We start from the raw sequence: 60,248 nt of genomic DNA, 5'->3' as shown, positions 1-60,248 counted from the left end.
TCCCGGTTATTACCAAAGATTTGTCCATGAAGCCATCCAGATATACAAACATAGACACAACTTCAACCGAGAGGATGGTTTTAAATTGAGCAACCATTGGAAAGATGTCATCAACCAAGTCAAACTTTAGCTGCCTTATAATTGTACAGCCATTTCCGTTTCTTCCAGTGGTTGTACTCACTCTCGTGCAGTGCACCACCGCTTCCCCAGAACCCTCTGCAGCATAACAAAAGGCGGCTTAACTTTAGCCCCCCCCACCCACGTCCCTTCCTGGCTCCTCCCCCCCCCCCTTAACCTGTATATAATCTCGGGTTGCTCAGAGCTCTTCACTTGATACAAGTCATACTGACCAGCGCGGTGCAGCACGACCAATCAACCCCCAGTGACCCACGTGGGCTGTAGGGAGGCCCTTCATCCAGCAGTGGGTTGACAAAAAAAAGTCTATAAATGATAATTGAAACATTATTATTGTGATGATCACAACGTTCCTTGGTCTCACCTGCCCAATTTTCGCATTCCTCAGCCGTGCCGGGCGCGGTGTCTGCACCACGAGGTGTCTCCTCCTTGGGGAGGACACGGCGAGAGCCCACAGTCGTAAACCACCACGCGTGACCCGCATTCCTTGGGGGCCCCAGACAGGCCTTGTACTGCGTTTGCACGTAGCATTTCACGGTAATTACTGTGTTTATTTGGAGCAAATTGTACATTTTGAATGTGTGAGAAAACATTACATAGAAATTACATACTCAATGCGTCCGTTCGTTTGTGTGCACGCTTGTGTGTGTGTGTGTCAGCCCGCTTTGCTTCCTGTGCGATGTGGTAAGACCGATTGTGTTGCTGCTAACTTGCGTCAGGGAAAAATCACCTAAATGTTTTGAAGTCTAATTTTTATTAAGCACTTGGCTAACGACCGGTGTTATTTATTCCATGCTATATTTACGCACAAGTCACGGCCATATAGCTTAGATTGGTTGCGCTCAGTTACCTCCGGTTCTTGAAGCTCACCCAAGCCCATTACTTACGAAACGTTTATCCATAATGTGAATTCATAGGCGGTATACCGCACATAAGTTAGAGATACATTCAATGCATCTGTGGAGGCATTAGCCATGCATTTAAAAAAAGCTCTACGTCAGACCTTATGAGAAGGAACATTTCAACATTCTGCCAAGTTAATGCGTGGTTGAGTGACCACCAAGTTCCTGTGGATAGCAGCAGCTATAACAACACATACTGGACACCCTCCCTTCTCTGCTAGCATTCAACAAGACTCATGGCACTACTCTTAGGCATCATGCCATCTGGGGTTTTTTTATCATATAGGTAGGGCCCAAAAACGTAAATGTTTAAACTGGCTCAAATCACAAAGTCACCCTGAAAGCGCCCGATCTCGGAACACGCGCAGGGCTGAGCTTGGTTACGACTTGTATGGGAGAGTGCCAGGGAAATGCAGACCATGTAGACTTGAGCTGGGAAATGGTCAGGAGATGGTAGTACAATACATCATTGAATCCTTAAATCTATATGCATGATGGGTTTTCTCCAGGTACTTCAGTTTCATATAATGTAACAGTCATGAATGGAAATATCCAAACAACCAAATGGAGGAGCCTTCTGAAAGAATCTTGAAACTCAGTGAGGCTTTCCTGCGTAAATAAACGGCATTGCTATTGTTCATGACTGAATACATTTCACTCACAATTCACCACTCCTGGCATATGCAATCTGCAAACAAAGAATATACATATTTCTACAGACACAGCGTAATTAAAACAAATAATTATGCAGGTGCCTTTTACACACAAACTAAAATGGGCACAAATCACTAATTATAAGAGCATCACAAAATGCAACCATTGACTCGCATTGTTTACAGCACAATCTACGATAATTAATGTTAATCTGACACCATATATTTATGAGATGTGTATGCAATGATTGCTAATTTGCATGTGCACGAGAAGCGTTCTGATAGCGACTTTAATTGTATCACTTTTATCCTGAGAAAAAGACATCGGCAAATGCAGAGGATTTATTTTCATTTTTTTTCTATCTAATCAAACCTGTGAACATGCCTCTAATTTGACACGAGGAGCTCTAACGTACATCGGCTCTCAGCAATCGGCAGTGGTGAGACCTAAGGCCAGTTAAAATAATCTGTACTGCAGGATTGGCGACTCCACAGTATTCAAGCACAGTATAAGCAGTACATATAAAGTTGTATCAGTAGCTTTGAAAATCTGTATGCAGTAAAAGAGTTTACCAAATCACGGTATATAGCCTAAATTTACTGTATTGGCCAGTATTCAACATGGGCACCTACGATTTTTGTCTCGCCAATTTCAAAATAATTTCGTTGCTCATATTTGCAATGGCCCTGATGTTGTCACTCCACATTAATTTGATAGTTTCTTAACGGTGTGTTTTTCTCGCCTAGCTATTATTTGAGTACTTGTTTTGCATTTTTACCTAGAGGGCATGCCTCCGTGACTGCAACCTTATCATCTCTAAACAGTTCTCATTTGAGCCTTTGTTGATTCTCAGAACATTATGTGGATAGTTGTGATGCATCTATCAGTGAAAACCAAGGAAACATTTACTATATATACTGTATTGTATATTAGTTGGTTGATATGAAACTGTGTTTGGCCCACAGTTCACATTTTAGAACTGGAGCCACTTAATATATTTCGTTTTCTTTTTAAGTATTCATTATATTAGGCATGTGACGAATCATTATGCTTGTGATGTATGTGTAGCGACATTGAATGAGTCACTGTAGCGCTTGCCGCTGGGAGATTGGTGGACAATGGAGTTAGGGGTAACAGTGCGTTCTACCACGTGGACCTGTGGGAAAGGCACGGGGCCCTCTGGGGGATCCAGAGGGGTGAGGGGCCGAGGGCGGAGCCTGGCCAGGCTGGGCAGGACAAAAGGCGAGCTCCGACTCACAGTCGGGGCTGCTGCGATCTGGAATGGAACTCTTCGTGCCTTCATCGTCGTGATCTGCGCCCTCTTCAAGCTGTGGGTTTGGCAGCATGTTGGCTGTCCCAACCCGGTATGTAGTTATCCCCTAAGGCTGTGAAGGCCGGAATATAAGAGATAGAGTACTTCCTACTAGTGTCTGTGAATTAGTACACTACACATGCATCGAATTGTGCACATGACAATTCATTTCATTTGTGAAAATTTTATGTCAATTATATATATTTTTTGGGATAATAGAGTGAATACTGTACAAACGAGACATGGTGATGAGATGCTAACTATCTCGCCTGGTATGCATGAGGTCATGGGTTCGATCCCCACCCTGACACCTGTATATTTGGAGTTTGCATGTTCTCCCTGTTGTGATGTGGATTTTTCTCCCGGTCCTCCGGTTTTCCCCTCCACATTTCCCAATGCGTGTTAACAGTATTTGGCTGCTGTAAATGTACACATGACAAGCCACTTCTTTGAGCTATCATTTGTGGCCAGGTCGCTTCTGAAAAAGAGCTATAAAGCTCAGTCGGCCTCTCCTGCTAAAACCAAAATTGTTTAGTTTAAAACTGGAAACAATACAAATGATACGACACATGTAGGCGAAAAATAATTTATTGTTGAATCAAATTCCGCTCCCAAATCACGAGAATCCATCGATCGCCTCACCGGTCAGCCTCAGCCCTGGTGCAATAAATGTCATGGGGGGGCCTCTTCCCTGTCCAAGTTGACCTTCCTCTTCGTATTCTGGCGCCTGGGCCCCTCCGGTCCATGGACTCCGGTTGACGAATGAAGTCGTGCAGTTGCACCTCCAGCAACACCCGATAGCTATACATAAACCTGCACACGCACATGTAAATCCAGACTGAATCCACATGCACAACGAATGCGCAATCAGACAATCCAGCGTTGATGCTGCCCACTCCATACAATTTTGATCACCTCAATGCTGCTGAGAAGAATGAAGCTCTGATTTGAGGATTAGGGGGTGCAATTCAATGGTGGTGGGAAGGGGGGTATTGGAGGGTAGAAGTGGTTGCTATGAGACCGATGTAGAGAGAACCTGTAAAAGCTAAGGTTTCAACTTGTGTATTGCTATCATGTCCACCAGTGCCCTCAACCAGTACACACATCTGTCTGCAGTGCAATATCACCTCAGGTAAAAACAAAGAGGTTGCACATGATTGGTTGAAACCTGGAATAATTTAGTTTCTATTACGGTACCTATAGGTTGAAGAAGCGTTCAAATCGATTTGCAATCCACTGCTGGATGAAGGCTTCCCCATGACGCGTCGTTGGTTGTTTGACCATACTTCGCCACCGCTGATGAATGTGGGGTGAGTGAAGCGTGGATGTCAGGTCAAAAACTGGTTCAAATATCACGTGCCACTGACATTAGCCATGGCCAGGAATCAAATTCAGGTTTACTGGGCTCCTAGTGGAATACATTTGTAGTGTGCGTTAACATAGGCGCACACCTGTACTTGCAGGCAACACGTTTATTTAACACAACGGGTAACTCTGACAGGATAACAGCATAGGGTGGTGACCACCACAGCTAACTTAACTCACACTCGGAGAGATAATTCTATAGTCGGACCAGGGAAGCTAACTGACTGCCTGGTCCACGCGTGAAGACCGGAGACCGAGGACCGAGGATCGAGGATGGCGACTTCATTCGCAGAGTTGAACGCCGCGATCCCTCTCGGGACCCCGCTTATAACTCCCCTGGCGTGGCCAAGGGCGGAGCCGGACACGAGGGTTCTGGAAGGGGGGCGTGGCCAAGGACGGAGCCGGCCACGCCCTCCTTCCAGAACCCTCGTGGGGACTCTATCCCCATCACATGATCCTCTCACCCCCGACTGTGGGCCCCCCCCCTGCCCCACCTCGTCCGGTCACTTGCCCTCCCGGGTTCACCTCGCTGTCACGTCCTCACGCGACCCCCTTCTCAGCGATACCCGGGCTCCGCCCTTTCAGTACCACCCCTCACTCGGCACTGTCTCTACACCACGGTGGCCCCCTCGAGGCCATTACACATTAACCAATGCACCAACTACAGTAAATATTTAGTAATAAGGTGCAGCAGTGGGGCAGGCCGTGGGAGTCATCATCTCAGGCTGATGAAAGTTGCCCTTTTTGAAGGTGGAGGTCTCTGTGCTCACAATAATGCACTGTGACTGAAAATATATACAACAAAACAACGTAACTCCAATTATCGCACCCTACCACCTTTCCGTGTCGATTAAAGTACCCGTCTCCGTTTAAGTACAGGTGCACGTAACGCCATTTGTACCGTGCATTGCCTGATGTTTGTCAAGCACTCGCCATGTGTCATCGAGAGTGTCAACTGGATCATCCCTCTTCTTTGGTTCTTTCGGTAAAGTCACGTAGAATGAGAATAAAATAATAAATTGATAAAATAAAATAACACAATAATATTCTCACGACGTTTCGGCCACAACACAAGCGGCCTTCATCAGGTGAAGGGACGAGACTGTCTGGTAGGACAGCGCTGGAGTGAAAGAGCCACGTTCAGATCACGGCCTTTAAGCTGTGTGAGAGGAACAAAGCGCCTTGACAAAGAAATTAGCATATTATTTAGCATTGAAATAGCTGAATGATTAGCTTGTGACTGGTCACAGAAATAGCTATGTTAAAAGTTAAAGCATACACATCCGCAGAGGCACCCCTTGTTAAAGGAATTAGCATAGAATTTAGCATTGAAATAGCTAAGAAATTGGATCATCCCTCCCCCCCCCCCTATGTATACGTATTTATCCCACGTGATGTAGCGTACTCTTATTTTGAATCAGCCGTCCCTCCCTGGCACGTGGCACAAGTATATTAATCATCAGTCGTGTTCAGCGTGTAGCAACCTCATTAGTATAAGAAGGCACAAGACGGCTAAGGTGGAGAGACGCACGTTGGTGGGCCATGAGGAATTGAGTTTGAAATTCCTAGCCATGGGCAATGAAAGGAGTTCAACATACGTAGGTACATACGCTTGTCGAGTTCCTTAATCTGCTCAAGAAAATTATGAGTCCCATGACCTTTTCAAGATGATTTCCCTGAAGATGTTTGGTCCATTTATGATTCAGTATTTTCGATCAACAATCTACATTCTGTACCGCAAACGTAACTGTTATTTATTGGTGCCAAATCACACGTTAATCAGTATAACTAAAAGGAGTCCCCTGCGATATGACATGTCACTGATGAGCTAGCGAACCAGATCCAAGTTTCACACCTGTCAAAACAAACATAATTATACACCGAAGGCTCTTCAGTTAAAGCCTAAGGTTTTAGATTGCTGATTGGTGTTTTTTTATGTTAACGTAACAGGCTACAGTACGGTATTTCGTTTACAAAAATTATATGTAATTTCCCACTCGTACAGAAACAACATAATAACAAGGTGAGCCGTGAAATACCGCAGGTGTGCTTTTAAACGCGATGTGTAGCAGTGGCGGTCCATTACTCCATGCAAGGTGAGGAGACTGCAAAGTCAACTTCGAGTTGATCAGTTTCAGGTGATAACGCGGGCATGTGGACTCATTGATAATTGAAGCATGTGGCAATGTGCGGTGATTACAATGAACCAGCGCTGGGCTCCCACCAGACCAATTCTCCTGGGAGGCTGCTGACGTGGGCTGTGTACGCGCCTCTGCTGGAGAAAGCGATGATGATGATGAAGCCATTGCCAGTGCATTCCACTTGCTCCTTTGGTCTCCGTGTCAGTCTATGGGCGTGTATGTGAACCTTTTGTTCTCTATGTGAGCTTGTGAGTCTCAATGTGACTCTCGGGGTCTCTTTGTGAGAAAGTGCCGATGATGAAGACATTGCCAGCGCGTCCCAGTTTCTTAATCGTTCCGAATGTGAGTTCATGGGTTCTTTTTGTGAGTCCATGGGTCCCGATGTGAGTCTACGGATCTCTATGTGAGTCCATGGGTCTCTGTGTGAGATTACGATAATGGTGACACCACTGCCAGCACATTCCATTCACTCAATAAGTTCACCTGGACGTGTCAGCTCAGACTGGAAAAGCCAGGGCGGACTTTGTTGTCTACGAGCCGCTACTCATGTGGAGGCACTTAGCATTGTGACACAGATACTATGTAAAGGCCTAGGGTAAATGTGCAATTCGCTGTTTTGTAAGTGTTTAAAAAGAATGAACGGGTATGTTGTGGTTCAGTCTATGTCTCTGTGGACTTAAAGGTCAAGTTCGGTGACACTGGGGGTAGAGCGCTTGACTCGCAATCGTGAAGGCTGCGAATTCAAATCCCGTTCAGGGGTCTACTCAACCCATCACCCCTCCAGGGTTGATAAAATAAGTAACACTTTTATGTAAAGTCAACGGTGATTTTCTGGTATACAGACAGGCTCCTGTCGTGGGAATGTGGAATTCCCACTGATGGACCAAGTACTCTAGCAGATATCGACATTAAAATAAAAAAAGTCAAAGCCCCACTTTGACTTTTTATTTTAATTAACTGGCAGTATTTCATTTGTCAAGTCATGTTATAATGTAAATGTTCATGCGGGGTATTGATGAGACATCACACTTCGGAGTAGCAAGCAATAAATTACTTTTTTTAATGTAGCGGCCACAAGTGGCTGCAAGTGGACACACGAACCCATTGCATGCAATATCCATATACTATACCAGTAAAAAAATTGATTCTGACATGCGTGATTCTATACGTGCATTCTGAGCTCTAAGTGAATCGCTCTCATGGTGGAGTGGTGGCGCAGCAGTGAGCAGAGCACACTAAGCTGTAAACTCGGCTACCTGATTTTGATTCCTGACCACGGCTCACGCCAGCAGCGAGTGATATCTGCACCTGTCCTGTTCCCCCACTTCCGTCACCCTCTTCACCAACCCACACTCACCAGTGTGGAATGTGTGGTCGAAACACCGTCATGACTAAGACAGTGCGGGGCGACTTTCGTCCAGCAGTAGGTTGATAAGGGGCAGTGAATTAGAATGATCATTACGGATGATTTCGTATGGCCATTGAAGAGCAACTATTAGAGATTCAGTTCTAATTGATTTAGCCATGCAATCGCTTTGTCTGAGAATTGGTTGTTTTTCAGACACGTACACGTGTCCCCTCAAACACTGACTCACTCACCCATATACCCATTCGGCCACCACTTACTCATTCACTCACCCAATCACCCACAAACTTCGAGTTTATATTTGGGGCAGTGCGAAAATCTATGGTCTGCAGTGCTGGTGTACATAGTCGCAGTGGCACACAGAGTAGTATTGCATCCTCATTTCTATGTCATCAGTACTATTGTTAACTTAGTCGTCGACATTAATTTAGTCGATCACAATTGATGCACCATTGCACCCATGACAGTTGTATTTCAATATGATTACGTGAGAGCTGAACTCGCAACTGCATACAGCTGTAGAGATCTCCTACGTGTTTAAGGGTTGTACCGCTTGTTGTTAGGCACGAAGCTCCCAGCACGTGGTAACCAAACGTCGGACATCATGCCGAACAACAACGCAAACACACCGGAGAGCTGTACCTGCGCGTACAGGTGAGCTCCTACGTGCCACATCCAAGAGCAAGCCCCTTGCCACTCAACAAGCAACGCGCTGGTCTCTGCCTTGCACAACCGCGCCCCGACACATGGGGCGAATTCATAAATAAGGGCCGGACCCTCCAGACAGCCACAGCCTCGGGCGAAACTACAATTACAGCCCGCGAGAAGACGCGCCGCTTTGCGATGATGATTAAAGAAAGGGATTCGGCCGGTGATTGTGGGAAGAGTGCCACCCGTCGTAAACAACGCGCCCGGCGACAGCAGGAATGACGGGGGGGGGTGGGGGGTGCAGGCATCCGTCAGTCGCGACAATGCCGCTGCGGGCGGGATTGTAAATGGGGCATTCGCCTCCCCTCGCTCGCCCCCACCATAACCTTGGCGCAATTTTGAAGAGACGAGAATCGGCAAAAGCCACGCGGCCCTCCGGATTGCAGGGGCCACAGTTAGAGAGTCGTGGGGAACCCGACAGAGAGCGAGAGTTGTCTTAGAATAATTATTTCCTCGGTGGGACTATTGGTGCCTTATCGACGATCATCATCATTATCGTCAACATGCAACGTTCATTCGTTACATGCGGCGATGGATTGTGCGAGCCTATTGGGGACCCGAACCGTATATTATTTAGTGGACGGGGTGGGGAGCTTTTTCAACGCATAAAATCCCAGTAATATGCTAGAAAGTATACACACAAGAGATGTACTGAGAATGTTCCCTATGTGAGCTTGTGAGTCTCAATGTGACTCTCGGGGTCTCTTTGTGAGAAAGTGCCGATGATGAAGACATTGCCAGCGCGTTCCAGTTTCTTAATCGTTCTGAATTTGAGTTCATAGATCTTTTTGTGAGTCCACAACATGGAGATGTAATAAGAGCAGATATATTCAATTCTATGTCCATGTTAATTAGCGTGTTTTAATCTTGATTTGAAGCTTTCGTGACTGCAGTTCCACTGCTGCATTATTTTTTTTTCTGCCCGAGGACGACCGCTTGTGTTGCGATCGAAACGTCGTGATACATTATTTGTTTTAATTTTTCGAGCGTGTTTTGTTTGTGAGAGTTTGGCTTTGCTGCGCCCCCATTATTTATTTCACCAATCCCGGGCAGCTGGGATCTGCTTGGGGCCTGAAGGTTTTGATTTAGTCAGCGACGCCACCGCACGCTGCGCGTGTCTGATGATTGCTAAATACGCCCTACGCGTGACGTCGAGAGCGCCGATTCAATTGAAGATTAAAATCATCAGTCACCACTGGGTGAGTGGTGTAAGTTTCAGTCGAGCTCCGTTGTGGTACAGCAGAGAGCAGAAAAAAAAGGATTTGTTGGATTGTAGCATGTTTCCGCATATATGGCCCCCGTATTGATCAATCCGCAGTGCTTAACGTGGAGAGATCCTCATCCACCAGTTGATTGCCAAGCGCTATCCATCCACGTAGTGTTACGCCTGTGTCAGAGACGTTTGTGAAATGTTTACATTTTTTGTAAACATTCATCTTGAGGGAGTGGCGTCGCACGTTAATAACAGTTTGCGAACATTTCGAGACCTTGGCAAGGGTACAAGATTCAGGATGATTATTTCCTGAAATACAGTACATGAATGTCAACATATTTATGGTTCTATTGCGTTACATCGAAAAATATGACGAGTAAAAAAAAACAAATCTCTAAAGTACGGAAACAATTTTTAACCTGTGAACGAAGCCCGTAACGATTATTTGTCACGTGTAATTGGGTAAGTACCCATGTCTGTAAACTACGTAAACAATCTTGATTTGAAGCTTTCGTGACTGCAGGAATCCATACCCTTTGGTTCATTCAGTAAAGTCACGGAGATAGAAACAAATTCCAGATCATGACGTCTCGATCGCAACACAAGCAATCGTCATCAGGTGCATTCTTGACAATCCGACGTTTGGAATGGTCCACCATGCAGAAGTGGCAGTTGCTTGAGCGGTCAGTGGGTTCCAGCCAAATTCTTGGGATAGCGAACTTCATGGCTCTCTTTTCCCCTCTGTACCATCCTACACAAATACATTTATTTCTCCCATAACTAATGTGTAAGAGATTCTCGCAACATTTTTTATCTTACCTTCCAGAGGTTTTTTTTTGCATTGTTCGCAGGTGAAATGAGATGCCCAGGGTTTGTCTTGATCCCCGACAGTCATGCCGAAATATGCCTTATAGGCCTCACACATCTTAGCAGATGCTTCCACAGAGTAATTTTTCGCTCTTGTCTTGATAAATTGGCCGCAGACACAGCAAAATGCGTCTGCCGGATGCTTGCAGCCTCTTGATGCCGTCTCAGAAAGATGCAGATATGTATCCACTTAGGCAGCTGGATCTAAACTGAACTGGTGGGCTTAAGGCCCCTGTATTTATACTGCTAATTATATTACTGGAAAGTTCTAGAATGTTCTATAAGTTACTCCAAGTTTACTCGGCACTGAATCTATCTGGAATGTTCTGGAAAATAAGTAAATTTCAAAATATCAATGTCCCGGTCACGAAAGCAAAGTTTGTGGGGAATAATAGCCATTTTCTGTACTTTTGAGGCATAAACAATTAGGAAATAACACTTACTACCCAGGAACAAAACCTTTTTTTTCACTGTTATTTGTCACGTGGAAATGGTTAAGCATCCATGTCTGATCTGCCGCTTATTTAACGCCTGTGAAAAATAGCTTCATAGCTCGTCGGACTTCTCCGGGATAAATAAAGATTCTGATGTAAACATATCAAACGGCACTTGAATGCCGTTTGATATGTTTACATGCGTGCAAGTGTTTGCCACTTTTACAAAAAGCATTTATCGCCACCCACCCACGTGACATTTTTTTTCTGTTCACAGAGCTCCTCCCATCTAATATTGTACACTCGTCTGGCCATGTGCTGATATGTGTTGATACACATGGACAACGTGCTGATGAAGCACTGCACGTCGACAAACGATCCAGAGTTTGCCTGCACAGTACTGAATCACCGCTGCTGAAATGCACTCCCACAAGCCCCTCGTGGCCAAGGGGTCGTGTAAAACAAAAAAAAACGCTTTTATTTTTTTACGTGAATGGAGAGAGATCATGAAGGAGACGTATCGTGTGCTCATCTACTTTCTTATTTTTTTGGTTATTTCGGTAAAGTCAAGTAGATATAAAAAAGTGAATAAAAAATTAAAAACCAACGTAGACTGTAGCCTGATTCTTAATCGGAGTGAGTGTACTGGCAGTCTATAATGTAGACTGTAGCACTGGTTATTTTGTATTCACTTTATTTGTATTTTTCGATCTACGTGACTTTACTGAAAAAACCAAAGAATATGAATTTCTGCAGTCACGAAAGTTTTAAGTCAAAATGTATCTACTGTCTTATTTATATCCTACACAGAGATTATTTTGAACAACGTTGACGTACGCAGCGCCGATTCAAATTAAGATAGCAAGATTGTGGCGTGTGTGTGTGTACGTGCCAACAACATGTGGTTACGTGTGTGTCCCGCGTGATGTTCATGCAAATGCACCACTGCCAACGGCAGCATCACACGAGGAGCCTATTTTTTCTTATTCCAAATCATCTGCAGGAACCTGGAATCCTCAGTTCGATTCCCGACCGCGTATCAGTGGCGAGCGATATCTGAATCGGTCTCCGGTCGGCCCCCACCGCCTCCCTCAATTCGTCAACCTTCACTGACCAGCGTGGTGAAGTATGGTCAATCACTACTGACATGGCGCTTACCTGTCAATCCCTTATCAGTACCCTACCTTATTACAGACCAATTCAGACCTTATTGGTCACCCCGTACCTTTATACATCTGAACGTTCATCCTACAAAGTCCCATCACAAGGGAGAAACACAAACAAATAGATAAAAAAAATTGTTCGCCCGTATTGAAACGGCTGCACGTCGTATGGACCTGAAAACTAAAATACCCTGTACAAGAATACGGGGTAAACCGTGTGTTTTGACAGGTATGACGTCGTAAAGAGGCCTTCATCCAGCGGCGGGTTGACAAAGGATTGTACATTACTATACATGTACTTTACTTAAACATACCGTACTCACGGTAGTAACATGTAGCCTATGACTAAATCACCCAGAATGTGTTCAATCCCTCGTCACATCTCAAAAGCTAAGCAGTTTTTTTGAGCCTGGGAAGCGCTCGGGAAAGTTTCCACCAAACACAAACAAGTTAGCAGACAGCCGCAGGGCTTCGTCGTAGAGCAGTAGCAAAGGGCTGTGCAGCAAACATTCATTGTTGCCACGTACTTCTATGCTTTGTCGTCTATGCTTCCCGCCGTCACCAACTCGCACTGATCAGGGTGGTGAAATATGGTCGGAATAACTCGCACTGCGTGGTGGGGGGGGGGGGCCCTCATCCAGCAGTAGATTGACAAAACGAATGATGTACATTACATACATGTGATGTGTTATGTCTTTTTGCTATGGAAGATTTTATTTTTTAAGGCGTACTAAAACTCATTTTAGGGAGCATTAATCTCAAAGATAAAATTAAAAGAGAGATAGAGACTACGAAAAATATTTTTTGCACGATTCTAATAATTTATTTGACCACCGAGTCCAACGTCAAACCGCCAGGGCGCTCTCCGTCACCACTAGCCAAAGCTCTGTTACCACTTGAAAGAAGGGCTATTGCCTGAAACGTCGCCGATTATATATTTAGGAATTATTAACCCGTGTTCAGTTTTTTGTGACCACTAGGGAGCAGCTCTCTCACCACTAGGGGCGCTCTTAAAATTTTTCCATAATTAAATTATTGAAATCCAGTGCTGTGAAAATGGTAAAATATTAGCTTGCAGCCTCGAAGAGAGTGGTCTTGTTATGAAGTGGCATTTAAACCGCAGAGCAAATGCACGCGGGGGGCAAACGTGGACGAATGGTGGCTGGCTGTGAGCCGGGTTGGAATCACCCAATGAGAAGGCGACATCCACTGCTGAGAGATGCACCCTCGATGCATCATCCTTCCTATCGATTGTCTTTCAATCCATTCTCTCCGAATTAATTATCCAGCATAAGTTACTTAAATTCTCCGCTTTTGTTTTGTGCTTGTACCAAACAAACAAACAAACGTGTGAATATTTTCTTAACGTTTTTATGTAATATTAAGTCCAAAAGATGTATGTCTTAAATCACACGTTAGGTCGGAGTGCCCACCGGGATGGCCCACACAGAAGAGTTTTGAAACAGAGGCAGACCAATGCGCGCGTCGATGTTCGAGCAAATAAACTGCGCAAGACACCAAATTTAAAATAAATTATTTGGTGATAATGCGTTGGCAGTGGTGTACAAGCACAACTAACAAAATAAAACTCAACACATTCGCCCGATTTACGAATGACCGCACAGAAAAAAAGCATTGGCGTTCAAACATTTTCCCTTTCCCCCCCCCACCCTTCCCGTTGTGAAATTTGAACATTTCGTGTTGATTTGCACGTAACAAACATTTTTTGTACTTGGTGTGGCTAAATAGACCGATCTTAAGGTGGGGCGTTCTCTGACCAAGGTAATGCAACTGCGAGTTCTGAATAGATCCTTTTAGACTCATGACATGACGTTGGTAGCATAATTGGAGTATTTTTCCGGGGAGCGGGGGTGGGGATTAAAGCTTAAATGAGACTCATTATAGCAGATAAATAGTCAGACACTCCATAATGGTCTGCAGAGTCTTGTGGTGGCTGGGGGGTACAGGTAACGGAAAGTAAATTAAATGTGGCCGCACCTGCACCTGTAATTAAAGGGAATGACTTGAGGACCGACAGATGGAGTAGCAACGTCTGGGCTGCAGCAAACACAAGGTCGCTCCTTCTTCTATGCTACCCTCATAGTCTGGATTTCCTCCCCGTGACAATCCGTACCTGCCGACTTAAATGATCCTGTTCAAGTCCGGACCTCTTTCGTCTGCATGCCTTCTCAATGAATGGTCTTAATGTGTACCAACGCTTAAAACAAATATATATGTATAACTCCTTTTCGGGAATTTTCCGTGAATTGTTCAGGGTTTACCCGGGACCTCCCCAGGTCTCGTCGTGAACCCTAATCAATTACAACGTCTTGAGATGCACTTGCATATGCGCAATGTTGAATTGTACTCGCATGGGTTCAGCTGTATGATGCATGCATGTATAACTGACAATTATGATGCAGTGATTTTAAAGTGGGGCGTCACGGTGGCGAGATGTTATCTACCTCGCCTAATGTACACGACCCTGACGCCTGCTGTATATTTGAAGTTTGCGTGTCTCTCTCCCCGTGGCCGCGTGTATTTTTCTCCAGGTCCTCCGGGTTTTCCCTCCACATTTAGAATCAACATCATGCGTTTAGAGTTTTTGGCTGCTGTACATCTCCACGTGATAAGCAACTTCTCTGAGCTATCATTTGTGGCCAAGTCACTTTTGAAAAAAGGGCTGTGTAGCTCAGTGGGCATTACCTGGTATTTTTTTTTTATATAGATTCGTTTTAGTTTTTTTTCTTAATTCACAATGGTCCAAGTTTTTCATCTAGACTTGCTACGCATGTTTAACTTCTTTCGCACCGTACGTAGCGAACCGTGCTAATCGGAGGTGCGGAGCTAATCGGAGACGCAACGGTGCTCGTGAAAGCGGCGCAAGGAGCGAGGGAGGTGGTGCATGGGGAGCAGAGGGGGGGGGGGGGGGGAGCAGAGGGGTGGGGAGCAGAGGGGTGGGGAGCAGAGGGGTGGGGAGCAGAGGGGTGGGGAGCAGAGGGGTGGGGAGCAGAGGGGTGGGGATCAGAGGGGTGGGGAGCAGAGGGGTGGGGAGCAGAGGGGTGGGGAGCAGAGGGCTGGGGAGCAGAGGGGTGGGGAGCAGAGGGGTGGGGAGCAGAGGGGTGGGGAGCAGAGGGGTGGGGAGCAGAGGGCTGGGGAGCAGAGGGGTGGGGAGCAGAGGGGTGGGGAGCAGAGGGCTGGGGAGCAGAGGGGTGGGGAGCAGAGGGGTGGGGAGCAGAGGGGTCGGGAGCAGAGGGGTGGGGAGCCGCGGCGGGGGGGCAGGGGGCAGGTAAAGTCGGTGGGCGGATGGGACGCGTCAGGTGACAGTCTCAGCGAGGGGCTGAAGAACCCAGACACTCGCTCGCCCGTGCACTCGCAAACCTCGCGAGAGAGAGAGTGTCGCGCAGAGGCGGCTAGACACATGCGCACCATGGCGTGCGGGCGTCCAAACTGGAACCTCCGGCAGCAGCTCAAGGATGGGCATACAGGAGCCAGCTCGCCTGATCAGCAGCAGCAGCAGCAACAACCGGTGGCACCAGCTACAGAGGACATCGCCTGCAATCACACACATGCCTCCTCCTCCTCTTCGTCCAACACCAGTCCCACCACCAGCTCCTCCTTATCCACCTCATCATCATCCTCCTCCTCCTCCACCACTGCCTGCAGTCGTGCTCCCGGCACCTCAGTCGGCAGGCGCAGCCGCTCCAAGGCGCGCAGGAAGGCGGCCAACGTGCGGGAGCGCAAGCGCGTGTCGGACTACAACCACGCGTTCAACGCGCTGCGCGTCTCCCTGCACCACGACCTGGCGAGCAAGCGCCTCTCCAAGATCGCCACGCTGCGCCGCGCCATCCACCGCATCGCCTCGCTCTCGACGCTGCTGCGCAGTCTGGCGCAGGAGGCTGCCCCGGCACCTGCAGCCACATCAGTACCTGCATCATCATCATCAGCAGCAGCTGTATCAGCACGTCCATCATGTTCAGCAGCATCAGCAGCAGCTGTATCAGCACGTCCATCATGTTCAGCAGCAGCATCAGCAGCAGCTGTATCAGCACGTCCATCATGTTCAGCATCAGCAGCTGTATCAGCACGTCCATCATGTTCAGCAGCAGCAGCATCAGCTGTATCAGCACGTCCATCATGTTCAGCATCAGCAGCTGTATCAGCACGTCCATCATGTTCAGCAGCAGCAGCAGCAGCTGTATCAGCACGTCCATCATGTTCAGCAGCAGCAGCATCAGCTGTATCAGCACGTCCATCATGTTCAGCATCAGCAGCTGTATCAGCACGTCCATCATGTTCAGCAGCAGCAGCATCAGCAGCTGTATCAGCACGTCCATCATGTTCAGCATCAGCAGCTCGTGCGAGCTTTCCGCAACCGCCGTCCGCTGCTGCGCTCATCCCGGTTCAAGCCCCAGTGCCGGTGCACGCGGTCCGGACCCCCCCCGTGCGTCACCACGAGCCGCCCATCGCTCCGCGAGACACGGCCCCTCGCCACCACCACCAGCAGCAGCAGCAGCAGAACTACGAGCAGCCGCACCGGCGGTGCCGAGCGTCCGGCGACTTGCAGCAGTTTCGCGCGCCCCCCCAAGGGGAGCAGCAGCCCCCCCAGAGGGGGCTGGGAGGGGACGCACGCTTGGGGGGCTTCGGCGGGTGGCAGGCACGCTGCATGGAATGCTGACCGGTCGCCTCGTGGGTTTACAGCCCCCCCCCCCCCCCCTGAAGTGTTGCTTGTGGAGTAATATTGGACTAAGTGGTCACGTTCCAGACATTATCTCCTGCATACGGGACCCGCGTCCGTTCGTTCAATCTCCTGCGCGCAATATTACGCGCAGATGATGCGCGTTTATCGACAGTAAGTACATTGCAATGCCAAGTGCGATCTGGCTAACTGTGTACACGCTGTGTACGCCTACTTCTTCCAAGACGTCTGGACAACGTGGAAGAGGAGACCAATATCCCCCCTTGCGCGTCCTCTAGTCGGGGCTGCTCCTTAGCCTTGTACGCATACATGCAATGCGACGTCCGAATTAAATGTTTGGTGAGGATACAATAAGTGCATTGCAATGACGAGCGTGATACACTCTGCACATATTGTGGACATTGGAATTAACAATGCCATTCAATTAGATTCCTAATTTAATGTAGTCCTCTGAAACAAAGGGGTTGGGAAAACCGTGATATGGTCGTGGAAGTTGTTTGACAATAATTGACCACGCTGGTCAATGCGGGTTCGTGGAGGCAGAGGGGGGGGGGCGCACAGGACAGCTTCAGACATCACTCGTCAATGATGTTAGCCCTAGCCGGGAATCAAACTCAAGACAGGCAGCTTCATAGCTCAGCGTGCTAATCAACGTCCCCCCCCCCCCCCCCAGAATCAGGCTGGGATAATTAACTTGTTCTGTCGGACGCGAAATCTCAGCCACGATACTACAATAAAGTAACGTTCTTTATACACGGCAGACTTCACGTTGATAAAGACACCGCTTCCAACGTCTTAACTGGTATCCGGTGCGATGTGCAGCCTCTTATTTACGTTTGAGTAACAGCCTTGTGCGTTCAGAACGGCTCGCTTAATCTTTGTATAAACCTTGGACTGACACGCAAAAAAAAAACAGATTTTCCGAGAGACGACGTGCCAATAATTCACGGATACCGCGGTGTGTCGTATAGGGTGGCAGGATGTATTTAAAAGGGGTAGGATAAAGTGTGAGTACCCCCCTCCCACCCCCTTTGGACATTCTTAAATTGGCAGGCAATGATGCACCATTCATTAAAATCGACTGTTACGCTTACGCGACTATTTTGTATTCGTGTACAGCATGCTGTAATTGGTTCGCGTATACCCCGCATGACCTAGAATCGTGCCATTATCTAATCGCGAGGGTGAATTGTTACAGCCCAAATTGTAACACCAATCGTGTGCGGTTAAGTGCATTAACATTGTTAGATATGCTGCTATAGCAACAGGGAACACGTTGGTTGTACGTAAAACATATCCACAAGTTTGAGGTGACATTAAAGGTTGTATCAGTTTATATGAAAGTGATCTATGCTTTACCATGTTATTAGATGGCTCCAATATATTTGACCTTATTGCGCATTTCATGTTCTCATCAGTTTTTGATCACATCAGTTCCTCGTAAATATCGAACCGAAAATAAAGACAATTACACCGAGTTGGTCAATGTACAATATTTTAATACAAGTTTTTTTTTAATAGAATCCAGCTTCCGAGTCCCAATTTAAATGTCCGTTTTGAGAAACACTTAATTGCGTATGAGTCTGTATAAAAAAATACGGTCTAGTGGAAAAAGCACATTACTATTTCAATGTTAACGTTTCCGTAGCTTAATTTTGTAATTTGTGTTCAATTTCTAGGTAATGTTTGAAATATTTTCAATTTCTCACGTGACGTTGATTTTGTTGTGGTTTGTTGTGTATTTAGCTTTTACCATTTTAACGACCCAGGTCACTCTTGCAAATCAGCCTACCCTGGTCTCTTAAATTCTCACAAGGTTAAACACAATAACTTGACACAAGGTTAGATGCCAACAGGATACAGATAATATGGTGTCAGTGAGATAGACACTAATGCCTGTGACGGCTGCAGGATTGTAAGGTTCCAATATACAACACATAAAAAGCAGGTGAAGATTGAGCCTTTTATTTATAGCAGAGGTGTTAATTTATCCTTACGTGAAAATGGGAGATGTATATTCAAGATGCAGGCATTGAATCGTGTGTGAAAATCAAGTACAGTAAAACCTTGGATTGCGAGCAGAATTCGTTTCGGAAACGTGTTTGTAATCCAAAGCACTCGTATATCAAAGCGCTCGTACATCGGTTATGATCACGTGACGCTCGGCAGACAAAGCGTATGCGTACTACTCGTATTGCAAGACCTCGCTCGTTTATCAAATTAATATTTATTTAAAACATTTGCTCGTCTTGCAAAACACTCACAGACCAAGTTACTCGCAATCCAAGGTTTTACTGTACTTAATTTTTTTTTCATATGTTGCTATTGGTTAAAGTGACCCCTACAGCCAGAAGAGGTGTTATGTTGCACCATAACATTAAAAGAATAACAATGCATTTGAAAATCGAATCGTGACGATGTATCGCACCGAGTTGGGCAAATTTTTGCAGGTCCCTTCTCACAGGGGTAAACTGCAGATTTGAAATGCTAGTTAGCCCACTCAAAAAAAAACACAATAAGCAAGACTGGAGCATAACTACAGTGTTTTAAATGGCCAATAACTGAGAGTATATGATACATACTGCAAGTAAGAAATGTCATCACAATACTGTAACTCAGATATTTGTGAATGAAGTTGCCAATATTTCACAAATCCCTTTGGAAGTCACACTGTAGATGTAATTCTCAGCTCAGAGGCTGTAAACCATTGCTGGAACACGAAACAGGCAGTGCTTGTACATACCTGCAAGGAACAGGTTGTTTTATTACACCAGAATGAAGCAAGGGACATGTCAACGGGAATTGGACCTGTCAGGGTCTTCGCCACACTGGCTGGCGTGCTGCTCTATTATTCTGGGTGGAAACTCCTTCCTGCAGATGGGACAGGTGATTGAGGACACGAACATTTCACGTTGGCGAGGAACATCGTCGTCATCATCGTTGTCGTCGACCACCAGTCCGCTGTCATCTGAGAGGTCCCACAGGACCTGCACGTCTCCATCATCTCCGTCTGAGTCACTGAGTATCACTGTGTCACGGTCGGTGTAAATTCCGTCACTGAGTGGACGCTCGTGTGCGTCGTCTGTGTCAGATACGAGGAAGGACGTGCTGGAGGTTGTGTAGATGAGGTGGGGCCATGTTTCCTGCTGGGGGTGCCCGGGGTGTGCCCGTCCAGGTCCCTGCACCTGTTGTAATTCATCTCCACAAGTGGCTGCGTGGACCAGGAGCTGCTCCATGTTGAACAAACCTGCAAAGAAAAAGACATCATCCTCAATGCATAATTCACTCACTTAACATGCAAGCAGTCAATTATCTTTAAAGTATGATGAACTGTATAAACGGCAGCAGGTATTTCGCTTCCTGCAGTTCAAAGTGGAGTCCAGCTTAGCACGGGAACTGGCTAGTTATTAAATGATCTAATTGTATAAACCTTACTCTGCTGCAGTATACAATAATAATTGTTTAGTACATTTGGTATTCATGTCAATGTTATAGTGCAGGGCTATTACGTTTCATAGATGAACATAGTCTGCTAGTAGGGAACATTAGTGTTAAGTTTAATTTTCATATAATTTTTCAAATTTGGCAAATTCAGAGCATGACGCCGACACACTACTAGTTTCGAATGACGTCAGGGAATCTTTAACGTCCACTGTGGAAGCAGGCAGCACTTATTTTCATGGTTAACACAGCCGCATTAATAACCAGGGCGACCTGCCAGATTAAAATAGCAAACCTCTGCAAAAAGCGAGGAATGTACGATTACTGGGCAATGTCACCACGCAATGTGACGCAACGGTTTACCCTTGCAATATCTTGGGACGTTTTAAGATAACGCAAACTAAAACCGCGCATATCAAATCTAGATTCCTCAAGAGTGAATTTTGAAGAGCTGAGGTTTCATAACGATTAATGGCAACAGATGCAATAAAATGGTGCTTAATTACCGGTCATGTCCGAAAACATAAAACAGCTGTCGGATGACACAAGAGCTCGGTACTTCTTAAGCAAGAGAGGCGTAGACTCACCACTGCACATGGGGCAAGCTCGCGTGTGGTTTGGATCTGGGCCAGCTCTCACGTTCCTATGAGCCTCCACAGGAAGGCGCGTCACCGCAGCACCTACCGAGAAGCCCCCCTGCCAGACCTTACTACTTGCTGGACTGGGACATTTTATGGAGCTCTTCACAGCCCTATAAAATACACAAATACAATTAAGTTGTTACAATGTAATGTTGCTTACCCAGTTAGCAAAGCATTACTTGTTTATTATAAATGTTGATAATATTACATAGTTCTCTAGATGCACTGACCACTATAATATGTATTTTGTAATAAATGTAGGGTAATTGTTTTCCCCCCTTTTGCAATTGGTCAAGATGCAACGGTTACCTAGTTGTTCTATCTGTCGTACATCACTTATTCATTACACCGGTGACAATCCTTTTTAATACAATTGCATTGCATTGGTACAATTCTGCAATGCCTGCTTTCATGTGTAGAGTTACATGTGATGCGTATCATGCTGACGAGTCCCTCACCTGGTGGTGTGTGGGGCCTGGGTGCATGTGGCCATGTGAACTGGTGAGGCAGCCCCAGCCGCTTGGGCCTCTGTTCGACGTTTTTTTCCCGACACAACCGAAGGCGTCTGAACCGCAGCCCTGCGAACAGCAGCAACTCTGGTACCTGTTAAGATAACACAGCACAGGAAGCACATGTTACAGCAGAGCACTGTTTAACCCGTTAATCAGCAGACATCCTCAGCCCACTACCGCAGCAAATAATTGAAACATAATTACGTGTAACGCTGGGTTGTGGAAGATATTACGTACAGTGAATCCTAACACTGTAGTAATATGCAATGTCGAGCTCTTTGTTTATTCACACAGTGTCATACCTCAAGAGTTCAGGCTGGTGACGTGGGGGCGGGGGGTGTAGGATTAGATCTGACTGTACAGTACATCAAACATTCTATTCCATGTTTGTGCATACCTATTCCCCAAAGTGAATATTTTGCTAAATAATCATTAAAGCCTGTGTGTGTGATGAGGTACATGAAGAAATGAGCAACGTGTATATTATATTGGAAAATTAAGTCACATTTTTCACCATATTAAAATAAATGTGTTATGTGTGCTTGTGCCCAGTCCTGGTTAACCAACATTAAATCACAGCAACTGCAGGGTTTTTTACGGAAGCCTATAAAAGCAGGACGAACAGTTAGTTTCACGTAGCACTTGCCTGTAGCTTGCTGGACGCCGCATTCAACAGCAGGGGGCGTGCGAGCAGTGGTGGCCAATCTCCGGACAGAGAGGTCTCTACTCGTGGATTCTCCAATAGGCGAACTGCTGCTCTGGGCAGCGTGGCTGTTGGCTTTGATGGGAGGAAGGCTGCCGTCGGTGGCCGAGTAGTGGGCAGCTGCCGTGAGGAGCAGCCGTGCCGTCCTGGGAAGGGCTTTCTCGTCCACACAGCCACTCTTGGATTTGGGGGCTAGTCGACTCAGCCTCTCTTTCAGCTTTTCTACTCTTTCATTCCTGTACAATAATTCCATCACAATTACCGTTAGGTTAGGCATGAAATAGTGAACACGTTCATCAATTAAAAGTGAATATGCTCAAGATAAACACACTGAATCGTGATCATTATTTTGTATTCATACGCGTACCGCCCGTGCACTTGCACACGGGATACACGGCATGGGTGGAGGGTGGGTGGTGGGTGGTGATGTCAGCACGCACAAACCTGACTCAACACTGTGCGATGCGGGTAACTTTATCATGTAGATAGACGAGGTAATGCCACCACTGAGTGTTTGTCCGCTGGCGTGCCAGCCAACAAAACTTTATTTTGTATAATATAGTATGATGCTGTTATTGTTTTCACATAAAATCCGTTACTATAAATTCTATAAGCACCGCAATGACAAAAACATAACTTTTCTTTTTAATCAAAGTGTGAGTCCAATTTGTGACAATTTATTAAGTCGTGAGAGGACGCCTGCATACATTATTAACCGTTTTATTTGGTGCATATCTAAAGGAAACACACACCCCCTTTGTATAGAACTTACACCATGTTCACTCACCTCTCTGTTGGTGTGAAGAAAGTGCGACGGATGGCTGGCAGGGCAAGCCATGGTTTAGAGGATACTCTATCCTCACAGTCTTTTGTTTTCACCGACTGCAAAGACACATTTTACTCAGGAAGGTCTCGTCCCACAAGCTACAGGTGAATAATAATTTACAACAATGCAATATTACTTCAGCCACATTACAACTGTGTGCAATGTGCCTAGCTTCAACGAGCAGCCTCAACATCATGAGATCTATGGTCTCAAGTGATGTGATAAAATAGTAGAGCAAGTACAAGCAACGCTTTGCACACCTCAATCACCTGTCTTGGTGTTGCAGGACATGAAGGCTGTACCAGCTCAGTGACCTGGTCCGAGTCTCCAGATGTGCGAAAGCTGATGAACGTGACTCCAAAGGGATTGGACTTGTGGAAGGGTTGAGTGCAGGTGACCCGCACGCGGTCCCACTGCTCCGCCATCACCTCCCTTGTGAAGTTTTCTTCAACCCAAATACATAAAAATATTAAAAATGTCATTTATTTTGAGACTCAGGAGTCACTCAATGAGTCCTGAGATTATTTTCTTCAGAAGGGTCCGACATTGCACTTGTGCCCCACTTCCATTTCACGCAGAATTTTGATTGTCAGAGTAAACTGGAGTACTCAGAGAAAACAAAAGCTTATGAGGGGATAACACTCAAAAGTTCACACTGATCGAGTTCACAACCACAATTTGCTGCACTGATATGTAATGGGCACCTTTCAAGTCAGCTGGCTCCATAAACTCAAGCGCTTATGACCAAGTCACTCAAAAGCACCTGTTCTGATGACGTCTCAGAAAATAAGGATAGGGTTGAGCCTAGTTAGTGTGCCTGAATGGGCAATCACCATGCATAAAGAGGTTGTCACGGGGTTTGCGTAGTTATGCGTTGGGCAGCAGAGGGTGGTTCGGCAAAAGCCATTGTTGTTATATACTTCCACGCTCACGTGTCTGTGCAACCCAACCTTCACCAACACTGCGTCAACCAGCATGGTGAAGCATGGTCAAAGAACCCCCACGACCTGCACCGAGTGGGAAGGCCCTCATCCAGCAGATGCACTTACAAATGTTTAAAACACATACGTGCACTCAAGCGTGCACCTGCTATGCTGTCTGGGTGGCCACCTACCCGAGTTGAACATGCGCACCGACGTTTCATTGTGTTTGGCCTTGGACTGTGCTGCCGACAGCAGAACGGTTGTGGGGAGAAGAGTGAGGAACGCAGTGTCTTGGGCCCATGAGGAGCGGCCCACCTCCACCTGCAGAAGGCCCACGCCGACTGTCCCTACACAACACGACAACATCACAAAGTGAATGCGGGCACAAGTCAAGTTTTGACACGTCAGCAGATTTTCACCATCACGTACATATACAGCCTTTTCATCCATCCATCGCTAAATGAGAGCCTCGCCACACCGTACGGTTATTTGATCATTCTTTACCACGCTAGTCAGTGCGGGTTGGTGAAGGCAAGGAGCATAGGTACAGTGAGGGAAAAAAAGTATTTGATCCCCTGCTGATTTTGTACGTTTGCCCACTGACAAAGAAATGATCAGTCTATAATTTTAATGGTAGGTTTATTTGAACAGTGAGAGACAGAATAACAACAAAAAAATCCAGAAAAACGCATGTCAAAAATGTAAAAATTGTATTTGCATTTTAATGAGGGAAATAAGTATTTGACCCCTCTGCAAAACATGACTTAGTACTTGGTGGCAAAACCCTTGTTGGCAATCACAGAGGTCAGACGTTTCTTGTAGTTGGCCACCACGTTTGCACACATCTCAGGAGGGATTTTGTCCCACTCCTCTTTGCAGATCTTCTCCAAGTCATTAAGGTTTCGAGGCTGACGTTTGGCAACTCGAACCTTCAGCTCCCTCCACAGATGTTCTATGGGATTAAGGTCTGGAGACTGGCTAGGCCACGCCAGGACCTTAATGTGCTTCTTCTTGAGCCACTCCGTTGTTGCCTTGGCCGTGTGTTTTGGGTCATTGTAATGCTGGAATACCCATCCACGACCAATTTTCAATGCCCTGGCTGAGGGAAGGAGGTTCTCACCCAAGATTTGATGATACATGGCCCCGTCCATCGTCCCTTTGATGCGGTGAAGCTGTCCTGTCCCCTTAGCAGAAAAACACCCCCAAAGCATAATGTTTCCACCTCCATGTTTGACGGTGGGGATGGTGTTCTTGGGGTCATAGGCAGCATTCCTCCTCCTCCAAACATGGCGAGTTGAGTTGATGCCAAAGAGCTCCATTTTGGTCTCATCTGACCACAACACTTTCACCCAGTTGTCCTCTTAATCATTCAGATGTTCATTGGCAAACTTCAGACGGGCATGTATATGTGCTTTCTTGAGCAGGGGGACCTTGCGGGCGCTGCAGGATTTCAGTCCTTCATGGCGTAGTGTGTTACCAATTGTTTTCTTGGCGACTATGGTCCCAGCTGCCTTGAGATCATTGACAAGATCCTCCCGTGTAGTTCTGGGCTGATTCCTCACCGTTCTCATGATCATTGCAACTCCACGAGGTGAGATCTTGCATGGAGCCCCAGGCCGAGGGAGATTGACAGTTCTTTTGTGTTTCTTCCATTTGAGAATAATCGCACCAACTGTTGTCACCTTCTCACCAAGCCGCTTGGCAATGGTCTTGTAGCCCATTCCAGCATTGTGTAGGTCTACAATCTTGTCCCTGACACCCTTGGAGAGCTCTTTGGTCTTGGCCATGGTGGAGAGTTTGGAATCTGATTGACTGATTGCTTCTGTGGACAGGTGTCTTTTATACAGGTAACAAGCTGAGATTAGGAGCACTCCCTTTAAGAGTGTACTCCTAATCTCAGCTCGTTACCTGTATAAAAGACACTTGGGAGCCAGAAATCTTTCTGAATGAGAGGGGGTCAAATACTTATTTCCCTCATTAAAATGCAAATCAATTTATAACATTTTTAACATGCGGTTTTCTGGATTTTGTTGTTGTTATTCTGTCTCTCACTGTTCAAATAAACCTACCATAAAAATTATAGACTGATCATTTCTTTGTCAGTAGGCAAACGAACAAAATCAGCAGGGGATCAAATACCCTCACTGTACAAGAGGCATAGAAGTACAACAATCGGTGTTGCTGCTGCCCTTTTCTGCTCAAAATGTAGCTCCACAGCAGCCTTTAAAAACCTGTTTGTATATGGTGGAGGCCCATTCAGCCATTATCCAGGCTCCACCGTGTTTATCTTCTGAGATCTGATGAGATCAGGTGCATTCCAGCTGATTTGGTCACAGGATATTCCATGGAGAGTAATGCATAACAATGAAGTCCAAAATTGTGACGAGCATCCATGACCAATCACATAATGTATTTCAAAAGACAAAACCAGTCTGTGCTAATGTTATGGCCAAATGTTATTATTAACTGCAATTAAAGCTTAAGCAATAAGCTACATTTATATTTCCTTGCGCATCACCAGGAATGTCTCCCTGCGTCAAACAGCTTTAAGACGATACGTCACACTATTAAACCTGTTGATTAGACATGTAACAAATGCATAGATTAATCAATAACAAAAATATATTCTTATACCTTCAAAACTGCACATGGAATCAAGCATGATTCCATGTGCACTACTAAACGTAACTCCTAACCATGAATTAAAACTGGAAGTGGCATCCCTTCATATTTAATCTGCTGAAAGGTAAAGAAGCGGGCGTTGCAAAGGGCTCGTTATCGAGTAAACTCGGCCCAAGGGGAAAGTCTGCAATTTGACAAAGCTATGGTCTATTTTTGGATAAATATATCTGCGGGGGACAGTCGTATCGGAGACAGGACTCAACGTCTTCAAACTACGCCCCGACCACTGTCCTGCGCGGCCAACACGCTCACGCACCGATGTCGATGTAGGCGATGAGACTGGCCAGCTCCAGCTGCAGCTCTGCACGCATGAGGCCACTGCGGTCGGACGGATCGCAGAGCCAACGCTCGCCCGCCAGCAGCCCCTGTGCTGGGTGGTCGGGGTCCTGCATTCCCCAAGGCGAAGAGCGCAAAGGCACGCACGAAGCGATCGCATCGAGGCGCACACTGGGGGAGGTAGGAATAACGTAACCTGGGGCTAAAATGTCTTTCTAAAAATCGCTTGGTCTTGTTGATACGTACAATCTAGACTGTGTCCCGAGAAATGTTGAGAAGGTGCACTGAGTAAACAGTCTGAAGTAAAGTCATGGGTGTCATTGTGGCACTGTATTGACATTACTCCAATATAGCTTACATGATCATTCTGTTTCACATGAACCAAACTTTGAACTCTAATTGGACGGCCCATTTACTGGGGGTGTAATATGCATCGATTTATTAATATCGATTCTTGACCCAACGATACATCCATGTCATCGCGGTATGTTTTTTTCAATGTGAAAGATTATATATAATGGGTTCAAATGCCTCTTCCAACCACTATCGGCTGCTGCATTCATTGTGAAAAACGATCTTCTGTATTCTTTAATCAAATCACGACTGCGCGCCACAATTTATATTATAATAGGCGTAGACTGTTAAGCTCCTTCTAGATACATTGTCGTGTGCGTCATGGGAGTCACTTGACCATACTTCACCGCGCTAGCCAGTGTGGGTTGAAGGCGGGGAGCATAGGGATACGGTACAACAATTACTGTGTTGGTGAACACTGCTCTCTTGTTGCATGGCATAAGGCTTAATTCTGTTTTAACGTACAATATCTGGCCTAAGACGAAACCACCCAGATGTGCACCATGTGACGATATCTGAACCTATCTTGCTGGGCCCACTACGAGCCCACACTGACCGGCGTGGAGAAGCATGGTTAAACAAACCATATGGCCGACAGGGCGTGGAAAGGTCTCATCCAGCAGTGGATTGACGAATGGACGGAATATTTGTACCACTCTTGCGTATAGCAGCAAAATGTCAAGGAGCGAAATGACAATGTCTGTCAGCCCAAGACGATAAGGCTTCGGCAGTGAGTTTGTGTAGTTCTGATATACAGTATCTCCTCCTACGTTGAAGGGACGCAGAGGAAAGTGGTTAATTATTACACATCTGTCAACCCGTATGGGTTTACCCGTATTCTTGTACAGGGAAATTGAGTTTTCAGGTCAACACGGCGTTACAGCCGTTTCAGTACGGGGACATTTTTTTGCGTCCAATTGTTCGTTTCTTCCTTGTGATGGGACGTTGTAGGATGAACGTTGGGATTTATAAAGGGCACGGGGTGACCAATAAGGTCTGAATTGGCCTGTAATATGGGAGGCACCGATAAGGTATTATACTATATGGTCCACGAGCTGTACTACCCGGCTTCGCCCGGGACTTGGATTCACCACGCCCGGCCGATTTTGTCTCCCCAGTGGCGATGTTCACACACCACAGCAGTTACTCGTTTGATGCTGAGTCGACCTAGGGGAGGCCCAGTACCGTTAAAAATAATCGTCACAGGTGGTGGCCGTGATCGGGAATCGAACTCGGGTCGCCGGGTTCGTAGCGCGGCGCTCTAACCGCTACGCTACAATGCGTTACGCATCGACACACACACAGACAGACACAAACACAGCGCGCTAACCACTACACTACAATGCGTTACGCTTCCACACACACACACAGACACACACAGACACATACACAGCGCGCTAACCACTACACTACAATGAGTTACGCTTCCACACACACATACACAGCGCGCTAACCACTACACTACAATGCGTTACGCTTCCACACACACACAGACAGACACACAGACACATACACAGCGCGCTAACCACTACACTACAATGAGTTACGCTTCCACACACACACACACAAGACAGACACACAGACACATACACAGCGCGCTAACCACTACACTACAATGCGTTACGCTTCCACATGCGAGGGTCACGTCACAGATTTGACGTCACAGCTCACTTGCCGTGCAAAAAAAAGAAACATTATTTTTTTATGTTTGCATGGTGTACAGTCTGGAAAGTACCCACATGGCAAATTTCAAGTTTGTTGCACGTCGGCAAGTACACTAAACATTTTGAACAGACACACATATTCACAACTTTGCCTTTTTATATATATGGAGATAAGTTTGGGTTGCATAGTCACAATCGCACTACCGTGGCTTGTGTTTGATTCCCCCCCCCGTTTACGAAGATGTGCGGGCACCGGCCTATTGCTCAATGTTTGTTGCAATTCGCGTTCAAGCAGCAGCAGCTACTGCTGGCAATGAAATCGAGAGTGCCTGGGGGCAAACCACATTCCGTCTACCAGTGCATGTTGTCAATGTAACAATTAACACTCTGCCCCCCCCGCCTCTCCCCCCCCCCAAAAAACCACACGCGTCACCCTCATTGCCTTGCAGAAACTCGACACAAGAGACAATAACGATGCGATCTCGGGAGTTGTACGAACACCAACTCCAATCCACACCACGCACAGGGCCGACCAGGTTTCTATTTCCCGCCAAAGCCGCCCGCAGTAAACACGCGAGCGACGCCACCCCCGACGCAGCAGCTCTCGTTGGCAAAAAAAAAAACGTCAAGCGGTGACGATGATCGATTAATCGATCGGCGAATGCGGGGGAGTGAAGAAGGAGGGTTGTGGGGGGGGGAAGAAGCTCACACCTGGGAGGTGAACGACACGACGTGTCTGATGCGGAGCGGCGCCATGCGTTCGTCTATCGCAGCGGCAGCCTCCCGCCGCGCCGGAGTCGCAGCTGCCGATTTGCGCAGATGCCGATTCGCGTGGCCACGTGGGTGGGGGGGAGGGTGGGGGGAGGGTGGGAGCTGTCCGGGGCTGGGTACCAGAAAATAATGTTTCATAGTTCATAGTTCCATTTATTTTGGTATAGCCCTGTGAGCCATTCGGCTCTTGAATCGGGTGCAACCGCAACAAACAAAAAACAAAAACATGAACAGGAAAACATCTTAAAGTGACTTTGTGCATGTGCAAACAGAAAATCCAGGAAAAAATATCAAAATATTCCTGAAATAGCACCGTACACCAACGCTGTGTACAAAAATCCCAGTGGGATGGAAGTCAAACAACAACAACCACAAGACAACTAAGATTTAGGCCATCAGTCTAACTCCGTACTCCAATAAACAAAAACATGGCAAACCAAAAACACTTTTCGAAATCACCAAAATAAAAGCTATAAATGCAATGTAACAGTGATCATAGGGACTGTGACCGAATTTTTACCAATAAACTACATAAATAAATTATAACACCAAACCCTAGAGCCATATTTTAGGCCACTGAATAGCAGTGGCAGCTAGGGGTGTACAACTGCTCCAGAGCAGTTTTGAGTGAAGATCTCATAGGTAGTGATTCAAGTTGCAGTTTATTGTCAATAGCATTCCAAACCCTGGGGGCATCAATAAGGAATGTGAAGCTGGTAAATGAGCGAAGACCTGAGGTCAAATTTGTTCTTTGAAACAGAGAGGAGATCCAGTAGGTAGTCTGCGGATTTTTTTGTAAGTACATCGTGAATAAATAAGATCTCAACCCCCCCCCCCCAGCACCCTTGCCACTGTTGTTGAGGAGCGGTGGGGTTCGTAGGTTGGTTAGGTGGGTAGATGGGTAGGTGGGTAGGTGGATAAGTGGTTAGGCGGTTAGGTGGGTAGGTGGATAAGTGGTTAGGCGGGTAGGTGGATAAGTGGTTAGGCGGTTAGGTGGGTAGGTGGTTAGGTGGGTAGGTTGTTAGGTGGTTAGGTGGGTAGGTTGTTAGGTGGTTAGGTGGGTAGGTGGTTAGGTGGATAAGTGGTTAGACAGTTAGGTGGGTAGGTGGGTAGGTGGGTAGGTGGTTAGATGGGTAGGTGGTTAGGTGGGTAGGTTGTTAGGTGGATAGGTGGTTAGGTGGATAGTTGGTTAGGGGGTTGGGCCCTCGATTATGTTGAATGAGCATTGAACCAGTGGTTTAGAGGTATAATGATGCATCGATTTGGTCAATAGAAATCGATCGTTGCTTTCGATTGACGCACCTCATCATTGTAGATAGAAAATGTCAAAATACATAGAATGACTAATTACAGTAATTAATAAAATTATGTAACACATTTTTTGTTCCTGGGTAGTAAGTGTTATTTCGTAATTGCTTATGCCTAAAAAGTATAAAAAAATGGCTATTATACCCTACAAACTTTGCTTTTGTGACCAGCACAATGCTATTTTGAAATTTACCTATTTTCCAGAACATTCCAGATAGATTCAGTGCTGAGTAAACGTGGAGTAACTTCTAGAACATTCTAGAACGTTCCAGTAATATAAATAGTAGTATAAATACAGGGGCCTTAAGCCCACCAGTTCAGTTTAGTTCCAGCTGCCTAAGTGGATACATATCTGCATTTTTCTGAGACGGCATCAAGAGGCTGCAAGCATCCGGAAGACGCATTTTGCTATGTCTGCGGCCAATTTATCAAGACAAGAGCGAAAAAATACTCTGTGGAAGCATCTGCTAAGATGTGCGAGGCCTACAAGGCATATTTCAGCATGCCTGTCGGGGATCAAGACAAACCCTAGGCACCTCATTTCACCTGCGAGCAATGCAAAAAAACTCTGATTAAACCAGTTTCTCAATTGCAGCAGCGAGTTGATTGTTCCCACCCAGGCCACCACCAATTTACTGCACACACAAACAATTATATTAAAATCTGGTTCTGCATTTCATTTGGCTAAATTCCACCCGTGAGAATTGTATATTTATGTTTGACGAACTATACCAGGGCAGGTGGTGCTGTCCCTAGTGTTTCAGAATCAGAATATGTATTTATACTGGAGGAATTCGATGAGATGTAAAGCTCTTTTTCACAGATATCCAGTGACTTGAATGTACCTAAGTAGTACTGTGATATTTGCTTCCGAGGACCGTTCTCTATAACACTGGTTAGAACTGCTGTGCGAGAATTCCTCGTGGAATCATTTTAAAACGTGATGCCAATTGCACGATTGGGCTAAACCAGTGGTGGTGAGATGTTAACGACCTCGCCTGGTATCCAGGAGGTTCGTGGGTTCTATCCCGATCCTAACGCCTGGATAATTGGAGTTTGCGTGTTCTCTCTCACCGTGGTAAAGTGGGGTTTCTTCGGGTCCTCCGGGTTTTCCTTGCACATTTAGAATCACGTATTTAGAGTAATTTGGCTGCTATAAATTTCCACGTGATAAGCCACTTCATTGGGCTATAATTTGTGTGCCAGGTCGCTTCTGAAAAAAGAGCTATACAGCTCAGTGGGCCGTAACCAGGTAAAATAACATTTAAATAATCATGTCCATCACCCCGTGGGCCTACTAGTAATACATTTTAAAAATGCATTTGTTTAAGCAGCAAAGATTGGTATTACATGACGTTGTCAGAGGATTTTATCTTTAATTGTACATTGTTTTTGAGGGTATTGGCTTAGTTTATGAAGAGTTAGAGAGTTATGAACTGTTCACAGGGAGTTGTGTAGCCGCAATTCAGATGATGTTTCTTACAGAGCTGAACACAATAGTTGCACAAGTCTCTGGACTAGTTAATCACACAATCAATCATTGTTTAAAAAAAATCAGATGGGAACTAATTCAAACCGAGAAACAATATTGTTTCAGCCATTCGAGGAGATAACTTATAATTGTAAAAAAAAATAGGTCAATCTCAAATCATGTATTTTATGAATTACCTTGTGAATATACATTAACAATTCTCAATTGCAATACTGTACAAAAACAACACATCTCGTTCCCATTTTTTTCATGCTGCAACAGTTTGCTTCAGTACGCATTTCATCCATCAATTAAAACAGTTACTGGAATATATACATTTCAAACAGTATTTTAAAATATATATAGATACTCTCCATAAGAGGTGGGTTTTTTTTAGATCGCGTGCATATTCGCGCGATCTAAACCCCGCCCCCAAACCCCCCCTCTATTATGGATAATATTGATCGGGAAAGCCTACGTGTTAAACTACCGTGGATATATAGTCTATACAGCCGTGCCGAATTATATCCAAACACGAAAAATACCGAAATAACGAGGTTTTAAAGTTTACATTCATTTTTTTTTTAAAATGTTAAACTCCGATTGACGCAACTCATGATCGCGCCTTAACAGATTCGTTGGCGAATCTGTATAAATCGCCAACACGGCGTCTGGGTCCGGGAGGTGCGCAGTGTTTGGTTCACCACGCTGCCCGGCGTTGTCGTAGCAGCTTTGGTGGGGGGGGCCGAGTCGGCCGAGTTGTTGACGTTGCGAGTTTGAAAGCTTTTAGGCGTTTTGTTAGTTGTGGTTTTTGGGCGTTTTTGTTTCCCTCGCTCTCTGTGTGTGTGGCGTCCGGTTGTGCGTGCACAGCTTCCACACCCCCCCGTAGGTCGAGGCGCGAGCCGCCCTTGGGCTCCCGCGGGGCGGCGGCGGTGGTGGTGGTGGTGGTCGCTGTGTGGTGGGGCAGAAAGTGACCGTAAGCGCGGGGTTGGACGTAGGACTTTTGTCGTACGGAGGACGTGGCGATTCCGAGAAAGGCGACGCAGCCTTGGGGTTTCTGCCCTGGTGTGCTCGTAAATCCACGTTGACGTTGGACAGCTCTTTGTCTTGTTGCATGGCAGGTTGATTAGTGCCGTTTTGTGTGTAATGCCATCTTTAATGTCGTGCATGAAGTAAATAAGCAATACGTTTGCATATGTAAATACAGCTTCCGTAGTGCATCGTCGTTTTGTACACATGGCAGAGGCAGTAGAGGAAAGAGAGGTAGGGCATGAAATGGAGGCATGTTCAGATGAAGCTGGGTCCAAGGAAGCTGGGACTAAAGATGCAGGTTTAGCTGAAGCTGGGTCTAAGGAAGGTATGGCTGAAGGTGAGGTTAAGGAGGCATGTTCAGATGAAGTTGAGGTTAAGGAGGCATGTTCAGATGAAGTTGAGGCTAAGAAGGCATGTTCAGATGGTGAGGTTAAGGAGGCATGTTCAGATGGTGAGGTTAAGGAGGCATGTTCAGATGGTGAGGTTAAGGAGGCATGTACAAATGATGGTGAGGTTAAGGAGGCATGTACAAATGATGGTGAGGTTAAGGAGGCATGTACAGATGATGTTGAGGCTAAGGAGGCATGTACAGATGATGGTGAGGCTAAGGAGGCATGTTCAGATGAAGGCGAGGCTAAGGAGGCATGTTCAGATGAAGGTGGGTCTCGGGATGCAGAGTCCAAGGAGGCCGATAATACAGGGGCTAAGACTGTCAATGCAACGTCCGGCGCTGAACCGTCAACCGAGAAAAGGCCTCTCGATAAAAGACTCCAAGATTTGGCGGATACGGAGCCGATTAAGCGTTTCTACACGTGCAAATGTTTCTACTCGAAAAACATCTTCGTGCCCGAGTACGAGATGTTCGTGACGTTCACGACCAAGGCGGCTTTCTGGCGACAATATAGCTCGGTACGGTCGGAACTATATAATCACAATTTTTTTTGTATGTTTTATAGTTTGTAATCTACTCCCGTGACACGGTAATTCATTTGTAATTCTTCCACCACGGTGTAGCGGCTCATTTTAACGTGGCTAATTGATCTGCTAATGTTGCTTGAATGACCTTTTACCCCCCCTTTGCCTCCACAGTATTTTGTGAGTAAAGGTTGCAACTCGGAAAAGTTCACGAACATCGTAAAAAACGTGAGTGGCCATTTACGTCTGGCATGTAAATCTTTAATGTGGTATGCGACTGTCTTGAGGTTAAGCCATAAACTCTTTTAAACTTTTGACTCCCGCTACTCTTTTGGTTTTGATGCCTTAAAGTTGCCCGAAGTGAATTTGTGATTTGCAATCCGCTGGTGTGCTTAACGAGGTGAGGAGGAAGGGGTAAGACCCTTGATCCCACCTCGTTGGATCTGCCACTGGATTTGTGAAGCAGTAGGGGAGACGTACCAGTTAAGATATCGCTTGGCACCGATGTTTGCCATTGTCAGAAATCTAACTGATCCCTGGATTCAAAGCAAAGTGTGTGGTCCGCTATACCATTGCTCCCTTGGTGTGATCTACTTTATCCAGAAGAGCCTCAATCTCAAGACTATTACTTGGATGTTTGGCCAATTACATCTCTGCGCGTGAGAGCAAACGGACACCACACCGCATACGGCCAAGTGGGTTTGGGAATTTCACATTTTTGATATCGACCAATCCTTGCCGCCAAAGTGCTAGGTTACAAGTTGTGCAACCACCTGGTCTTCTAGGATATTCTGGGCATTTTTAAAGTGTAGTGGCAAGGGCAGCTTGCCCAAATCGTAACGTGTTATGTGACTAGGCCATCATCTTAACGCTATTTTCTTTGCTTTATTTAAAGGACCGTAATAGTTTGACGTACTTTTGCGTGTGCCAGTTAAACGTGTACGGTAATGATGCACCGATTTCTAAAAAAAATCCGTACTTGTGCTCGCGATGCAATCATCGTTGTGCCTATGATGATTTATGGTTTGTGCCAAATTCAAATTGGTTAAATTTCAGTTAAAGATGTAGGCAACTGTACGAATAATGTGGAATGCATGAGAATACAAATTGGATTGTAAAAGCAAATCTAAAAATAACAATCTTAATTAAATTATGACTATTATTACTGGGATGATTTAGGCGTGAAACGCCTATGGGCTTTTGTAGGCGTTTTAAACTGAATTAACGATCACTTCTTGACGAAATGACACGCTGCCAGCCATGATGTTTTGCCTCCTTAAATGTGGCTGCAGATTGAGGATGAAATAAAACGGCGCAAGTCTCTCGGAAAAAATTACCTGGAAAGTAAGAGGACCATACGGCAGTTGTACAAGCCTCTTCATCCTCACGTATACAAACTACAGGTGAGGCGGTACCAGGAAGCTTGCTTTTGGCATCGTGCTGTACTGTGCCAGACATGACCACTTTTGTGTGTTTTAGGTGGCCTTTACCCCACATCTCCGATTAGCACTGTTGGCTACGAAATACATTCGACATGCATGATATTTTACAATCCACCGTTTGGAAACCGTTTCCCACACATTTGATTTTAAGTTCCAGGCCACCTTGTCCAATCCACTGTTGCATGAAAGCTTTTCTCAAGTCTTATCAGTCATGGGGGAATGATTGACTGTTTCACCACACTTGTTGGTGAAAGGAGGAGGGGTGGGTAACACAGGACAAATTGATATAACGCGCCAATGATGTTAGCCGTGGCTATGAATCAAACGCTGGTCACCCGGTTCGTAACAATGCGCTAACCACGGCTATACACTGCTATCGTTCCACAATTGTGAGTTGTATTTCAAATTCAGAATTCAACAAGCAATCTGTGTCTGAATTGTAAATATTGTTTAATAAAAAAAACAGCAAAAATGTGACAAACTACTTATTTTTATCTACACTTTTAAAGTTTGTGCCACGTGATTGTGCAATATTTTACCCCCCTCCCCAGCCCTCTTTTCTGGCTCCGGAATTCCGGGAGTTGGTAGAATACTGCAAATCTTATGATGCCTGCTTTGATGGGATCCTGCAGCGAGTCGAAGAAGTTCAAGGTACATGGTGTAACAACGTAATGTCATGCACTGCACATAAAACAAAAACGCTGTTAATCCGCGTTGTATCGTAATGTAGCACCTCTCATAGCTGTGTAATGTTGCATGGATTTGTTGATTTTTATAATTTATGGTTTATGCTTGCAATGCATGTTTTTTGTGTGACTGAATTATTTACCGTTTAATATACATGCTGAATACACTTAGAATAATTTTGCATTTAAACTAATGGAGCCAACGAAACTGCAAATGAGATGTAAAAATCTAACAATACCAACGGGACTGCAAACATGTTTTTGTGAATTCGTCTCGTGACCAAGATTGTTTGCGTTGTTATGCAGTACTCTATGCAAAAAAACGTTTATTGCCAAGCATCTTGCCGAAAATAATGTGTACCCATATTTGTTTACATGCTGAGACTTTGAAATCTGTTGGGTAAATTCAAACTCTGCACTTACAGCAATTCTGCTGCGGCAGTGGGACGAGAGTTTATGTGGATGTTACTGTCGTTCTGATTTTAAGTTGCATCCCCTTCCCAATTTAAGCATTCTTCAAAAGTCGCTTTAATTCATTTGGGCTTCAGTTTACCAACCCTTCCCTGGGTACCTTTATTATGACACGTTTTAAAATTATGTAGGTATTGCCAACTTTGTAGTTTAATTAAAATCCGTTTGTCTAGACGTTATGCTGGAACGCACTGTTGCTTATGTGCAAATCAAAGTAGCAAGATGCAAGCATAGTTGCTATTTGTAAATGCAATAAGTATTTTAAGTAAACGTTTAAAAGTTGTTTTGCACTTCAAACGATGCACTGAGCCAAGAGAAGCATACCCATAAAATTGTGATGTTCACACAGTATATCTATTGGTGGGTAGATGGCCTTTCTTATCTTACATCAGTCTTTTTGACCATCCAAGCCAACTTGACATTAAAAGTATCATTACCCAGCTGCCAACACGTTTGTGTATTAATTTCGGTTTTCAGAGAATATAAATTCCATAGTTTTACTTGGTTTGTGACATCGTCGGTGTCGCTTTCATCCAGTGGACAAGCCGTAGCTGATATACACAACATTTTACACTTTCCTAACATGGTTTGTAATGCATAACCGACTGACACCTGCTTTGAAGTCATATATCGCACTACATCCTTTAAAATCTGTGCGCACGTGCTGCAGCTGATCGCGTGTACATCTTCCCTGTATTCACGGAGGATTTCTGTCGCAATTTCTTGGAAGAGCTGCAACATTTTGAGTCGAGCGACATGCCCAAGGGACAACCAAACAGTATGAACACTTATGGGGTAAGTGCACTTCTCTCCTCGCGATTCACTTGCCAAGTGCCCTGCTCTACCAGCAGGGTTCTTGACTCGTTGCAGATGCGGCATTTTTTTGGATTCGACAATACCCAATTCTTTAAGACTGCATAACCAGTATTCCGGTTCATTCGCTAATATAACCAACCAGCCTGTGCGAGTAACGCTCTGTAAGAAGGCTACTTTCTTCGATGGGTTGGCTACTTTTTTTTAGACTGTCAATCCTAAAATTGTAACCCACATTAACAAAAAGTGAACATCTGCACTTGTTTTACAAATGCTGCTTCGTAGCCTTGAGCAGGTTGTGGAACCCACTTTTTTATATATAAATTGCATTGTAAAGTGTTTACATTACATTGTTGGACTCGGTTTTCTGAAATTGTATCTAAACCACAGTACTGCGGATGCAAACGTGAATTTAATAATCCATAATAAATCATTTACAGCCCTTTATGTCAATCCACTCTTGGATAAAGGCCTCTTCCTAACGGAGTCGGTTTTGATTACGTCACTACTGGGTTGCTGAATCAAGTGTAAGGGTAAATGTCAGGTCTGGCACGCTGACAATTGCACTCAAGCTTTTACTCTTATCTCAATCCTTTACTGTTAGCTCAGTTTAGAGGGCTTCATCATTTAACTTGGCATCGTGATTGCTTGTTTGAAACGGTGAAAAATGACTCCACAAGTTTGGATTATAAATGCCTTTTGTGTGCCCTTTAATGATGCAAACCCTTCAACTGAATTGTTCAGGTAAACCTGGATGAGCTGGGCTGCGACGAGGAGCTAATCTCCCCGCTGCGGGAAGACTACTTGCGTCCCATCACTGCACTGCTCTACCCTGACAAGGGGGGCAGCTCGCTTGACTCTCACAAGGCATTCATTGTCAAGTACACGTCTGAGATGGAGCCTGGGCTCTCCCTGCATTTTGACAACGCAGAGGTTACGCTCAACGTATGCCTCGGAAAAGACTTCACCGGAGGGAACCTGTATCTTGCCGACATGAGGGAGGTGCGGCCATGTGGGTTTTTTTGGAAAGGCAGCGGTCATTTATGGATTGTCACAACTGGAGGGGTTGGGGTTTTGTTCAAGAATGGCTTGGTTTTGGCTGCCATTTTACCATCTTTTGAATCACTTTTTGCATCAATGCCTTTCGAATATAGCTAACATTTTAAATTGTACGGAGTCCATTCTTGCGTGCACTTTTCCATTTTGTCATGAGTGCAATAAGTGTAATAGGAGTTTAGTACATGCTTACAAAATATGCAGTCGGCTTGTCACCAAACATGGTGACACTTTGGACTAGTAATCGTTGTTTTCAAATGCTGGGATGACCTATCAACGCACTCGCCTCCAACGTAGACTTTCCTGTCAGTCTCGAGGTCGACCTTCATTTATTGGGAGGTTACTCGTGCTCCTCTGCTGCCCCCATAGTCTGGAACTCTCTCTAGCCATCCTTGCGTTCGACACCATGCTCTTAATCTCCAAACTCGATACCTTTTTTTTTCTCCTCCTGACTTGACTTTTATAAATTAAATAATGCTCACGGTTTTCTAAATGGGTAACGTTTTGAGCTGCAGTTGCATTTAGACTGATTCCTAATTTAACACATTTTTTCTTCCCTAGGAACAAGGGGGAGAATCTGTGGAGGTTGGTCACCGCAGGGGCTACGGCATCTTGCACCGGGGCCAACAAATGCACGGTGCGAAACCGATCACGGCTGGCGAGCGCCTCAACCTCATCCTGTGGATGCGTTGCTCATACCTACGCAACAAAAAGTGCCCGATGTGCAATGAGCTGCCCGTCCTGCAGGAGACTGAGGGATTTGGAGATGGCTTCACAAAAGAGCCGTCGCAAATGAATTTCTGCAGCCTCGCGTGATTGTATAACTATAAAAACCAAAACACTTGCATTAGAAATGCTCAGTTTATTTTTCGATTGTTGGTCATGCACTATATTATTAGTTTGTGTACCAGCCATGGTGGGTAACCTTTTGCACTGCACTATTGCTGTAATAAGATGTATTTATGGCATCGGATGCCCCTAAAAATGTTTAAGACGCGTACCTTGTGGCTTTAAAACACTGCCAATGCAATATTGTCATGGAGAGGAAGTTTTTTGAAAGCCAAGTCTGGAACTTTATTCACATTGGTCTCGAGCATGCATAAGTTCTGGTTTGAGGTGTCGAATTTTGTGATTCACAGATTTAATAAATATAAGCAAATACAAAAGTATTGAAGTGTTGGTATTCATTCTCAGCCCTCGGTTATGCAAAAATGATGAAAACCAAAGGATTTTTCTGACAGGTCAGAAGCCAATTTTGACATTGGCAATAGGTTTGCATAATGCTGCCTTCAGCTGTACGTAGTGTGCATGCACATGCCAACTATACCAGTGTTGTAGATTGCAGTGTTTTTCAAGAGATTGAGAATTCGTTGAACGCGCTTTTTCTTGGAGCGGTTAATGTGCTGTGATTATGAACGTGGTGACATGCATTTCTCCGCTGCCAACATTTTAACTAATTTTAGCTTAACCTGACCATGTAGCTTACATTGGTCAGTGCTCCATTCCGAATACTGACATGACATTGAATTAACCAAAGCAAAAATATACATTTGTATAATTTTAAAAAATATATATTGAAACGCTACCAATGATGTACCTGCACTCGTGTAATCTACATTAGTGTGCCAGGTTTCCGTTGCACAAGAACATGTTTTGATGGGCTATCACCTGGGTTTTAAAATACAATTTAGCTTAACTTCTGGTCCACGCTAGACTTTGGTTTAAAGATCCACAACTTACCGATTCACTTATGGCAAGTTCCCTCCATTTTGGCGATCTGGAGTTGACCAAAAGTTGATCCAATGCCACTGGCTAAATGATCAGCTGAGAGCCATTTGAACCAAATTTTGTTTTTAGAAGACTTTGAAATGATAAGTTACTTTCTTTGATGCACATGAAACAGGTTGAAGAATAAAAGTTTTTTCTTGTGTCTTATCTATTTGGGATAATTATACATTGTTTTAACTGTTATGAGCTAACTTGAAACGTAGAACTAATTGGGAATGCCTTGCTTCGTGGTTTAATTATGAAGTTAATTTTATGAAAAGCATGGAAATGCATTTGGTATGTAACGTCGATATAAATTATCACGTACTGTATAACGGAATATATATCGCATGTATAAATAGCATTTGAAAATGTAAATAAGCACGCCTGTGCAGGGAAATTGAGTTTTCAGGTCCTTACGGTGTACAGACGTTTCGGTAAGGGAACCACTTTTTGTCTTTGTTTCTCCCGTGATGGGGCTTTAGGATGAACGCTGAGATTTATAAGGGAACAGGGGGGGGGAGGGGCGTTGACCAATGTCTCAATTGGTATTTCATAAGGTAGGGCACTAAGCGGTTGACAAGTATGTACCTACTCTTGTTTTTTTATTTTAGGTAAAGTCACGTAGGTAAAATGAATGAAAACAAAATTTAGTTTTCATTTACTTTATTTTACCTACGTGACTTTACCGAAAAAAACCAAAGAGTATGAATCCTTGCAGTCACGAAAGCTTCAAATCTCGAAGTATGTACCTATCTAATAAAAAAAAGAGAGCTCGTACATATTAAATACTTAATTACATCATCATTGTAGTGCGACCCTTTGACGTCTTGTGAAAAAGAGCTCTGCAGCTTATCGGATTCCTCCAGTGTAAATAAATGAGTCCTAAAGGTCGCGTCGCCCACGTGCTGCTGCCCCGTGATGTCACCACCACCACCACCACGGGGTCGGATCGCTGAGCTGACGCGACGTGGTTCAGAGAGGCTGCCACGAGCCACCAACCTCCACCACTCGCCACGGTTAACGGTGGCCTTAACACCCACCGTAGACACACGCAGGTCGACGCGTAATTCGGTACTAACCACTGGACAGCGACTACACCTGCCCCTCGCGTGACTCTACGCTCACAGCTGTGAACGGCGAGCGACAACCATCACTGAACGCGTAGCTCTACTCGCCGTTGTCGCTTATTAACTCCACACTCGCCACTGTTGACGCGTAACTCTACACCTCACCGCTGTTAACGGTGAGTACAACTATCGCTCAACGCGTAACCCTACACTCACCACTGTTGACGTGTAACCTTACACTCACCACTGTTGACGTGTAACCATACACTCACCACTGTTGACGTGTAACCCTACACTCACTGTTGTTAACGTGTAACCCTACACTCACCACTGTTGACGTGTAACCCTACACTCACTGTTGACGTGTAACCCTACACTCACCACTGTTGACGTGTAACCCTACACTCACTGTTGTTAACGTGTAACCCTACACTCACCACTGTTGACGTGTAACCCTACACTCACTGTTGACATGTAACCCTACACTCACTGTTGACGTGTAACCCTACACTCACTGTTGACGTGTAACCCTACACTCACCACTGTTAACGTGTAACCCTACACTCACTGTTAAAGTGTAACCCTACACTCACCACTGTTAACGTGTAACCCTACACTCACCACTGTTAACGTGTAACCCTACACTCACCACTGTTGACGTGTAACCCTACACTCACTGTTAACGTGTAACCCTACACTCACTGTTGACGTGTAACCCTACACTCACCACTGTTGACGTGTAACCCTACACTCACTGTTGACGTGTAACCCTACACTCACCACTGTTGACGTGTAACCCTACACTCACTGTTAACGTGTAACCCTACACTCACCACTGTTAACGTGTAACCCTACACTCACTGTTGACGTGTAACCCTACACTCACTGTTAACGTGTAACCCTACACTCACCACTGTTAACGTGTAACCCTACACTCACTGTTGACGTGTAACCCTACACTCACCACTGTTAACGTGTAACCCTACACGCACCACTGTTAACGTGTAACCCTACACTCACCACTGTTGACGTGTAACCCTACACTCACTGTTAACGTGTAACCCTACACTCACTGTTGACGTGTAACCCTACACTCACTGTTAACGTGTAACCCTACACTCACTGTTGACGTGTAACCCTACACTCACTGTTAACGTGTAACCCTACACTCACCACTGTTAACGTGTAACCCTACACTCACTGTTGTTAACGTGTAACCCTACACTCACTGTTAACGTGTAACCCTACACTCACTGTTAACGTGTAACCCTACTCACCACTGTTAACGTGTAACCCTACACTCACTGTTAACGTGTAACCCTACACTCACTGTTAACGTGTAACCCTACACTCACTGTTAACGTGTAACCCTACTCACCACTGTTAACGTGTAACCCTACACTCACCGCTGTTGACGTGTAACCCTACACTCACTGTTGACGTGTAACCCTACACTCACTGTTGACGTGTAACCCTACACTCACTGTTGTTAACGTGTAACCCTACACTCAATGTTAACGTGTAACCCTACACTCACCACTGTTAACGTGTAACCCTACACTCACCACTGTTAACGTGTAACCCTACACTCACCACTGTTAACGTGTAACCCTACACTCACCATTGTTAACGTGTAACCCTACACTCACTGTTAACGTGTAACCCTACACTCACCACTGTTAACGTGTAACCCTACACTCGCCACTGTTAACGTGTAACCCTACACTCACCACTGTTAACGTGTAACCCTACACTCACTGTTGACGTGTAACCCTACACTCACCACTGTTAACGTGTAACCCTACACTCACTGTTAACGTGTAACCCTACACTCACCACTGTTAACGTGTAACCTTACACTCACTGTTGTTAACGTGTAACCCTACACTCACTGTTAACGTGTAACCCTACACTCACCACTGTTAACGTGTAACCCTACACTCACTGTTGTTAACGTGTAACCCTACACTCACTGTTGACGTGTAACCCTACACTCACTGTTGACGTGTAACCCTACACTCACTGTTAACGTGTAACCCTACACTCACCACTGTTAACGTGTAACCCTACACTCACCACTGTTAACGTGTAACCCTACACTCACTGTTGTTAACGTGTAACCCTACACTCACTGTTGTTAACGTGTAACCCTACACTCACCACTGTTAACGTGTAACCCTACACTCACCACTGTTAACGTGTAACCCTACACTCACTGTTGTTAACGTGTAACCCTACACTCACTGTTAACGTGTAACCCTACACTCACTGTTAACGTGTAACCCTACACTCACCACTGTTAACGTGTAACCCTACACTCACCACTGTTAACGTGTAACCCTACACTCACCACTGTTAACGTGTAACCCTACACTCACTGTTGACGTGTAACCCTACACTCACCACTGTTAACGTGTAACCCTACACTCACTGTTAACGTGTAACTCTACACTCACCACTGTTAACGTGTAACCTTACACTCACTGTTGTTAACGTGTAACCCTACACTCACTGTTAACGTGTAACCCTACACTCACCACTGTTAACGTGTAACCCTACACTCACTGTTGTTAACGTGTAACCCTACACTCACTGTTGACGTGTAACCCTACACTCACTGTTAACGTGTAACCCTACACTCACCACTGTTAACGTGTAACCCTACACTCACCACTGTTAACGTGTAACCCTACACTCACTGTTGTTAACGTGTAACCCTACACTCAATGTTAACGTGTAACCCTACACTCACCACTGTTAACGTGTAACTCTACACTCACCACTGTTAACGTGTAACCCTACACTCACCACTGTTAACGTGTAACCCTACACTCACTGTTGTTAACGTGTAACCCTACACTCACTGTTAACGTGTAACCCTACACTCACCACTGTTAACGTGTAACCCTACACTCACCGCTGTTAACGTTTAACCCTACACTCACCACTGTTGACGTGTAACCCTACACTCACTGTTGTTAACGTGTAACCCTACACTCACTGTTAACGTGTAACCCTACACTCACTGTTAACGTGTAACCCTACACTCACTGTTAACGTGTAACCCTACACTCACTGTTAACGTGTAACCCTACACTCACCGCTGTTGACGTGTAACCCTACACTCACCACTGTTAACGTGTAACCCTACACTCACTGTTGTTAACGTGTAACCCTACACTCACTGTTAACGTGTAACCCTACACTCACTGTTAACGTGTAACCCTACACTCACTGTTAACGTGTAACCCTACACTCACTGTTAACGTGTAACCCTACACTCACTGTTAACGTGTAACCCTACACTCACTGTTAACGTGTAACCCTACACTCACCACTGTTAACGTGTAACCCTACACTCACTGTTGTTAACGTGTAACCCTACACTCACCACTGTTAACGTGTAACCCTACACTCACCACTGTTAACGTGTAACCCTACACTCACTGTTGTTAACGTGTAACCCTACACTCACTGTTGTTAACGTGTAACCCTACACTCACCACTGTTAACGTGTAACCCTACACTCACCGCTGTTGACGCATCACTGCCGACACGAGCAGAGAGCCAACGCGGCGCAGAGCAAACAAACTCGGACCTCCCGCGGCGCGACCCCCACCCAGGGTCAGGATGTGAACTCGCGTGGTTTTGCTGCTCCTCCTCCTCCTACTGCTGCCACCACCACCACCACCGTTGTTGTTGTTGCTGGTGATGGGGGTCAACTCGTCATTGCGTTGCTGGGGCTGCGGAATCCCCCGAGGACCGATCCGAACCATGCGCTCACTCGTGCCGTGGCTACAACTGTTCCACATGCTCGGCTCAACACGGTGACCGCCGTTTGTTATTTATATTTTTATTATTATTTTGAAATCGCCCGCAATGTGTGTTTGACGGAGGAGTTCGCTCGCAGACAAACATCAGGGGCGAGTGATATCTGAACCCTTCCCATTCACATGCTGCCTCCCCCCCACCCCCCCAGCGTGGAAGAGACGCCTTCATCCAGCAGTGGATCGACCAGTAGGAGCTGTGCAATTGCGTGTTCTGTGCTGCACGGAGTTGGGAACACGTGCAGGGGATTCGAGCGGTGGGCACGACTCTGTTCGGGTTTCTTTCGCTCCATAGAATATATTAATATAGTGGAGGCGTGCCCATGTGTTGGTGTTATAGTTGGGGGGGTGGGGTGGGAGTGCATTTCATGGCAAAAAGATGAGGCTTTTGGATTCCACGTTTGCTCTGTGGTACCACTCATTAATTGACCAAATAATTAATTAACTTGTGTTGATCCCTTTTCAACAGGCAGAGATATCTTACGGGATGACAACACGCCATCCCATATCAAGCAAGATCGTTTCTTAAGCCAGGTGAGAACCAACTGAGATGACACGTCTTTTAGTAAAGATACACCGTTTTTTTTAAATAAGGATAGTTCAAAGTGTAAATGGAAGGCAGTAGACACCCGTGAAATAAGCCTAAAAGGTAAACAGCATAAATGTATATTGAGCGGCCTTCGGCATGGTTGGTTTTTGCTGGAAGAGACGGCAGCTGATGGATAAATGTTGCATTTGGCACTTGTGTCAATATGGGGAGGTTGACAATGCGAGGAAGTTGAATTGTACTCCTGTACAGCCACAATTAATGTAGCACGCACACAACCGTGCTCACAATTCACCTTCCTCGCTCTTTTGAGTTTGAGAATTCCCCTTCTGTAGTACGACTCCCCAAAACTGCTTTGGTGCCAAAGACATTTCGAGTAAAGTATGTGTATAATCAAACAATGTAAATACAGTGCCGAAATTAAAAGCACTGCATACTTAATATACAACATTACATTACACCACCCTTGTGAATCGAAATACATACCGTACCGTGTTGCAGAATCCCGTGTTTAAACAATAAACATTGATATTTAAAAAAAAATACCTTTGAGGTCTTCAAGGTTAATGCACAGTGGATCAATAACCAGATCCATAAATTCCATCTTTCACGAAGTTTTCACCCTCTCAGAAAACCAATTTTCCATTCTTTCCACAAGTCCTTGTGACACTTTGCCAATACTTTATTATTGGCTATCTTGAGAGGCGGTGTAATACAGTGGTTACACATCCACTTTAGGGCTACAGTGATGTAGCTGCGTTGTCGATGATGATTTCCCCCCCCTCCCCCCAGCTACGGCCAGGCATACTCAAACCCTGTGTTAACCACTCCCACCTGTTCTCCTGTCACCATAACTGCACCACCACTTCTAGATAACCCCACTCTTTATTTCAACCACCATCATCTGATGTACACTTTTACAATGATTGTACAGCTCTTTGGAATACGGCACTACTGTTGTCAGTGTTTATAGTTTCAAAAACTATTTCATAAAAAAAGGTAAACTAAAACGGTATGCCTATTTGATAAACCATTAACATTCAGCCAAAAAGGGATATTTATATGTGTAGAAAAAATAGCATGATATATTTGTGGTACATGTATTGCTTTGGGTTTCCGTGGTGTGGCCACATTTGTAAGTGTGCCGACACGAATTAATTGTCTGCTTGCTTTCTCAATTCCTGCAGCAAAGGCTCCGTTGGTTCACCCCCAGTCAACCTGTTGTCTGTGGAACACCAGCAGGGACAATGGGGAAATCACAAAAGTAAGTTCACTACTGCCACCGTGTCCTTCATAGTCTTCACTCGTATTTCTCAAATAGTCGAATGCATTTAACTCACATGCATGCTCTATCCCTGTAATAATTGTGTTCAAAATTGTTAACGTGATGTAAATTCGTTTTAAAATGCATTGTAAATGTCATATTTATATTGCACATTTCTATTTTCCCAAACGAACCAAGAAATGGATGATGATACATGTAAATCGTTGCCTTCAGTACGTGCAGCTTTGACTATGTATAGCTTAAATAAGGCTTTTTGAAAATTTTAATCGTTCACCGTGCTTTAAAACACATTACCCTTCCTGGCAAAGTCCATATTCTTCCAGACTTTTCATGCCATGTATTTGTTTAAAATCTGTGAGAATTGGCATACACACAGTGCGGCACTTATGTTTGCTCTCATTACTTAGCTGCTTGACTCTCAATTTGGCCTCTGTATTAAAGTCTTCGCTTTCTGGTGACCATCACAAACAAGACAAAAAAAGGAATTTAGGTTTAAAACAAAAAATACTTTCATCTTAAAATCGCCGCCTCATCAGCTACACAGTGTTCTTTCAATTTCCAATATCTTTCATACTTCAGACCGTGGTAGCTCAATATATCTTGAATATTCACGACGAGGATAGCCACGCCATCTAACAGCTAACCATTGTTAGGCAGCTCAGCATTACACCTTAATGTAAACACCGTGCAATGCTGGACGATTCTACTTACAGGAAACCTCAATCAAAGCGCTCAGCCTCTGGCAAATCACCTGCGAAAAGGAAGAGAAAGCAGCATGGCAAGGAGGCAGGGGGTGGACCAGCTCCATCAAGGCCAAAGAGTGCACTTATTTATGACCAACAGGTACTGCACACAGGTGGACAGCAGGGCATGAGCGATAGTCCGTAATTGGTGGGCTCCCTCACAAACATTTCAGCCCAATGATAAATATTGGTCATTGTCCGTCATAATTCGGGGTTCTCAGCATGCTTCTGGTTAGTGTCTTGTTCCACACTGATATAATTTTGGCAGCAGCTATTATGGCAGCTAATAAAGGTTGTTGTTTGAACTGGGTTATGTTATTTGATTTTCCCAACTTGCGTCCCAACTTGATCCTTGAGAAAACACATGAAGTGTGTTGTGTGTATAGCTTGTGAATGAAAGCCCACGAATATTGCCATATTATGTAACAGACGGATCTAGAGGAGAGGATGGCTGCTTTTCAGAGCCAAGCATTGGCTGATGACACCCAGGACTTCATGACCATGGGGCATTATAAAAAGCTGGTAAGGGATGAGCATACACTCGGCGTATTCATAAATCACACATTACAACATGGCGATGAAATGTCACAGAAGTCTCAAGCATGATTTGCACGCATACGTATGCCTACAACAGCTTTTAAACAAATGTTGGGTTGATGCAAATATGTGAAAGAGTTAAGTATGCCTTTGCGATTGCTTTTGCAAAGCTGGTTTTGTAAGTTGTATAAGCTTTGTGAATGTTAATATTTGAAAACGCGTCATGTATTTCAGAGGCATAATTAAAACTATTTATAAGTAATACATTTTTATTGTGTTATGGATTTCCAGAATTTATTCAATACGATTTTCATTTTGCCACGGCTAAATGCAATAGCACTTCCGCAAATATACACCCCGGGGGTGCTGTTGATGTGCAGAAATACAGCCCACTCAATTGTACATTAAACAATTTATTTCGCGATGTTGCATTGCCTGTGGTGCACAAGCACAATTAAAAACAACCTCGACATATTCGTCAATAGCATTCCCTTAAAAATTAATATATAATGCCCCCTTCTTCATAACACATACATTAATATGAAACGTCACCCATTATACATATTTATTTTCAGGCATTGGTATTGACGAATGTGTTGAGCTTTTAAAAAAAAAAATTGGTAAATGGCATTGTTTTGAATAGACATTGAATTCATTCACAGTAGTTTTCGATTAATGTCTTAGAATAAATGTGTGCAGATTACATTGCAGAAATATGCTCTAACTTCAAATATATATATATATATCATGGGACCTCCTTTGCCAGTACCAAAATATGAGAATATATATACCATAGTTTTGTTACTAAATCAATATATTTATGTACGTTATATTCAAGTACGCTTGATAAATTAGATCTACATTTACTGCAACATTCAAAATCCAACAAGTCATGCCTACTAAGTTATCATTCAGCATTAATTTACCAGTTTGCTACATTTGGCTCCTGGCCAACTATTGTCTACGGCCATCTTTGTATCAGATTATATGTTTGGGTCGTTGACGGTTCCATTGCATGTGTAGTGGGTAAATAATCGGCGGAGAACTTCTTGCGAGGCAACACGATATTTATTCACACTCTATTCTACAGGGTCCCTAACACAAAGGGGTAGCGGCCCCTTCACCCGATACCTGGGGAGGTATGGCCTCCGAACTACACGGGCCCTAACACTGGGCCCCGTTAATTCCCCGTTCTCTGGCTGGGGGTCCTAGGGGAAGCTATGCTGACCCGACCGTGCCAGGGTCTTCGGGTCCTGACCACTGGCCTCACTCAGCTCCGGCCCTTAGAAGGACGACGAAGCTTGGGGTCCAGGGTCCTGTCCTCCAGGGACCTATCTTCCCTTGACCACTGGCCTCACTGAGCTCCGGCCCTTAGAAGGACGACGGAGCTTGGGGTCCAGGTTCTAACTTCAGCCCAGGTCTTCAGTCTTCGGCTTGGAGGTGACTTGAGCCGGACCCTTGAGAGGTCCGGTTTATATACTGGTTCGTGGCTTGCTCTGCCCTAGACACGCCTCCCTTCCAGAACTTTCTGGAAGGTGACATCATCCCCCAGTCCCCCCTCCCGGGGTTCGGGAATTGTGTCCCAGCATCCGCTTCCTAGGGATTGTCGTTGGCCGCTTGGGCCATAGTCACTAGTACTGGAGTGATAGCGCTTCCGCCCCCTGTTGACGAGAAGAGGGAGCTACCCGCTAACAGGATGGGGAGTGCCGATTAATGCCTCTACACATGCACTAAATGTTACTGCTTAACCATTCTGATCGTGCAACTTACATTGGCACAGGAGATGAATTACACTCAGACTCGCCTGGCTGCTTCCAAGCTCATCTGCCACTTCCGGCTTCCAGTAGACATTCGCGCTCTGGAAGGTAAATTAGAATTCCTTCACACGTGTACATCATCATCCCATCCTTTCCCAGTGACCAGTCTTGATAAAACCCAGCTTGTAATGTCGTCCAATTGTTTACGCGCATTGTGATCGGGCATTGAAATGAAACCTGGGTCGTGCTTCATTGTCAAGTGAACGTTGCGAGTTTGGCTTTATCATTGCAACAAATGCTTCATCAGTCAGAATATTAGAGCGGATTCATCAGCGCTGGTTTCCACAACGCACACCGCACTGCAGTCGTTATTCAGAATCAGAATCTTTATTTACGCTGGAGGAATCCAATGAGCGATGAAGCTCTTTTTCACAAATGTTCAAAAGCGGTGGGTCAGAAAGTTACAACAACAAAAACAATACGAAAACACGATAAAGGAAGGTTAGCAAATCACAAAAAACTATTTTTATTTTAGCAGGTAAAGCCCAATTAGCTATTAGCTTCTAATTCAGAAGAGAACTGGCCACAAACGATAGTTCAACGAAGTGGCTTATCACGTGGAAATGTAAAGCAGCCAAATAATCTAAATACTGTAATATATTAAATACCGGCGTAACTAGAGGTTTGCTTAAAAGTGCATGCAAATTTGAATGACCACGGATGCCCTTTTACTTTCCTTGTCTGTTACGTTAACACATTCCTGCGGAGGGAGCTGGTAGGAACGTTGGGTTGCTCGGTCAATGGCCAGGGTCAACGGCGGCGTGGTGTATTCCGCAAATATGCCCGACTGTGAGGGTGGGCACAAGCCGGCGTGAGTAGGTTAAACGTTGAGTTTTATAAGGGCACCACGGGGTGACCAGCCCCTCCCCTCCCCACCCAGCCCCACCCCTCCCACCCCCCACCTAGCCCCACCCTCCTCACCCAGCCCCACCCCTCCCATTTTATCCGGGTGTCCGGATACACGTGGACAGACATCCACAGACATACACAATTAATCCCCTGCCTCCTGTGAATTAATCCCGGTTGGGCTTCCAGTCCACTACGTTTCCTACTACCAGTATAATGATGCTGTTACATCGACTACGTTGGCAGCCATTCTAACACGGCGAATACTTTCTCTTCATGTGTATGCTTTTGTTTCTCCAGTTCTTTCTGCTTTGTTGAACAAAAAAAAACACTATTGTTGGAAGGACACAAATGGAAACAAAGAAATAAACAGCTTTAGAGCAATGGACTGATGATTATATAATTTGTAGTGTGCAGCATGATTTGATTATGTACTTACGACTTGTTATGTCATGATTCAGCAACGTGGTCATTATGGCCAAACATTGAATAAAAACTGAAACGTGCATATAAAGCATGGAGAGATGTATGCTTCAATTACAGAGAGAAACAGAAATAGTGACACATGGATTAGAGAACATACACAGGTCTTTGACATAATTCAAACTGAAAAGTAAGTGGGCCTGAGAAAGACGTGTCACTATAAACCGAGGAATGCAAGTTGTCGGAGAGGACATCCACCAAGCAGATAGAATGATGAAATCAGTTGCAGATATGAGATTCAATGTTTTTGTAGGATCGTGAGAGAGATGACAGTGGATTGGCAATGCCTTCATTCAGCAGTGGACTGTGGCTATAGTTGATGATGATGACCTTCCATTAACATGGAATGGGATTAACTGCTTCTTTTGTCGCCAGTGCTGACCTTTTTATCTGCAGGTTGTGCAGACTATGTAACTGCATGATGTGTCTACATCATTAGACCTCCTTTGCCAGTACCACAATAGCACAAATTGAGACGAGGCTCAAAAGAAAGCCGTCTCTGGTGTAGACCAATACGTTTCAAGGCTAATGCATATATTATCAGTGTGTTTTTGGTTTGCATTTTGACCACAAGTATTGTGGTTAGTGCACACATGATTCCTTGTGAAAAGGTTTCAGTTTTGTTGCCTAAAAAAAAGGGGAAAAGCCCTATTATTGCATGATGTGTTTTCCATATCGTCCGTACAGGCATAACTCCACAGCAGTACCTACTACATTACTGCACTGTGGACCGGAGAAGATGCAATCACTATAAATGCATTTTCATCCAAATGCACCTGGATAAACATGGATTCCTCTCCTACAAGGTCACACTGATATGTGTACAAAGGCATTGTGATTGTTCAGCGTCTCTGCTAAACGACCACTCAGTCTACATTTGAAAGTAGTTTATAGGGGGGAATACCCAATTATAGTCTCTCTTTTATAATCGCACCCCAGAGTAGTAATTTATTTAAGGGGAAAAAGAAATCATTTTCACGGTACTGTTGTTTCATGCCTGTTCAAATTTTCAAATACCTGAAAAATATTAAGTCTAGATTACATATATGTTTAACACAGTGTAAACATAATGCAATAAGATTATCAATAATTTGTGCACGAAAGATAACGATCGTACTTTTTTTCCACTCAGCTAGCCCAGATGTCGTGTAATGTTTTACAAAAGTTTTAAGCACAATTGTAGCCTGTTGCTTTTTTCAAACGCCATTCGAAATAAAAAGAGGAAGAACATCAGCATAGAATAGAGGTGTGATAAATGTATAGACTCCTGAAACTTTTGCAGAATTCTGGACGGGAGGTTTGAGTTTGGATGAGGTTGGTGACGTTAAATAAACGGGCTGTGACACTGTAAAGAGAGGTCACCATGTTTATGGTGGTGGTGGCGGTCGTGGTGACGTGTGCAGGATTGTCAGCAGGCTCTCAGCAAGGTGCATGGCAACATAGTCGGCGCTGCTCAAATCAACACCGTCCTTGACATCGTCGGTGCTGACAACAACAGCAAGTTTGATTTCCACCTCTTCAGTGCCCTCTGTGCCCTCTCCGAGAGGATGCTCTACCACGTCTTTGTGTGAGCATCACGTCATCTCTGTACTCACACACACGTTGCAAGATAGAGAAAATGGACAGATTTGACTCGCATTCTGCAGAGGGTGCCACGTAGGCATTTAACGATTCATTGAGTAAATAGAAAATAAAAAAAAAATTATATAAAAGAATAAAAATAGTAAAATCGCTTGTTACGATCACGATACTTTAATCGAAGGGTCAATGTACGAATATATTATTAACCGTTTATACAAATGTATTGGAAATGTTCAATTTAACCTATTTGAATGAACTGGACAGTTCAAACAAGAAAAAAAAACATTGAGAGAGACTGGTTCAATAAGAAAGTACAAATGAGAACATCTTTTTTTTGTCGATTCACAATCGAGATTTGTAACAGTTCACATCATGGCAGGGTAGAGCGGCACGGGTGAATAATTACATGCCGAATGTGTTGATGGATTAACACCAAATGATCATGAGCGTTCTGGTGAATATAAGGTAACAAAATAAATTAGGGGATAATATCCCTGCTTCTCATGTCTCTCCACATGAAAAACATAATTATATGCTTTGGGCTCTTGCCGATGAACATCTGGCAGTGTGCCAGCGTTAGTTTAAGCAAGCCTGACTGATGATAAGATTTTGAATGTAGAAACCAGTTCAGAATGTGCTTACATTATACCAATGCTGATTCATAATTGATTTTTGGATCAGATCGCATAAGTAAAATGTACACTGTAATCATTTCTCCACCCCACAACAGGCAAATGTTAAAGTGATGACACAAACAAAACGTGTCAATGTATTACTGGTTTAGCACTACTGGTGTGTTGGAGAGCAATCCACAACACTTAACATTTGTGTACGACATTTCACTGGCAGTTACAGCCAGCATAATCAGACATTAACCTATCTATCTAACAGTTGTATTTTTGGGTACTGTGGCACATCTCACCCAGATTTTTTAGCTTTTCCAAAATTCTAGACGATTTAAAAGTGGCTCATGCAATACGTACACAGAGGTTTAATTGTTTTGGGTACATTTGCATTGTCATCGCTTGTATTACCTTACTTATTTTTAACATTCAGTGCTCTGTTAATTTGCGAATTATTTTATCCATTCAATCTCAGCGTTTTTTGACTCGTTTGATTTTACTATTTAGACTTTCATCACATGACTGTTTTTGCCCAATGCTTGAGTGTCTTGATGACAGGGTTTTTTGTTCTCGTGGGTGATGATGAAAGTGTGCATTCAGACAAGCATCAGTGTGTATTTTCTTTCCATTTGGGTCATGACCAAGCAGATTATCCAGGAGCGGGAGAGTGTTGGTCTCCTTGACTTCCACAGGAAACTGAGGTGACTTAGGAATTCATGAAGTGTATTTTCACCATGGGCCATACAACTAGTGTGTCATCCACGAATCTGAAGCAATGAGAGGGGTTTAATGTGCTTGAAGCTCATGCTTTGCTGCAAATATTTTCATTTATAGATGAGCAATAACAGATGACAAAGAAAAGCCATTGCTGCTCCTTCCTTGTGTGTGTAAATATCTACACTCTAGAGGAAAAAGTGTTCTTTAAGTAGTGTCATAGCCAATTTGTTGGATGTGTTTAGATAAACATTTATTACTAACCACATCATCGAGTATCTTAATTGACTCATTAACTGGGACCTTGGTGAACTGAGAAATCACTTAAAAACTGACCAGATTCTTCTTAAAGCTTCAAATCAACTTTGACCAGATTATCTTTAGGGTGCAGTTTATTAACTAATTAATTCCATCAGGTATTCATAGTTTTTTTTTTTTAATACAGAGAGGAAGCTACCAATGTGGGACTGTATTTGTCTTGTTACAAATTGTGTCAATATATATGTAGCAGCACCGATTGTACTGACAATTGGTCTTAAATGAACACAAATTGTGTGAATCTTTGGCTAACCGTCAAACGTCTTGGTGGTTTTAAGAGGACGTTTGTAGATCTTGCACTGATTAAGGTTGACCTGAAAAGCAAACTTAGTGACGTGGTTGTTATTGCTGAATTGTGCCCACAGGACAGAGGAGGATGACCACACTGGGCGTGGGAAGAGAGATGCACTGGAGGAGGCTGACTTCTACCTACTGGACATGAAGCTACAAGGATGTAACATCTCTCAAGAAATGAGAAAGCTCTTCAGCGTTCTCTAAGATAACCATCTCACTCCTGTCACTACACTGCCCCCCCCCCCCCCCCCCGCTACCATGTCCACACCAGCAATATAAGTAAAAATAAGTTTGATTCAATATCACCTCCATTTGTTGCATCCATTACATATAGTTTAAGGTTTTTAAATAGTATTTAATCAGGTAAGGAAGTGTTACACGTGTTATTATGTAAAAAGATAATGCCCTTATGCCTCCATCCTCATTTTTATTTCCACAGGAACAATTGTTGCTGTTTGGGACACAAAAACTTATAACAAAATAAATTGGAAGCTGTCTTAGGGGCGTGATGTATTGTTGGAGGGGGAGCGGTAATGTCGTGGTTAGCACACTGCGCTACGAACCCGAAAATCTGAGTTTGAGTCCCGCTCACAATCAATAACAGTGGCGCATATTTAAGTCGACTCAGCCTTCAATGAGTATATGGTGCAGTGGATAAACATGAGTATATGGTGCAGTGTGTAAGCACTGGGGAGACAATAACAGCCAGGAATGGTATTGGCCACCCACTCAACTCATGTGCCATGCTGGACTTCATAGGTTCTCGCTAATAGCATTTGCCCCAACAGCATGTTAACGTCTATATGGGGAATCGGCCTTTGACATTCATTTAAAACAGCAACTGCCATTCGTTACTAAGTGGCGATGACATTACCACGGCGGTTGTGCCAGGCAAGGTGCACTTTGAGGCCACGTGTAGTGTGGAAGACTCACTGCGAACAGGTCACGGGACAAACTCAGGTGTTATGGGTTGACTGAGATGACTGGCAGATGTACCACCTGCATTCCCCACTGTGCCACCTTGATGCCTTTTAGCCGCCTGGCACTCCACTCGCTGTTTCTGGAGGGGAACTGCCTTCTCCTGCCCAGTAGGATCCTTCACATGCCTCCTCTACATAGGCCGATCTCTACACCACTCAGCTCCACATCCTTTGGAACCACATCAGCCCATCTCTTCTCTAGCCCTTGCCACTCCTGTCTAAAAGACAGACACATACAACAACTGCCATTCGCCACTAAGTGGCGGTGAAATCACCACGATGCTTGTGCCAGGCTATGTGCACGTTGAGGCCACGTGAAGTGTCAAACGCCCGCTGGCAGGAGATCACGGGGCAGACCCAAGTGCCACGGGTCGACTGACTGAGATGACTGGCTGATGCACCACCTGTGCCCCCTACTGTGCTAACTTGCTGTGCTTTAGCCACCCGGCGCTCTGCTCATTGTTGTGAGCGTCGCTCCTCCGCCCTCCGTTGTTGTTGGAGGGCGATTGTCTCCAACTTCCCAGAAGTGTCCTTCACGAGCCTCCTCCACAGAGGCCGATCTTGACACCGCTGGTACCAGTCATCGGCAAGTCCACTCAGCTCCACATCCTCCTGTACCACATCACTCCATCTTTTCTCTAGCCAATTCCACGCCAGTTTAGCCCCCTCTATCCGGCCAAACAAGCTGTTTAGGCATGTCGTGACTGGGCATGCAGGCTACATGACCCAGCCAATGCAGCCTTGCCTGCCGGAGGAGCTCACCGATGGGACTTTGTCCACATCTTTCAAGAATTTGTGAGCGCCTCACACAATCCAGCCTGGTTAAACCCAGGATGGATCGTAGCCAGGCCAGCCTAAATGTTTCTAACCGGCGAAGATGCTGCATTAGGGGGGGGGTCCACGTTTCACAAGCGTAGAGAAGGGAGGGAATGACTGTGGCTGAGAAGACCTGAAGCTTCGTGCGGAGCGACAGACCAGGTAGATTTCACACAGTGCTACGCAACAGGTTGAAAAGATAGTGCCGCTTGACTGATTCAGAGTGAGACCTCTGCTGTCAAACCGGAGCCGGTCATGAGCACACTACCCAGGTATGGGAAACTCTCCACTCTCTCCACAACTGCCCCATCACCAATTGGGAGTTGTGGGGGTGGAGTGCCCGATGGTACAAAATACCCAGGCAGGTGCTTAGTTTTGGTGGGGCTGATGGTAAGGCTCTTAGTGGTACGCTCCAGGTTCAGCAGCAGCACCTCCAACTCCTCTTCTGAGTGAGCAGCAATTACCAGATCAGCATATATAACCTGGTTGAGCAATAGGGAGCCATCCCTTGACCGCACCCGGGCATCGATCAGCCTCCCATTGTATCTGTACCAGATGGAAATTCCTCCGGTACAGCCATCAAAGCATTCACGAACTACGTTGTCGAAAAATATGTGAAATAATGTGGGAGCCAGAGGACATCCCTGTCGCACCCCAAGGTGAACAGGGAATGGCTCCGACTCCCAGCCACATAGTTTTACCCGAGCCCGCTCACTATCATGGAGGTCCTTAATGATCGTGAGCAGAGGGTCAAGGACTACTAAAGCACGAAGAATAACCCAGAGCCCAGGTCTACTGATGGTATCATAGGTCTTGACCAGGTCAATAAAGCAGAGATGTAGGTCTTGTTGGAATTCCCTACACCTCTGCTGTAGCAGACGGACAGAAAATATGGCATCTGTGCAGGACCGCCCTTTCCTGAAACCGCATTGGGGCTCCGCAAGCCTCTCCTCAGCGTGCCTGGCAAGGCGATGTTGATTAATCCTTGCCAGGACCTTTTCACATACAACAACAATAACCGCCATTCGCCACTAAGTGGCGGTGACGTCACCACGAGGCTTGTGCCAGGCCATGTGCACCTTGAGGCCACTTGAAGTGTTGAACGCCCGCGGGCAGGAGGTCACGGGGCAGACCCAAGTGCCACGGGTCGACTGACTAAGATGACTGAGATGACTGGCTGATGCACCACCTGTGCCCCTTACTGTGCCAACCTGCTGTGCTTTAGCCACCCGGCGCTCCGCTCGTTGTTGTGAGCATCGCTCCGCCCTCCGTTGTTGGAGGGCGACTATCTCCAACTGCCCAGTAGCGTCCTTCAAGAGCTTCCTCCACAGAGGCCGATCGTGACACCGCTGGTACCAGTCATCGGCAGGTCCACTCAGCTCCACGTCCTCCTGTACCACATCACTCCATCTCTTCTCTAGCCCATGCCGCGCCCGTTTAGCCTCCTCGATCCGGCCGAACAAAAGCTGTTTCGGCATGCAGTGGCTGGGCATGCGGGCTACATGACCCAGCCAACGCAGCCTTGCCTGCCGGAGGAGCTCACCGATGGGACCTTGCCCAGATCTTTCAAAGATTTGTGAGCTCCTCACACAATCCAGCCTGGTTAAACCCAGGCTGGATCGTAGGCAGGCTAGCCTAAATGTTTCTAACCGGCAAAGATGTTCCATTAGGGGGGTCCACGTTTCGCAAGCGTAGAGAAGGGAGGGAATGACCTTGGCCGAGAATACCTGAAGCTTAGTGCGGAGCGACAGACCAGGTAGATTCCACACAGCGTTATGCAACCGATGCAAAGATATTGCCGCTCGACTGATTCGGAGTGAGACCTCTGCTGTTAAACTCATACACATACAATTATATCTAGCTTCCAAATTTAGACGAGGATTCAGATATGTACACACGTACGTGTCCAAATGAACACACTCAAAACGTAATAGCCTACATAGTTATCTCACTGGATAACAATCATATTTAAGCCTAATCTTCCAGAATCATATCGGCCAAAACATCCAACGCTTGCTCCTTGATCAAAAACCCAACCACACCCTGGACAAACACCTTACGGCACACCCTGGTCAACGTTCTCAGATCTGACGCAGCTTGTATTATAGATCAGCCTCTTTACTTTAATTCAAAGGCATTTTCTGCGATATAATCCATCACATATACATTTTGTCGTAAGTACAATGGGTGAAAATGTTATCTGCCTGATAATTGATCATTATAAGTATCATTTATAATTATAACTATTGATTAATAATGTGAAAATGTAGAATTTGTAATATCAGGTGTTGTTACACCATTGATCTCAGAAACAAGATTGCTTTCACTGATGTAAGACAGTACTGTATATATGTTTCGTACAATATTAAACACAGCCAATATAAAAACAATTTTAAAAAACTTACATGTCAACCATATCATTATCATCATCATATGTGTTGGCGGAAAATATGATTTCTGCACTTTTGTTAGTGGGGACGGTGCAATATTATGACCAGGCTTTCAGGCAGCCATGTATAAATGTGGATCCTTTGAAAACAGCAGCCTCCAGGTGGGATATTATTTGTGATGCATACTGCATTGAAGGCAACAAAAACAAACTCAACACATTCGCCATTAAAATCGCCTTAAAAGGAAACGGATATATATATAACAGGCGACGTTTTGGGCAATGCCCCTTCTTCGAAGGGCAGAGCTTCACGAAGTGCATGCGTCATGTGTGAAAAAATATGGCAAACGGTGAGGTCAGCCCAGTAGTGGAACAGAGAGCAGTGACGAAGCACATTGTGCATGAAGACATGAAGTCAGCTGAGATTCGCAGGTGACACGCGGTGCACATGTAACCGGATCGGTTGAAACTCTACACCAGCTGTTGGAAGTTCCCTGTGCGCGTGGCCACGAGAGAGCGAGTGTGTGCGCTACGGAGGTGGCGAGAGAAATAAAGAAGGCAACGCTAGATTACGACCAAAACATTTATTTTTACTTAATTGATAACCACCCCTATGCACTCAATAAAGATCGCGGCCAAGAAGAGTGAGGCACAGTGGGCATGGG

The 60,248-nt window shown here is 45.1% G+C and overlaps 4 protein-coding genes across 10 annotated transcripts; 3 read left to right on the top strand and 1 right to left on the bottom strand.

Moving 5' to 3' along the window:
* The first annotated feature begins 15,553 nt into the window (after positions 1 to 15,553).
* Positions 15,554 to 18,707, top strand: BHLHA9 (basic helix-loop-helix family member a9). The gene has a single exon (XM_076061611.1). The coding sequence runs from the start codon at positions 15,682 to 15,684 to the stop codon at positions 16,936 to 16,938; it is 1,257 nt and encodes a 418-aa protein (XP_075917726.1). The 5' UTR covers positions 15,554 to 15,681; the 3' UTR covers positions 16,939 to 18,707.
* On the bottom strand, positions 18,438 to 29,804 carry XNDC1N (XRCC1 N-terminal domain containing 1, N-terminal like). 2 transcript variants are annotated; one of them, XM_032946956.2, is made up of 9 exons: positions 29,693 to 29,804; positions 26,944 to 27,073; positions 24,197 to 24,352; positions 23,343 to 23,527; positions 23,044 to 23,138; positions 22,200 to 22,492; positions 21,500 to 21,644; positions 20,988 to 21,151; positions 18,438 to 20,206 (listed from the first exon to the last, which is right to left on the bottom strand). In XM_032946956.2, exons 1-9 carry the CDS (start codon positions 29,735 to 29,737, stop codon positions 19,752 to 19,754), a joined length of 1,668 nt encoding a protein of 555 aa, XP_032802847.2. In that variant the 5' UTR covers positions 29,738 to 29,804; the 3' UTR covers positions 18,438 to 19,751. The 2 variants fall into 2 exon arrangements, with proteins under 2 accessions (XP_032802847.2, XP_032802848.2); XM_032946957.2 differs by having other exon boundaries at positions 23,352 to 23,527.
* A 3,386-nt stretch (positions 29,805 to 33,190) lies between these two features.
* Positions 33,191 to 40,112, top strand: OGFOD2 (2-oxoglutarate and iron dependent oxygenase domain containing 2). Of its 5 annotated transcripts, none has more exons than XM_076061610.1 (8): positions 33,191 to 33,992; positions 34,107 to 34,472; positions 34,653 to 34,706; positions 35,771 to 35,881; positions 36,472 to 36,571; positions 37,748 to 37,872; positions 38,635 to 38,892; positions 39,508 to 40,112. In XM_076061610.1, the coding sequence occupies exons 1-8, from the start codon at positions 33,768 to 33,770 to the stop codon at positions 39,760 to 39,762; spliced, it is 1,494 nt and encodes a 497-aa protein (XP_075917725.1). In that variant the 5' UTR covers positions 33,191 to 33,767; the 3' UTR covers positions 39,763 to 40,112. The 5 variants fall into 5 exon arrangements, with proteins under 5 accessions (XP_075917725.1, XP_075917723.1, XP_075917724.1 ...); XM_076061608.1 differs by having other exon boundaries at positions 34,077 to 34,472; XM_076061609.1 differs by having other exon boundaries at positions 33,191 to 34,019.
* Positions 40,113 to 40,232: 120 nt separating this feature from the next.
* Positions 40,233 to 59,584, top strand: LOC116939062 (uncharacterized). Of its 2 annotated transcripts, none has more exons than XM_032946952.2 (9): positions 40,233 to 41,959; positions 46,080 to 46,144; positions 47,345 to 47,421; positions 48,156 to 48,285; positions 48,648 to 48,707; positions 50,503 to 50,587; positions 52,556 to 52,674; positions 53,272 to 53,435; positions 55,470 to 59,584. In XM_032946952.2, the coding sequence occupies exons 3-9, from the start codon at positions 47,405 to 47,407 to the stop codon at positions 55,600 to 55,602; spliced, it is 708 nt and encodes a 235-aa protein (XP_032802843.2). In that variant the 5' UTR covers positions 40,233 to 41,959; positions 46,080 to 46,144; positions 47,345 to 47,404; the 3' UTR covers positions 55,603 to 59,584. The 2 variants fall into 2 exon arrangements, with proteins under 2 accessions (XP_032802843.2, XP_032802842.2); XM_032946951.2 differs by having other exon boundaries at positions 48,615 to 48,707.
* Positions 59,585 to 60,248: the final 664 nt, after the last annotated feature.

The sequence above is a fragment of the Petromyzon marinus genome, chromosome 5 (genome assembly GCF_048934315.1).
Source record: "Petromyzon marinus isolate PM22_M1 ecotype Great Lakes invasive population chromosome 5, UKy_Petmar_22M1.pri1.0, whole genome shotgun sequence".
In the NCBI taxonomy this organism is placed as follows: domain Eukaryota; kingdom Metazoa; phylum Chordata; class Hyperoartia; order Petromyzontiformes; family Petromyzontidae; genus Petromyzon; species Petromyzon marinus.
The sequence above is the reverse complement of the archived record's forward strand: the minus strand, read 5'-3'. Positions and strand labels throughout refer to the sequence as shown.

What these genes read in the sequence shown, in the direction of transcription:
- BHLHA9 (XM_076061611.1), top strand. Translation starts at nt 15,682, where the DNA reads ATGCGCACCATGGCGTGCGGGCGTCCAAACTGGAACCTCCGGCAGCAG.
- XNDC1N (XM_032946956.2), bottom strand. Translation starts at nt 29,737, where the DNA reads ATGGCGCCGCTCCGCATCAGACACGTCGTGTCGTTCACCTCCCAG. An exon ending in CATCGCCTACATCGACATCG is followed by an intron (nt 24,353 to 26,943) that starts GTGCGTGAGCGT and finishes CGTGTTGTGTAG; the next exon opens with GGACAGTCGGCGTGGGCCTT. An exon ending in GGTGCGCATGTTCAACTCGG is followed by an intron (nt 23,528 to 24,196) that starts GTAGGTGGCCAC and finishes TTTGGGTTGAAG; the next exon opens with AAAACTTCACAAGGGAGGTG.
- OGFOD2 (XM_032946953.2), top strand. Translation starts at nt 33,768, where the DNA reads ATGGCAGAGGCAGTAGAGGAAAGAGAGGTAGGGCATGAAATGGAGGCA. An exon ending in CTCACGTATACAAACTACAG is followed by an intron (nt 35,882 to 36,471) that starts GTGAGGCGGTAC and finishes CCCCCTCCCCAG; the next exon opens with CCCTCTTTTCTGGCTCCGGA. An exon ending in ATCTTGCCGACATGAGGGAG is followed by an intron (nt 38,893 to 39,507) that starts GTGCGGCCATGT and finishes TTTCTTCCCTAG; the next exon opens with GAACAAGGGGGAGAATCTGT.
- LOC116939062 (XM_032946951.2), top strand. An exon ending in CACTTATTTATGACCAACAG is followed by an intron (nt 48,286 to 48,614) that starts GTACTGCACACA and finishes ATTATGTAACAG; the next exon opens with ACGGATCTAGAGGAGAGGAT. An exon ending in TGGGGCATTATAAAAAGCTG is followed by an intron (nt 48,708 to 50,502) that starts GTAAGGGATGAG and finishes ACATTGGCACAG; the next exon opens with GAGATGAATTACACTCAGAC.